The 72,089-nt window shown below is 44.4% G+C and overlaps 2 long non-coding RNA genes across 2 annotated transcripts; both read right to left on the bottom strand.

Annotated features, from left to right (window-relative positions):
• Positions 1–17,552: 17,552 nt before the first annotated feature.
• Positions 17,553–22,932, bottom strand: LOC138745451 (uncharacterized). The gene is made up of 3 exons (XR_011346272.1): positions 22,024–22,932; positions 21,327–21,407; positions 17,553–18,011 (listed from the first exon to the last, which is right to left on the bottom strand). It is a non-coding gene; the product is annotated as an uncharacterized lncRNA (long non-coding RNA).
• A 7,591-nt stretch (positions 22,933–30,523) lies between these two features.
• LOC138745773 (uncharacterized) lies at positions 30,524–68,862 on the bottom strand. The gene is made up of 4 exons (XR_011346502.1): positions 68,818–68,862; positions 68,582–68,684; positions 39,333–39,473; positions 30,524–31,132 (listed from the first exon to the last, which is right to left on the bottom strand). It is a non-coding gene; the product is annotated as an uncharacterized lncRNA (long non-coding RNA).
• Between the last annotated feature and the right edge of the window lie 3,227 nt (positions 68,863–72,089).

The following is a 72,089-nucleotide window of genomic DNA, read 5'->3' as shown; positions in this document are numbered from 1 at the left end:
AGTATTATTACTAATAAAAACCTCAATTTGTTGCTTTAAATAACTAATAACTTCCATTTTTTGCAGTAACATAGTATTGAATCTCCATCTTGGAGCTCTCTGAACATCCTGTGAACTCTGATATTTTAATAATAATAATGAATGGTCCGAAACCAGTCTTGCCTTATAATCCACAGATGTAACCCAATCCTGCAAATGTGCTGAAATTAAAAAATAATCAATTCTAGAAAAAGAATTATGTCGTGACGAATAAAAAGAAAAATCTTTCTCTGTAGGATTAAATCTTCGCCAAATATCAACTAAATTCAAATCTGACATCATATTAGTTACTTGAACTGCCATCTTCGATTTCTTAATTACTCTTGGATACTTGTCTAATAAAGTCTCCAATACCACATTCAAATCTCCCCCATTCATCACATTAGAATTTGATTGTCCAAGTAATAAAGACCTATCGACAACAAAAGCTGTATCCTCAACATTCGGAGCATAAATATCAAGCAAAGTCCAAGTTTCATTAAAAATTGTACAGTTTAATTTTAATAATCTTCCACCATTTTTCTCTTCATTTTGTAACTGAAATGGTAAATTCTTGTGCACCAAAATTGCCACTCCTTTTGCTTTTCAATTAAATGAAGAATAAAAAACTTGTCCAACCCATTCACGTTTGAGTTTCAAATGTTCCTTATCTGTCAAATGAGTTTCCTGTAAAAAAGCCACATCAACTTTTATTTTTTTTAAGTAAGCAAGTACTTTCTTATGCTTAATGGGACTATTTAAACCCTGGACATTAAAAGAAGCAAACTTCAATTTAGACATTCCTTACATCAACTCAACACAAGAAAAAAGAAGAAAGAAAAAAAGAAAAGAAAGAAAAAAAAGAAGAAAAAAACCCCCAAAAGAAAAAAAAACCTTCCACTTATTCCCTCTTAAAACTACAATCAAAAACAAATTAAAAAAAAGAAAAAAAAAATTATTTAAAAAAAAGTAATAAAAAAAACTTTCACTCCTTAACCCAAAAATTAAGAAAAAAAAAACAGGCAGGAAGTTTAAACCGCACAATGCGGTAACTCCCACAAAATATTGGGTGTGAGATAACTCACACGTAGCTGACGACTTCTGGAAAATAGTGCCCACCCAGTTCCCTCTCCCAACTCCCATTTCATATTAAACTATCATTAATGACTAAGATCTTCCAAAAAAAAATTTAAAAAAAGATGAATTATTTTTTTAATCAATTTTATCACTTCGACCACCATTGTTTCCATTTCTTCTTGGAATCTGATTCCCATCTTGTATCTCCACTCTCTTTGGAGACTGAGGAGGACTACGTCGTTCTTGAAATTGCGTGATCGGTAAAGATTGAGCAAAGTCCATAGCTTCTTTAGGATTATCAAAAAAACTTTGGCTGATATCCATCCTGAAAAATCTTCAATACCGCAGGGTACCTAAAAGTTGCCTAGTATCCTTTTTTCCACAACAACTCTTTCACAGAATTAAATTCATGTTGTTGAAACATAATTTCTTGACTCAAATCCGCATTAAAAAAAACACGATTATTCTGGACCATCAAAGGAGATCTATTTTGCTGAGCGTTTCTAATAGCCACACGTAAAATTGTCTCTTTATCACAATAATTTAAACAACGGACCAGAACAGGTCTTGGATTCTGTCCTGAAAAAGGTTTCCTTCTTAAAGCTCTGTGAGCACGTTCCAATATTAAACCTTAAGGGAACTTATTTTGCCCTAACACTCGTGGAATCCATTTGGTAAAGAATTTTCTTAGATCTGGCCCTTCTATATCTTCTGGCAAACCAACAATTTTTACATTGTTCCGTCTAGATTGGTTCTCCAAATAATCAACTTTTTTTGCTAGATTTTTATTCTGAATCTGCAATGTTTCAATTGTTTTGTTTACATCTTGCACTTGGTCTTGTACATCAACTAAACCTTGATCACACATATCAAGTCTTTCAGTGGTTTCAAGTTTAAATGCTCCGTAGTTGAGTATTGATATTCACCAATTCATTAAGCTTAGAATAGACCTGGGTCATAGAGCTACCGAGCTGTTTCATTGAAGAATACATCTTAAATTCAAGATTCTTAACAATCATGTCAGCAAAAGTAGATTAAGACATGGTAGGATCCTGCTGTTTCTGAGAAACCAAAGGGTCTTCTGTCCCTTCCCTTGGTTTAGCAGCCTTTCTTGCAGTATGGCTCCGTGTAGAAACTCCTGCCACAGCCCCCTCAGCAATATCAGGAGGCTGATAATCAGGGTTATCCTTATCCTTACGCCGTATGTCATCAAAAGCCTCCATTATATCCATACCTGGGGAAAATGTCATGACTGGTGGTGCATTTCGCAGCGCCACCGCTATATCAATCGGAGGTCGGCTCTTTAACTCTCCAGCTGGCGGCGCCCCAGATGATTCAGCTGTCAAAGTCTCGGTGACAGCGCTCACAGCGGGCGTTGTTTGAAATACACGCACCCGGCCAGCCCTTTGTTCTAAAGGCTGCCGAGTGCCATCTTTAGAGAGCCCTACCGGTACAGAGCGGAGCTCCAGTGCTGAATCCTGCACTTCTTCTCCTGGATCCATTCCACGCTGAGTCCTGGGTCCTGGCTTCTTGTAAACAGGTAGGCTCAGATAATTTCGGGAAATGTAATTTTTTAACAATCTGTTGGTGTTTTCTTTTACTTTTTTTTTTAAACAAATGTACCATTAGATATTAATTCAACATCTCTTACTATTTTAAAACTTTTTAAAGAATTTTAACAGGCACTTAGAAACAAAACAATAAATCAGAGTCAGGAGAGGAGTGGAACGCACGTCTGTTCCTTACGCCATCTTGCCACGCCCACCGGTTGGCAGGATATTTGTACTTACCAGCGTCGTCTTGAAGATACAATAGGCCAGTCGGTACTTGTGCCAGCTGCCAAGGCCCCAACTGGCAGCTGTTTTTTAAAATTTCCTGCCTTTTTTCTCTAATAGATAAATGGCGGGACACATTTATGGGCTTTTTTCCCCATTGGTGATGGTAAAAACACCATTTTCACTGCCTGTCAGTGCATTCATCCTTCTTTAACTGAACTCCAGATATAGGAGGCTTGTAGGACACAGGAGATGGATCTACTGAACAAAGCGGCTGTTCGTGAACAGACACTTGCGTTGGAGTATGATCGAGCCTGTCAGCCTCCCACATTACATCATGGGGATGGCAGAAATCCATGTTAACGATTGGTAATGTTACACGACCCGGGAGTTTGGACAGGAATAGAGTCTCAAAAAGTAAACAATGAGAATGGCCATCTGCTAATACGAGCATCTCATTCATTAGATCAGATGGATCCCTGTCACTCAGGCCCTCCATATTTAAAAGCTCATGTCTAGTTAATTCCAGGAGAAATAGGCAGAACCTGGTTTAACTGCAGCCGTGGTGGCAGCTGCTGCAGTCGTTGTGTCCATGATCACTGGAGATTCAAGCTTCGGCTGAATCTTGCATTCGGGGGTCACCATTTCTGGCGGCAACTTCAGTACACCTACTAAAGTCATATACATACCCATGTTAGTCAACGCAAGACGGGTTTATTCAAACTTTACAGACTTCTTTTATATACCGCATTACTTGTCAGGGAAGATATTACAGCGGTGCTCAGGCAAGAGACGGGAGGTCTCATCGAGGGAGGCAGTGTGGGTAAAACTAAAAAATAAGAAGGGTGAGGTTACTATTATAGGGGTACATTATAGTCTGGCAAATGGGAAGGGAGAACTAGAAGAGCAAATGTGCAAGGAATTAGCTGACATCTGCAGTAGGAATAGGGTGGTGTTGGTTGGGGATTTCAATTTTCCTAACATCGATTGGGAAACACAGTCAGTGAGAGGGCAGGATGGCTTAGAGTTTATACAATGTGTTCAGGACTGCTTTTTGCAGCAGTATGTGGAGATGCCCACTACAGTGGGGGGTGGGGGGCGCAATGTTCGATCTGTGGTTAGGGAATGAAATGGGATGGTTAACAAATATGTAGACGATATGAAAATAGGGGGAGTGGTGGATGGTGAGGAAGGTTTTCTTAGATTACAGGATTTGTTTGTTTGGAAAAGTGGACTGAAAGATGGCAGAAGGAATTTAATATCGACAAGTGTGAGGTGCTGTCAAAGGAAGGATATAGATAGGTGGAGAGAGTGCAGAGAAGATTTACAAAAATGTTTCTTGGCTTACAACATCTAGAATCCAGAGAAAGATAAAGGAGACTGGAGGGCTCATCGAGGGAGGAGGTGTGGGTAAAATGAAAAAATAAGGATGAGGGTACTCTTATTGGGGTATATTATAGGCTGCCAAATGAGACATGGTGAGACATTATTAAGAGTTTGCTATCGATCCATGGAACCAGCAGGTTTAAATTAAGCCCTGTGAATGTCCTGCACCTACCCGCAGAAGACACCACAGATCAACGTGCTGTTTGCTCGGCATGCAGCACCGTGCACGTGTGGTCCATTAAATGGATGAGTGCCCAGTGATCTGTTTTATGGTATTGCGCGACGTCGGAGAACCGCATCACTGACGGTTCACAACGTGGGCTGTGTGCCCGCTTGGCCCTCTACATATATTTAATTAGATTATTCATTTGGTCATTACGTGCTGCATATTGTGTGCTTTTGTGCAGGCACCATGGTAGATTTGTCTGGTTGTAGATGTACGACCCAGTGCATCACTCCATGGATTCACAGAACATTACAGCACCGATACAGGCCCTTCAGCTTTTCTAGTCTGTGCCAAACTCTTATTCTGCCTTGTCCCACTGACCAGCATCCAGTCCATCACCCTCCATCTCCCTCGTATCCCTGAACTTGTCCAAACTCTTCATTGCTAACATTGAGCTCACATTTCCTCATGCAGCTGGCAGCTTGTTCCACTTTCCCACCACCTTGTGTGGAGAAGCTCCCCCTCATGTTTCCACTAAACTTTTCCCCTTTCATCCTTTGCCCATGTATTAAGGATTTCTCCAAAAGGCAGAGTCTCAAGAAAACAACCTCTATCCTCAACGACCCTCACCACCCAGACCAGGCCTTCTTCACACTCTGATCACCAGCGAAACAGGTCCAGGAGCATGAAGACGAACACCCAATGGTACAAACACAGCTTCTCCCCCTCTGCCATCAGATTTTTGAATGGACAAGGAACCACAGTCACTCCCTCACTTACTCTTCATTTTGCACAAATGGATTTCTTTTTTAAAATGTAATTTAGAACAATATTTGCACCTGTATTGTTGCCAAAAAAAAAACAAATTTTCTGACATGTTCATCACAATAAATTTTTAATTCTGAACACTGCGCGTACATCAAAAAACAATCATAGCTCAAAAAACAATTTCAAAAGATGAATTAACTATTTCCATGCACCCACCCCCTTTATGTCTATTTTTCTAAAGCCACTCCATGATCGAGACTTCTCCACTTAAACCCAACCCACATTTCTTCTCCCATTCAAAGTACTCAGTAATACACCAAGGCAATAAAATAAAAACTGAATGCTGGAAATACTCAGCAGGTCATCTACTGGAAAAATAATCGGAGTTAAAACCTTCAGGTCGATAACCTTTCACTGGGATTCAGAAAGATGATCAAACAAACCTGATTCTCTTTGAGGGGAAATAACAAACTGAATACGTGGGATGAAAAGCCCAAGCAGCAGAAATGGCAGTGGTGCTGGATGAGTGGAGTCGACTCGTTGATCAGCACATCTGTCTGGATGGAGGAGTAAAGGATAAACAAGACGAACATGATGCCGTCACTGTGAGGTTCAAGATGATAGCTGCTGAGAATCTGAAATGAAGGAATGGTGAAAATACTTGTTTTTGGATCAATGTGACAAAATTTGACCTGACAAAAGAAAACAACATTGTTTTGCTCTGCCAGAACTCTCTAGATCAAGGGGCACAATAAAATAGTCCAGAAGCCAACATTATGAGATTGAACAGAGAAGTTATACAAATCGGCAGCAAGAGATAAAACAGTTACATAATTCCATGAAAGTGGTGTCACAGGACGACAGGGTTCTAAAGACAGATTTTGTCATCTTGGTCTTCAATAATTAACATATTGAAATTAGGAGTTGGAAAGTTATGGTGAGATTGGATAAGGTGTTGGTGAGGCCAAATTTGGAGTATTGTGTGCAGTTCTGGTCACCTAGCTACAGGAAGGGTATTAGTAAGATTGAAAGAGTGCAGAGAAGATTTACCAGGACGCTGCCTGATCTTCAGGAGTTGAGTTACAGGGAAAGGTTGAACAGGTTCGGACTTTATTCCTTGGAGTGTCGAAAAATGAGTAAGAGATTGCTTAAAGTGGCAGATGAATGGGAAAAAAGGCTGAGAAAGACTGCAGTGGACCCAATTGTGAAGGAAAAATTTTGCCTGAGAAAAATTGTCATTGGCCCATTTCCTCTGGAGTTATGAAACCATGCACAGAACAAGTCAATGAGGTACAATTAAAACAGTGGTTTTCAAACTTTCTTTCCACTCCCCGCCCACTTTAAGTAATCCCTTACTAACAGAGCACTTCTGGCATAAGGATTAAGTAGAATAAGATCCGGGGGCTGGGGATGGGGGTGGGGTGGAGGAGGAGCTTGAAAATCACTGCTCTATATGAAAAGGTTTCTCCATCTCAGTTTTAAGCAGACATCCTTTTATTCTGAGGTTGTGCCCACTGATCCTAAACTCTGCCATACCTGGCAAAATACTCTCTATCCATCCCTTTCACTATTCAGCAGATTTCAATGAGGTCCTGCCTCATCCTTCTAAACTCGGGCGAGTACAGGCCCAGAACCATCAAATGTTCCTCAAACATTATTCCTCTCATCCCCAGGATCATTCTTGTAAACCACCTCTGGGCCATCACATCCTCTCTTAGAAATGAGGCCTAAAATTGCTCACAACACTTATTAGATCAGGACAACCAAAAGGTGGTCACGGGAGGGGAAGCCAGCTGCAGGACTGCCTCGAGTCACTGTACTATAGCGAACTTTATCAAAACAGCTGTGGTCAAGGGTGTCCCCACCAAATTGTTCAGGGAGTTTTCTCGACCAGAAATCCTGGATGAATAACAATATCCAGAAATTGCTAAGAGCCAAATCACAGTTTGGAGATACAGATACACAAGGAGCCAATACCAACCATGGAAAGCCATCTTGCAGGTGGTGGAGATTCAGCACGAGAATGGAAACAACAAAGGATACCCATCAGCTGTGACAGGGGCCTAAATGACATAAAGTGCTGCATAAACAAATCTGGTGCAGTGGGAGGCAGCAAAGCCTCACTCCACATGAACTCAATGCCTTCTACACCTGATATGACCACTAGTACAGGGAAGAACCATCGCAAATCCCCCCTCCCCCACTACATCTCTTGATGATCCGCTGCTATCAGTAACCAAAGATGACAATATGGGCTGCCTTCAGCAGAGTGAATCAAAGGAAAGGATCAAGCCTGGATGGAGAACCCAGCAGAGGACTGATAACCTGTGTTGAGCAACTGGCCATGGATATCTTCAACATCTCACTCCGACAGGGAGTGGCACCCACCTGTTTCAAATAGGCGTCAAACATACCAGTTCCAAAGAGTGGGGTAACCTGCCTAAATGATGATTGATGAGTGATACTCACATCCAGTGATGAGGTGGATTGACGGGCTGGTGTTGAAGTACATCAGCTCCTGTCCGAGGGGCGACATGGATCGATTCCAATTTGGTTAATGCAGTACCAGACCTATGGCAGATGCCATCTTCACTGGCTCTGCCAAAACCCTGAAATACCCAGACGACAAAGTTGCATCCATCAGAATGCTCTTTATTGACTAGAGTCTGGCATTCCATACCATCCTCCCATCAAAGCTGATGAGCAAACTCCAAAGTCCTGGGACTCCATAACATACTGTGCAATTGGATCCAGAATTTCTTCACCTCCAGACCCCAATTAGTGTCGATTGGCCAGAACAACTCTTCCAAAATCTCCATCAGCTCCCAAAAACCAGAGGGTTGCATATTTCACCCCTGCTCTACTCGCTTTACATCTACAGCTGCATGGCTTGGTATGACGACACCATCTACAAATTCACTGACGATAGCACAGTCATGAGCTGCATGAGGAATGGCAACGAGTCAGCATTCAGGAGGGAGTTTGAAAGCGGGGTTCAGTCGCGGACCAATAACAACCTCGCACTCAATGCCACCAAAACCAAGGAGCTGTAGGAAGAAAAAGACATGGACATTGCCTGAACTGGAATGGTTTTGGTTTTGATACACACACACACACACACACACACATATATATATTTGTGCAGAGTGGAGTTAGAGTGAAGTAAAAAGTGTTGTTATTAATCTTTACCAATGAAAATTATTGTTTGAAGATGCCATTGTCTTGGTGAATTATCATGGACCGATTTGTGCGAATATTAATCTTTAAAGTTACAATAGTTTATATATATTATCAAGTTATTTTGTGGGTTGGATTCAGGGTCACACACAAAATCCTTTGAGATGCCAGAAGGCAAGCCATGTACGGAGATGAAACGTCTGCTCATTCTGCATCTGAAACCGAAAGAGGAAAACCTTCATGATGGTCCTTGAGATACTGGAGTGTTTGCTTTACTAAAAACGGAAGAATTTGTGTCGTCAGGAAAGACTGCTGATCAAATCGAGAGACCATCTGTTGATTATCTGTGTTCTTAAAATTGAAACTAAGTCAATAGAGTGCTGAGAGATGGCAGCTGTTCGAATAAGCGAGTTCTTGATTCAAGGCTGGAGTCCATTGGCTCATGATTCATACTTTTGAAGACGTTGAATGGACTTCAAAGGCAGAAATGACGGCACGTGTCATGGGATGAGCCATTCTGGAGAAACATTACAAATGAGAGGCAGAAGATGTTGTCCATGCTGTGGGGAAGAGAGGATTGAAGATACAGTCGTCAGAGAAGGTACAGTTACATCGTCTTCTCCTTTCACCAGGAGTAACAAGTGGATTTTGAAGGAGGAAGACCATTTCTAACCGTCTCTTTGAGATCAAGAGAGCAGCCTCGTTGAGACCGTGGAAATGGCCACTTTTGATGAATAAAGCCAAAGTCATCTTGCATTTGCAACATAATCATTTTTAAATGGAGACTTAGTTCAGCCCTTGACTGAGTTGATGAAATCTTGGTGGAAGAAAATAGCCACTCCACTCTTGAAAAGACAACAGATTTATAATGTGGAACAGATTCTGAAACCTCCCTGCAAGAGAGGAAAATAAACTCTTGCAGAGTAAGTTTCAGAGCAATGTTTCTTCATCCAAGAAATTCAGACAAGTTTGAAAGAGGACCGATGACAAGGTTTCCAAATCCTTCTGTTGCTTTTGAGCCACAATTTAAAGAAATCTACAGGGTGTCAAATGATTCAAATCCAGATACAACCCTTCACAAATTGAGCTCTTCCAGCTCCATTGGGTTCAACCAGCGAAAGATGAGGGGGTAAAGCCACAGGGTAAGAGAGAGTCATCAGGTCAAACAAACATAGAGCAAAGAGAAAGAGACATCAAACATGTTGTGGGTTTGTCCCTTCATCGAGGAAAGATGAGGAAGAGAAGGTCAGAAATGGGACCATTAAATTGTGGGGGTGGAGGGCAGGAGGAAGCCAACACACACACTCCTCCCCCGGCCCTCCTCCCCCGGCCCTGCTCCCCCCTGCCCTGCTCCCCCTGCCCTGCTCCCCCCTGCCCTGCTCCCCCCGCCCTTCTCCCCCGCCCTTCTCCCCCCGCCCTTCTCCCCCCGCCCTTCTCCCCCCGCCCTTCTCCCCCCGCCCTTCTCCCCCCGCCCTTCTCCCCCGGCCCTGCTCCCCCCTGCCCTTCTCCCCCTGCCCTTCTCCCCCTGCCCTTCTCCCCCTGCCCTTCTCTCCCTGCCCTTCTTCCCCTGCCCTTCTTCCCCTGCCCTTCTTCCCCTCCCCTCCCATCCTTGCCCTGCTCCCCCTGCCCTTCTCCCCCTTCACCCTCCCCCTTACCCCTGCCTGGCCCCGCCCCCTCCCCTCCTTGACTTGCCCCGCCCCCTCCGGTCTCCCGCCCCTCCCATCCCCCTCCCTCTCCCTCATCCCCCTCCCCTCCCCGCCCCCTGCACCGACGCCTCGGCTCCACCCAAACACCCCGCCGGTACCGGCCACTCCCGGGTGGGGCCCGGCGGGCTGCGGGTCGCCCGCTTTCCCTGGACCGTGTGGCTGAGGAAGGTCCCGGCGCCGCCGCCAACTTCTTCCCTTTAGGCCCGCGGCGACGCGACAGACCCCGAGCAGACGACGCCGCCGCCAACGTCCCGCCTCTTCACAGCAAGAGCCAATCAGCCCGCGAAACCGCCCATCAATCCAACCCGACTTCAGCATCCAATCCAATAGCGGCCTCACCGAATCAACCCATTGGCTCACGCAACTGAAGCAACCAATCAGCGAGCGATCGAGCGAACACACAGGTGAACCCAATCAGCATCGCAAGACAGAAAACAAAGGCAGTGGAAGGAGTAGGAGACCTTTCGGCCCTTCCACTTACAACTACCCCAACAACTCAATCAAATCCTTGGGAAACACAGGATCACTTTGTCTTTACTCCAGGATTCCACTGATCTCAAGAAATACATTGTACCCCAACTGCAAGGGAGACCATTTATTATCAAACTTTCCTTTATATTTATTACCGCTTCCAATTTAATGGAGGACACAAGTGGTTGTGTCAGCCAGCTGGACCACCTCGGGGAACCTCAGGGAGCAGGCAATCATGGTGAGAAGGTAACTCGTCCCGCGGGAGGCCGATAGTGACCCTACAATGTCATTGTAGATGTGGCTGAACCTATGTGGTGCTGGCTCGAATGTCTGGCATGGTGCCTTCATGTATGTCTGCATTTTGGTCATCTGGCAGAGTGTGCAGGCCTTGGCCCACTGACAACCTGTTTCTGGAGGCTCAGCAAGACCAACCTATTGACCACCATTTTGACAGTACTGATGGCCGGGTGCGTCAGGTTGTGCACCTCATCATAAAACTGCCATCTCCATGCTGTCGGCACGATGAGGTGGGGTTTGCCATTGGAATGTCGCAGAGGAGCGTCTACTTACCAGGATCGATGTTAACATCCTCCAGCCTGAGCCTGGACACTGCTGTCTTGCTTGCAAAGGATCTCAGGGTCGTCCTGATGTCCCCTGCCGAGGGCTAAGTAGTCTATTCACTGGGACAGGGCCTGGATAGACTTGATTGCGGGGATGGGGCAGTGCGTCACCCATGATGTGTTGAATGTCTGTAGTGAACTCAGACTCATAGGAGAGGAGTCGCTGCTGCTTGGCCGACCACAGGTCCAACACTTTATGGAAGGCAAAAGTTAATGGCTTCTGGTCCATGAAGACACTGAATTGTCTACCTTCCAAAAATACCTTATTTGCCTGACTGTCAGGTACAGCACCAATTGCTCTCAGTCAAAGATGCTGTATTTGAGTTTAGTGGCCAGAGGTGTCTGCTAAAGAAGGACAGGGGCTGCCATTCCCCTTCGATGAATTGCTCCAGTGCACCCCCTACTGCTGTGCTGGAAGCATCTACTGTGAGAGTGGTGGGTGTCTCTGGCCTGGCGTGTACCTCAAGGGTTGTGTTGGCCAGTGCGTCCTTGGCCTTCTGGAACGCCTCCAAATCCTCATTGTCCCAGGTAATGTTTTTACCTTTCTCCGCATGATGTGGGCCACGGGGGGCGTGGCAAGATGGCGTAAGGATCAGTCGTGCCTTCCAGTCTTCTCCTGACTCTATCTTATTGTTTTGTCTAGAAATGCCCGTTAAAATTCTTTAAAAGTTTAGATAATTTCAGTGCTCTTAATTTAACTTATGATGGTACAATTGGTGGAAAAGAGCAAAAAAAACGACAACAGATTATCAAAAAACTACATTTTCCAAAAGTTCAAGTTTTGGAGCCTACCTACAGGAAAGACACCGGGGCTCAGCCTGAAATGGATCCCAGGAGAGAGGTACAGCTTTCGGATGTAGAGATCAATGTTACATCGGTAGAGCCCTCTAAAGAGGGCGCCAAACAGCCTTTAGAACAAAGAGTTACTCAGGTTCGCACATGTGCAGTAGCATCTGACGGCAATGTTATGAATGAACCACTTGTAGTAACATCAGTTGAAGTACCGGCTGGGGAAAGGCATTTGTCAATTGTAGCGGTGGCACTGCAAACTGCACCTTTTGAGATAAAAGAATCTATACAACTTGATGTATTGGGAGAAATTAACACATTATGGACTGGGCAAAACCCCGGCCAGCGTCCTCCAGTCACTGCTGGACAGGCTGTGGCTGGGGTTTCCACACGCAGCTATACTACAAGGAAGGCAACCAGAATGAAGGAAGCAACAGAAGACCCTTTGGTTATTCAGAAGAAGCAGGAATCTGTTGAGCCAGAATCTCTTCCAATTGAAAAGATTCTTGTGAATCTTGAATCTAAATTATCTTATACAATGCAGGGATTATCTAAGATTATGACTGAACTTGGTACTAGGTTTAATACTTTGGTGAAAATACATTCTCAACAGATGGCTGAGTTTGGAGCTTTTCAGCTTGAAGTGAGAGATAAATTTAATTCGTGTGAAGAAGATATAGATGAAATACGGGATTAAGTTCTTGATATGACCAAAATGGTTGAAGACTTACAAACTCAAAATAAAAATTTGGTGAGAAAGATTGATTATTTGGAAAACCAATCCAGACGGAACAATATAAAGATTATTGGTTTGCTGGAAGGAATGGAGGGACCAGACCCAAGAAAATTTTTTACTGAATGGATTCCGCAGGTGCTGGGTCAAGAACATTTCCTGGAAGGTATAATACTGGAATGTGCTCACAGAGCCTTGCGTAGAAGACCTATTTCAGGTCAAAGTCCAAGACCTGTTTTGGTTCATTGCTTGAATAATTACGACAGAGAAATAATTTTACGAGTGGCTATTAGAAATGCACAACAGAGAAAATCACCCTTGATGATTCAAAATAATCGAGTTTTCTTCTATGCGGATTTGAGTCAAGAAGTTATGTTCCAACGACGGGAATTCAACCCTGCTAAAGAGTTGTTGTGGAAGAAAGGTTACAAGGCAACCTTTAGATATCCAGCTGTTTTGAAGGTTTTTCAAGATGGTTGCCAACCAACGTTCTTTGATTCTCCAAAGGAAGCTATAGCATTTGCTCAAGAGCTGCCAATTACTCGGTTTAAACAGAGACGTAGTCCGCCGCAATCTCTAAGGAGACAAGAGATGGAAGGAAAGAGCCGTGATCCAAGAAGGAATGGTTGTAATGGTGACTTGGTAGTTGGAGCTGATTAAAAGAAGAGTTGTTCTTTTTTTTCTAATTTTTTTTTTAAAAAAGGAATATTAAGTAATGAGGATGTTAGTTTAAGATGAAGTGAGAGTTGGGGGAGAGAACTGGATGGGCACTATTTCCTGAAAGTCATCTGCTACGTGTGAGTTATCTCACACCCATTTTATTTTGGGAGTTACCGCATTGCGCGGTTTAGACGGGAGGGGGTATTTTTAACCTCCTACCTGTTTTTTTTTTCCTTTTTTTGTATTAGTAGATTAAAGAGTGAAGGGTTTTTTTTTGTGTTTATGAAAAAATGCATAAGAAAGTATTTGATTGTTTAAAAAACTAAAAATTGATGTGGTTTTTTTTTGTAAAGTTTATTCAGTAGATAAGGAATATTTGAAATTTAAATGTGAATGGGATGGATAAGTTTTTTGATATATTTTTTCTTTAACTTTAAGGTGAAAGGAGTGGTAATTCTGGTGTATATTATTTTGCTATTTTAGTTATAGAACGAAGGGAATAATGGTGAAAGTTATAAATTGAATTGTACAATTCTTAATGAGGCTTGAATTTTGTTTGTGGTTTATGCTCCATTTGTTGAAGATATAGATTTTGTTGTAGATGTGTTTTTATTATTTGGATATCTGAATTTTAACATAATGATTGGGGATATTTAAATGTGGCATTGGAGCTTTTATTGGATAATTATTCAAGGTTAAAAGGGAAAAATGGTGGAAGAGTACCAAATTTGAATTGTACAATGTTTAATGAGGTTGGAATTTTGTTTTAAGATGGTGGTTTATGTGACTAATATGATGATAGATGTGAAGTTAGTTGATATTTGGTGAAGGTTTATCTGTATAGAGAAAGTTTTTTTTTCATCTTTTTTTTTCTCATGCTACAATTTTTTTTAAAGAATTGATTATTGTTTAAGAATTTTTGATAGATAATGTTACTAACTTTACAAATTTTTTATATGAAGTTTGAGTTAAATATATGTTTAATCTTAACTCTGTTTGTTAAATATATGCATTTAAGTTTGATTTAAATATGTTTTTTAAGTCTGATATCTTAGTATTAATTACTTTTCTTTTTGTTAGTATTTTAATCGGTTATGTTTTTGTTTTTTTTTGTAAGTGGGTTTTTCTTTTTCTCACATATATTATTAACTTTATTAATTCTTCACTCTTTATTTTGGGGGGGAAGGGGGGGTTGGTCTAATTTGAGTTGGGTTATTAATGTGTAATAATTATTGGGGAGGGTATACTTTATTTAGATTACTGATACTGTATTGTAATTTTATTATTTTGTTCTTAATTTTTTTAATGTAATTCTATATGATATTCATGTTATAAAATCTTAAATAAAATTTTTTTAAAAATAATGTGGGCCACTACTATCGGTGATAAAAATTAATCGTACCAGTGAATTCTTGCAGCCACTTCATTTTGTGGGGTTTGGGGAAGCACTTAACAACCTCTACCTTTTCAAGCAGGGTTTAGTTCTGTGCCTGTTCATTTGACCCCCAAGGAAGTCGAACGTTTCCAACCTGAACTGGTACTTAGCAAGGTTTATAAAGTAAGTCCAAATTCCCGCAGCCAGGCACACAGTCACATTAGACGGTCTCTGTTTAGCTTCATTGCCACCACTTTGACATCTTGTGGTTACTGCCACCCTCTGCTGTTGGAGAATATCCTCCTTGGTCTCAGCCCCTCAATGTAACTAAGAACCCCTAAAATTCCCCTAATGTTTTGGCCTTCATCACTACTCCTGGCAAGGCATTCTTGACACCCACAACTCTGGGTAAAAGAAAATACCCCTGATATCTCCCCTAAATCTTCCTCCCTTTGCTTTAGACAGATGTCTTCTAGTGTTTGCTACTCCCATCTGGGTTTCAGGCAAACTGAAGGGCATCTTTCACCGAGTTTCTGGTTTTCCAGCAGTTCTGGATGTCTCTCTCTGTATGCACTGCTCCGTGGACCACCCCGCAGTATCCCATCTAGTCCTAGAGTCTCTGTGTCAGACATTCTCTGCTGACCACTGCCTGATGGCTTTGTGGTCAAATGTGTTTGTCTATGAAACCGTTCCCAGGAAGGTAAAGGGGCAAAGTCCTGCTGACTGGAACATTGTGCAGCACCAGGGCCAGGCCAATCTTTCGCACACCTGAGCCAGGTAGAACCTCAGCACATAGCAGCATTTGGTGCCCTTGCACTTTGGTTCCAAGCACAGCCACACACAATTATGGCCATGCTGGTTACACCCTTGTCCCCATTGATTGACGATGTACACGGTCCTTCTCCAGACTCTATCCATTTTGGACCCCCACATGAATAGGAAATTTGTTTTGGGAATTGACAGGGTGGTGGTGTGGGGATGGGCCAAACCTGGCCCACGTGCAGCAGGACCGAAAGTCCCTTGCACATTGCACCTTATAATCAGGTTTTACCCGAATGACAGAGATGGGCATCTCTGTGGTTCTCCCTGTCTCCTGGACCTGGGGGTCTTTGTACTGCTCCCCATCTCCTTAAGTTGGTGCTTTGTTCACCACCACCCCCACAAGAAATCCAAGACCCCGAGATGGAGGGCAGAGGCGCAGAGAGATCAGTGAGAACACGGGTAGTTTCAAAAGGGTGGGGTCCATCCAGGCGCCTGATAACAGGAGGAACCAAGTGGGAAGGAGGATGCAGGGCATTCGATAGCAGGACATTGCGAGAGAGTGGATTCCTCGAACTCTTGAGGGGAGAAGGTGCTGGTCGATCCATCGGTTTAGGTGGGCAGGGTATAGACATGGCAGCTGACTGGAATTGTCAGTGGGTTACTGAGACCTGGGAAAGGAGGGGAAAGAGGGTGCAGTAGTGTTCTGAGAGTGCTGAGGGAGAGGCAACATGGGTGCCACCTCAAGGCAACGGTCCCCTCATTGTTTGCAGGGATGGGCTCTGTAAATAGACTCATAGATATCCAGCACAGAGCATCTTTGTCCCCCTGCCATCAGGAAGGAGATATGGAGGAATAAAAGCAGAGCAGCCAGGGAGGGAAATAGCTTCTTCCCACAGGCCGTGCGATTGACAAGGCAACATGAGCTGGATGGCAGCTAAGAATGAAAAGGGTGAGAGGAATATCGACTGATTACAACAGCTCAGCTAGCAGGGGAGAGGGGATGAAGGGACTGTTTCTGTTTTGTCTATCTGGACCAGCCTTTTGAGTTCAAGCGTTAAAAAATGCAATCATTTTTAAATTTAATATCAACGGTACAGAAGGAATCAAGAGACAAGATGTCTGTCCAGCAGCAAGCGTCGAAGGCACTTCCTGAAACGGAGGCTCTGAAACCACAGGGAGGTTCTGGACGGAAAGAGGCCCAGCTTCTTCTGGAAGGAGGAGAGGAGAGGCAGGGGAAATGCGGGGGAAGGGAAGGGGAGGGGAGGGGCTAGGGATGCCGTCCACCGTTCATCTCCCCTTTCCTCTACCCCGTTCCCCTCCCCTTACCACTGCCCGTTCCCCTCCCACATCCCCTCCCCCTTCCCTTCCCCAGTTCCCGTCCCCCGCTCGGCTCCCCATTCCCCTCCCTCTTCCCTTCCTCCTACTCCTAACCCTAACCTCTAACAAAATCCTAAACCTAACCTTAACACTACCGATACCCCCTACCACCACTCCACGTCCCCTAACTCTACCCCCACCCCGTCCACTAACCCTAACTTTATCCCTACGCCTATGCCGCCACTTAACACCAACCCTAATGCTACCCACCATCCCCTAACCCCAAACCTCACTCCTCCTCTACCCCCCTGCTCCTACCCCCTTCCCCTATACCTAACACAAGCCCACTTCCCCGAAATATACACCTAACCATAAACCAAGATAAAGCCCTACCCCATGTCTCCTAACACTAACCCTAATGCTACCTCTACACTGCTCGTAACCCTACCCCTAACTCTACCCAACTTCCCCAACCCTAAACTAAACCCTACCCCTATCCCTTACAACCTACCCCCTTCCCCTAACCCTACCTCCTACCACTTCCCCATACCCGCACCCCCTACAACTACCCCCTTCCCCTAACCCTACCTCCTACCCCTTCCCCATACCCACATCCCCCACAACTACCCCCTACCCTATCCCTTACAACCTACCCACTTCCCCTAACCCTACCTCCTACCCCTTCCCCATCCCCACACCCCCTACCACTACCCCCTACCCTACCCCTTACCACAACCCCTACCCTTACCCCCTTCCACTACCCCTTTTTTCCTACCCCCTTCCCCTCCCCCTCCTTCCCCTAGGTTAGGGGTAGGAAGGGGAAAGGGAAGGGGGAGGGGAAGGGGAGGAGGAGAAGGGGAGGGGAAGAGGGAGGGTTAGGGGATGGGAAGGGGGAGGGGAAGGGGAAGGGGTAAGGGGAAGGGAAGGGGAGAGGGGAAGGGGGAGGTGAAGGGAGGAGGGCTGGGGTTAGGGCATAGGTGTGAGGGCAGGGGAAGGGGAAGGTGAGCGGGAGGGGGTTGGGATGGAGGAGGGGTAGAGGAGAAGAGGGGAAGTGGGTGAAGGGACATGGAAAAGGCAGGGAATGGGGTTTGCAGGGCCAGAGGGAGAAGAAGGGGAGGGATTCAGGCCATCATGATATTCTCCGTCCTCTGTTCAGCTGGGATGCGAGGTCCTTCTGGACTCATGTCTTGTCTCTGAGATCGCTCCTTCTCCTGGGAAGAGAAATACGAGTGATAGAGATACTGTCTCTGAGGCCTGATCACAATGACTTTTGAGGGTCCCAACGCTTCCCCCATTATCCCCCCTACCCCTGAACACTGGAGCCTTTCCCCTTCCTCTGCTCTACGTTAGGAAGTGTGTTTTGGCAAAAACCACGATCTCTCTCTGCAGGGCTCAGAGCAAAGTGTCTCCATCAGGCAACACCCTGGTTCTCCACGATATGGCAGCAAGATGCTAGACAATCATGGATGGATCAGTCGAGACCGTTCAGCTGATCCATCTGAACCTACCCCACAACAATGTTACCCTCCCCTCCCTCACACCAGTACCCTCCATTTTTCTTTAATTCTTGTCCATATTAAAATCCTTTTCATGCCTTTTTTGGACCAGCCTCCACTACTACCCCGGCAATGCACTCCAGCCACCCACAACATTCTGTGTGAATAAAATGTACCCCTCACGTCTTGCCTAAATTTCCCTCAGCTCACCTTATTTAGACGTCCTCTGCTTTTCTCGCCCCAGGAATGCACACAATATTCCAAGTGTGGTCTGACTAGAATTTTATACATCTGCAACGTTACCTCTCGGTGTTTGAACTCAATCCCCTGACTCCTGAAGGCCAGCACACAATACACCATCTTAAACTCCCTCTCAATTTGCACAGCAACCTTGAGTGATTTATGGAGCAGGATCTAAATATTTCTCTGTCCTGCACACTGTTCATAATCATGCCATTAACCAAGTGCTCTGCCCACACATTCTTGTAATCCGCATTCAATAAAGATATTGGTATATATGAAACTACTTTTAATGGGTCTCAAACCTTCTTTGGAATAACTGTTATTCGTGCCCTTGAAAATGACTCTGGAAATAAACCTGGACCAGTTGCTTATTTAAGTACATCTGATTGACAGGATTGAACTCCATCTGTCAATTCTCTGCAAACTGGATGACCTATGACAACCTTCTACACTGTCTCCAACATCTCTACCTCTGTGTCATCCCCTGACGTACCCACCCTCCCACTCCCATCATCATTCATAAAAATCACAAAGAGCAGGGGTCCCAGAGCAGATCCCTTTGGAGCGCCACTAGTCATTGTTCCATCTACTACTACCCTCTGTTTTCTGCAGACAAGCCAATTCTGAATCCACACAGCCAAGGCTCCATGGATCCCATGCCTCCAGACATTCTGAATGAGGCCACCGTGGGGACCTTGTCAAGCACCTTACTAAAATCCTCGTGCAGCACATACAGACCTTGACCTTCATCTATTTCCTTTGACATCTCCTCGAAAAACTCAATTTGACTCATGAAGCAGGACCTGCTCCTCACAAAACTATCCATGAGTTTGCCCAGCATGTTTGGGCATTGCCCTCAGCCCCAACATCTGCAGACTTACTGGCCAGTCCCTCCCTTACCCCTTCCCAGAGCTTCCGCATCCATTAGAACATCAAGCATTGCTGCCCAGTACAGGCCCTTTGGCCCATAAAGGCTGTACTGACCTTTGTAAATGTTCTCCACAACCTTTACCTGTACCACACCCATAGGAACATAGGAAGTGGGAACAGGAGTAGGACAAAAATGGCCTATCGAGCCTGCTCTGCCATTCAATACGATCATGGCTGATCTAATTTATGACCTAACACGACCTACCCTGCCTTCTCGCCATATCCCCAAATTCCTCTATCATTTAAAAATTCTGTTCCCTTACATCCACATGCTCATCTCAGAGACTTTTATATGTACCTATTCTACCAACCACTACCACTTTCTCCGGTGACGCATTCAAAGCTCTCACAACTCTCTGCATAAAAAAAATCTCCCCTCACCTGAAGCGGATGCTCTCTGAGATTTGTACCTGGCACTTTAGGAAAGTTTTCTGGCTGTTCATTCCATCTAAGCCCCCCACAATCTTATTTAGAATAAGTTATTAAGCTGTGGAAGGGGCAAGTTGGGAGAGGGAGGAGGAGAGAGAGCTGGTGGGGGAGGGGTGAGAGCTGGTGGGGAGGGGACAAGGCCGTGTTGGGGAGAGGGATCAGGACCGTGTTGAGGTGGTGAACGGGCAGACACGGGTGGATCTACCTGCCGAAATTAAGGAGCAATAAGAAGGCCATCTCGGGATCTACCAGCATCTTCTGGGGCTTGATGTCTCAATGGAAAACCCTCTGAGGATGGAAGTAGGCCATGCTCTGCTACAGCTGGTACATGAACATCTGGCAACACAACGATATAACATGACCCACTCTGCCTCCACACTGGCCGGGTCTGGATCCTGAGGGTAAGGGGATGTGGGTGAAGGGCCCCTCCCTGCCAATCAACATCCATCCTCATCATCCTCGCCACCCTTCTCCCCTCACTACCCTTTCTCTCCTCACCAATACCCATTGAGACCCTCATGCACCCTTCATCGATATCCAGTCCCCAGCGAGACTCAGCCAGTAAACTCCTTTATATCCTCCAACCCCACCATCCAAGCTTGCCCCAGTGGACAACCTGACCACCCAGACCCACAACCACCTTGATGTAGATCATGGGAATGGGCTGCTTAGCCTTGTTGAAGTGCTGGGCCATGCAGTGAACCGTCTCAGGAACATAGTCCAGACCCAGATTCAAATAAACCTCCTCTTTCTCTTGGACACAATACAAACATGTCAGCTGGGTTTACCCTCCAACACCCAGTGCCTCTCCCAACTGGAGTGTCAGTCCCTCCTGCTCTCTGTAGGCCTGATGCCCCCACTGCTCAACACAACATGGCATGAATCCAAGGGCTCAGCGAGCAGAGCGTCAACAGGGCGTAGTGGACCCGTCCGCTGCCCCATCATTCGGCGTCTGGTGAGACTGCACAAAATGTGCAGCTCTGACCGCCCTCCCTCTTGAGCCAAGGATTCACCGGGAGAGAAAAACCAGTGACGTTTCGAGATGAGAAATGTTTGCAGCCGGGTGTTGGCTGGGGTCGAATATGTGGAGGCTGAGTTGTTGGGACGATTCAGAGCAGGCGTTGATTTGGAAGGGCACCAAAAGGTTCTGGGGAAGTGAGTTATGGGGGAAAATACATTCGTAAAATGAATTGGGGAAACAGACTGGAGGGGCTGAGTGGCCGAATTTGGCGACCTTGTCTTGTGGTCTTGGCTGCTGCTGTCTGGAGTTGAAATGGCAAGAGGTCATGAGTTAATATGTGAGGAGCAGGGCAGCCAGCGTCAAGGATTCGGCACTGGTCAGAGGGGCAGGATGGAGGGAACAGAGAGGCTGCAGCGAGACAGATCGATTGAAGGAATGGGGAAGGTAGCAGCAAATGAGGATCTTACCTTGACTACAGAGGAGTAGAAGTTGAGAAGAGGGACGATGATGGTGTGATCCAACTTTCACACGATCTGCAGTTTGCGGTTCTATGGCGAGAGAGGAACATCAGCAAGGCTGGGCGATGGGTCGGGGCCCTGAGGGGCGACTTGTCCAAGTTGAGGGGGGAGGCGGGGAGGAGATTCGTCAAGAGGTCAGAGGTGGGGAACTCCAAGGGAGGCCGAAGTGGGGGACTTTTCGAGAGTCAGTGGGGGGGACTTTTCGTGTCGCTGGAGTGGGGACTCGTCAGGGGGTTCAATGAAGTATCATTTCAGTTTTTATGATTGTTTTCCCAGCTTCTACTAAACAATTAATTTGCAGAAAATCTCTGATATTTGCCAGGTGTGTGTGTGTGTGTGTGTGTGTGTGTGTGTGTGTGTGTGTGTGTGTGTGTGTGTGTGTGTGTGTGTGGGGGGTTGTGTGTGGGAACGGGGGGTGCTGTTGTGGGATTGTGAGACTTTCTCTGTTTCCAAACCCCATGGCTGCTTTGGTCTCTGTCAGATGCTCCTCTTTCCACCCACCCTTCAAAAATGTGTTTGGGTGTTTGTCAATTGGGTGTAATTGTGTGAAACGGGCTCATGTGTCGCAAGGGCCTGTGAACGTGCTGTAGGCCTAAAGTTAAATATCAGGGTGTTCCATTTCCACACAACTGCTCCTCCCCCTCACCTTGAATCTCTTGTCCTGCAAGATCTTCTTGATGGCAATCAGCTCTCCGGAGTCCACCAGCCTTGCCTGGTCCACCACACCGAATGATCCATTGTCGATGATTTTATCATCTGTGCAGGACACCACCTTGGGGACGTTGGGTCCATGACCCGGTGTGGCCACCTCTGTTGTGACCTTATTGCCATGTCCTCTGGGGCAGAAGCAGCAGCATTTACACACCCAGAGAGTACACAACAGGTCATTTATCCCAACCCAGCCTTGCTGTCCAAGTTAGTCTCTACCCCTCCCTCTAACTCCCATCCAAGGGTCACCTAAATGTCAGAATTTATCCTCTGGTGGTTCGTTCCAGCCTCTCAGTAGAAATATTGCCACCCCAGGTCCCTCTTTGATCACTCTCCTCAGACTGAGGCCAGTTCCGCAGCCGTTCACTTTATCTACAACCCTCCCTCCATGAGAGGATCGGGACATCCTTGACCTTCAGCACGTCCCTGGGAGATGAACCACTCTGAACCCTACCACGGGTTTAGCAGAAGCCCTCCACATTCCCAGAAGCTCAACAACACCGTGATCTTCCATGATGCAAGCGAGACCTCGTCGCCTGAGGGAGCAGGTGGTGCGGAGAGAGCCCCATGCTTCACCGTTCAACTCTGCTGGGTCCGCCACAGCAGAAACACTTTCTAGCACCTTGATCCAGGTCCACTGGGGGAAAGAATCCTATCCCGGTTGGGGGAGTGTGGGGGTGGAAGGGATCTTGTAACCCGGGGGGGGGGGGGGGCGGGTGGAGGAGCGGTCCTGTCTCTCAGTGGAGAGATCCCATTCCAGGTGGAGGGGGAGCTCTGTCCCATTTCTGTTGAAAGGTCTACCTTCCATCCCCCTCGCAACGTCTCTTCTCCCTCAGACACCTCACACTCTCCCCTGCCCCGATTCCTCTACCACGCTCTCATCCCCCACCCAACACCACCCCCATGGTTTCCCCAGTGCCTTCCGTCCCCTCGCACCCCATCCCCCCCAGCTCAACCCTATGTCCCCTACCTCTGATCCAATCTCCCTTGACATTAGCCTGTGGTGCTACCCCGTTCCTTTGTTCTCCCCTCCACTCCTACAGGCCCCATCCCTGTATCCCCTCACATGCCATTGTTCTCCCCTCCCCAGTCCCCTCCAGCTGCCTCATAAAGTGCCCTGCACTCAGGATGGGGAGAGGGGAAATTAAATGCAGCCTCCATTCTCTCCGCCCACACTGGGTGAAGGATGGTACCAGAGGAGGTTCTGTCCCAGTAGGGGAGCCTGTAACAGGCTCTTTATCTCACCCATGGGCGCAGGGTGCTTCCAAACACAACCCTGTTGATCAGAGGGTCCCTGGGATGAGACAGCGTCCTACTCCGACACGTGGGCCAGAATCCCCTTCCAGGAGAGGCATCTTTCTCGTGTTGCTGTGCCATGGCACGACTCAGCTATGGCTGCCCCATGCAGTGACATCATCACCCCCTCTGTGTCATCATCTCCCCCCTCTGTGACACCTCCCCTCTCTGTGACACCACTAGTGTAATGGGCAGGGACATCCAACCATTTAAATCCTCCTCAATTTCCCCAAGCAAGGGGAGAATAATTCAGCTGGTCTAAATTACTCGTTGTTATCTATTCTAACTCCTAGATATTTGATTCCATTTTGCCTCCACATTTGTTGACTATTTTCTTGACATTGGCTCTAATCCCCCTTCCTCAGTGACATGATTTTGCACATATCCCAAAAGAACTTATACCCAAAGATCTCCCCATAGTCCTCCAGGGTGGAGCACAACTTGGGCAATGAGTGTGTCGGGTCTGTCAGATATATCAGAACAACTTCTGCAAATAAATTGATTTCATGGTCTTCCTAGCCTGTTCTGAAACCTTTAATGCCTGAATCCTGGCAAATGGCCTCAGCTAATCGCTCCATGGCCAGTACAAACTCACTCACTTCGGGTTTGGGGGGGGGGGGGAGTCTGACCTTGATCGGCATGCCTGTTGGCTACCTCTGTCCCTCTCATCTCGACATCAGTGGCTCAGGTTGGGGGTGTCTGTACTGCCTCCTGCAGTGCACAGCAGCACTGCTGGACCACCTTTATCTCCTTATTTTCCTGGGCCCTCTCCAAATCTTTCCTTTCTATGATCTCACATTGGTTTCTCAGGAGAAACACTGGCAGCCAAAAGGCACCCCTGATTCCCCTTAGATTTTGGGAACCCCGACTTCTTGAAGTGGGACAACACGTGGTGACCTATTTTCTCAAGATGTGGATCCAGGAGCTTGGACCAGTCTACCAGTTTGCCGTGGTCCGCCAGCATGCTTGCCAAGCTCCCCAACCCTGCACTCTCATCAGTCCACCCGCAGATCTTGTTCTCCCTGCCTGCACTATAGTTCCTGTCCTGATTCAAAAGCATCTCCACTGCAGCTGTGTTCAGTCGGAACTCGAAGGACCCTGCTCACTGCACCAATTATTATGTGTGTGAAACTGATTCGAGGGGTCCCAAGGGTGGCGAATTTGAACACAGTTGTCTTTTATTGACACATGTAGTGAAGTCGCACGAGGAGTAAAAGACACACACAGACACAAACTCGCCGGATTAATCGATACACTTGCAACCACTCATGGATAGAAGACTTGACAATCAACTTGTCACATACGATACCTTGAACAGGTCATTCATTCAGTCATTGATCTTGGATGCCTGTGGGTGGTAGGGGATATGCAGGTGGCCCCAAATACTTGGCATCACCACCCATTGCTGGTCGGACGTTATCCGATAGGGTATTCCACATATGGAGCACGCTTAAATGGTGCTTGGTCGGCCCGCTGGCAAGATATCCAAGTATGTGCTGACCATCGTGAGAACATATCACTTTTTATTTTGGCAGGGGAGAGGCCTGATATGGTCAATTTATCAGACTTGGCCAGCTCCCGAACCCCAGCGAATGTGGCCCTTGGTTTTAATTGCTGACAAATAGGGCATTTGGCCATCACAGTTCTTGCAACATCATGAGACCCCCAGATCCTCTGTCCATCATAGTGCCCCCATATGCCCACATTTATGATGCACCAATGCTGCCAAGGCTCCAGGGTCTCTCTGCTTGGGGAAAAAAGTGGCAGAGCATATTTGAGCAGCTCAGTCCACAGTGGCATTGCGTCAGCTTCAGCTGTTTTCCTGGAGGTGTGTCCATCCACGTGGTGGACCCTGACTATTCTTTTGTTGTTCCACCTCTCAGAAGATCTGCCAGTGCTGTTGTCCTCAGAGCAGGCAGCCATGGATCTGCCTCCCTGTCTCCTGACACCGACCCATCCACACTGACGTGCTATTTGGCACAGCCCAGAAATCCTGTTGCACTGATCGGAAAAGAGGCTCCTGGGCCCACCTGGTTGTCCCTTTTCAGATCAGTGCCACAGCTGCCAGCTTGGACAGTTGGCTCTCCCCTCCTCCTCACCCTCTTGTGTCAGTACTTTATCTGTGGTGGGCTGGAGTGCTCCCACTTTACACCGTTGTTTTTCGCACCTCCACCAGCCGGAGCCGTCAGTAAACCAAGCTTTTTCCTGCTGTCCTGCATCGAGGGTGTTGAACGGTTTGCCCCAGGCCATGGTGCCAAGCTCTTCTCGGGGTCATTCAAGTGGGAGGCTGTCACTTTCGGACAGGACATGATCTGTTCTTGCAAGTGGCTCAGCCCTTCGGGCCCGGCCTCTGTGCGGTCTGCCATGTACCACTTCTTCGGTCCGCTGTGAGTGGCATCCGCAGATTTAACCCATCACATGTTGGGGAGGTGTGGCTGGAGTGTGACTGTCTCTGCTGCCATCTGGTTCTCTGTGGTGAGCAGGCGAGCATCTGACACTCAGATGGGGAGTCGCGGGAGGCAGCTTCCAGGAGGGAATTGAACAAGAAGCTGTGTGGGACTCGGCGACCTTGCCTCTTTTGCTCGAGGCTCCACTAGACCATTGTCTTCATTGCAGGGACAAGTCATTCAAAGGGTCTTCCAGTTTTGAGGGGTTGGGGGGTGCTTGTGGTCAGTGGCAGTGGTGTTCAACAGCGTGTTTTACCATTTAAGAAGCCATTTGTTGTTCAGGTCATCAATGAAGCAGAGAGTTTTTTTTTTTCTGGGCAACATTATACAGTAGATGGAGGGACAGATGTGAGATGGGGAATATGTTGGCACCAGGAACCCAAAAGACCCACAAAACTTTGTGCCTCAACTTGTTGGTGGGCACCGCAATGAGGATTTTGCTTTGAGCAACCATTGATATTTCTCTGCTGCCTGGATTCTCAGGAAAAGGACTGTTGGACTAGGACCCTGGACGTTTTCCAGGTGGTGCCTCCCTGGTGCCAGTGTCTGGGGTGTTGCTGCTGGTGTCCAAGACATCCTAAAGTGGGCCAGAGGTTGTGGTACATGGAGATACCAATGACATACGGAGGAAGAGGGAACAGTTCCTGAAAAGTGGGTCCAGGGCGTTTGGTGAGAGCTGAAAAGAAATAGCATGAGGGGAGTCATGTTGGGATGACTGTCTGGGCCATGCAACAGTGAGAGCAGGAACAGAATGAGGTGGAGGATGAAGGCGTGGCCTGAAGGTGCGGGTTAAGAGCTCCATGAGGGCATCCTATTTGCCTTGCTCGGGAGGCTGATGTCGGAAGTCGATGAGCCTTGCTGCCATGTCCTGATGAGCAAGAACATCATGGAGGAGTAATGGATGTCATCAGTGGTGATCTCTTGGAGGTGGAACTGGTCCTTGGCCTGTTTGAACCCCACGTGGGGCTGCGACATCCAGAACATTGACAGCTTCAACCAAACCATCTGAAGAGCCGCCTGGACCGTGATCTTCACGTCCAACTGAAGGGCTGGGTCCTGCTGAGGTCACCACTGTAGCAGACACTTCTGTTGAAGAGAGAAGTGGGAGGGGGTAGGATATTGGGGATGGGGGTGGAGGGTGGTTTCTTTATTCTTTCTTTTATAGATGCCACACATTAGATGAGCATTATAATTAATTGTGTGAATTTGTTGTGGTTTTAAGTTTATAAATATTTTTTTAAAATGATCGGCAGGACCACGAGTGGCAGATAGGATCATGGGGACTCTCTCCCCCCAACCCACCCACCCCAAATATCAATGGGATAAACCGGGTTCATTGTCAACGTCGTCGAGGATCCCTTCCACCTGCCCACAGCATTTGGCAGCTCTTCTCATCAGGAAAGAGGTCGAGGAATATCGGAGCAAGTAGCACCAGGCCTAGAAACAGATTCTTCCTGCAAGCAGTGAGAATGGAGAATGATGGATGACCGACTCAGACAAAGACTCCATGACTCTGCTATTCATTCAACAGAATTTATTTCTTTTTTGGGAGGGACTGCACGTGTATCATTTGTCTCTCTGTGCGTAGGTCCGGTTGTGTGTTTGCAGAGGTTTCCACCATGAACACAGTTTCCTCGGGTTAAATTTGAACGGGTACAGAGGAGCTTTCCTGGATTGGACAGTGTATCTCATGAAACAAAGTTGACTGAGTTCGGGCTTTTCTCTTTTTCACCCCAAAATTAACTTTATTCTAAAATTATTGACCAAGAGGACAACTGTTCCATGTCTTTTCTCATCCTCGTGTTGCATGCCTGTATTCCCTTCACTGCACATGTTCTCTGTTTAGCATCATTCCACCCCTTTGACACCTTGTGGTTACTCCCTGCACTCTGTGGTTGAAGGGGTTCCCCTTAGTCTCCGCCCCTCAAGACCCGGAGGATTAGAGTCCTTCCCCACAGCGCCCTCGTGTTGGCTGCGCCAAGCCTCAGTGCATCTCTCAGCAAACTGGAATAGACCGGTGGGCAGCGTTCCCTCACCCACATCTCCATGTGCTAAAAGACCAACAGGTTAACGTTGAACAGTTATGCCCTTCGGACCTCGATGTTGTGCTGACCTATCAATTCCAAGCAAAATAAAAACTAGACCCTTCCTCCTTCATAACCCTCCATTCTTGCAATGGAGGGAGTGCAGAGGGGATTCACCAGGCTGATACCTGGAATGGCAGGAATGACTTATGAGGAAAGATTGCGCAAATTGGGATTGTACTCGCTGGAGTTTAGAAGATTGAGAGGGGATCTCATAGAGACATATAAAATTCTGGCAGGACTGGACAGAATAGATGCAGATGGGATGTTTCCAAGGATGGGAAAATCCAGAACCCGGGGCCATGGTTTGAGGATAATAGGCAAACCATTTAGGACCGAGATGAGGAGGAATTTCTTTACCCAGAGGGTGGTGAATCTGTGGAATTCATTGCCACAGAGGGCAGTAGAGGCAGGTTCATTAAATATGTTTAAGAGGGAATTAGATATATTTCTTCAGTATAAGGGTATTAAAGGTTATGGAGAGAAGGCGGGGACGGGGTACTGAACTTTAAGATCAGCCATGATCTCATTGAATGGCGGAGCAGGCTCGAAGGGTCGAATGACCTACTCCTGCTCCTATCTTCTATGTTTCCTTCATTCATGTGTCCAAGAAGCCTTTAAATGCTGCAAATATTTTAGCCTTCATCACCACTCCTGGCAAGGCATTCCTGGCACCCACAACTCTGTGTAAAAACAAGTACCCCTTATATTGCCGCTAAACCTTCCTCCCTTTGCTTTGGGCTTCTAGTGTTTGCTTCTCTTATCTGGGTTTCAGGCAGACCAAAGGGCATCTTTCACTGAGATTCTGGTCTTCCAGCAGTTCTGGATATCTGTCTCTGGATGCTCTGCTCAGGGGACCACCCCGCAGTATCTCATCAAGTCCTAGTCTCTGTGTCAGCAGGAATTCCATGCTGACCACTGCCTGATGGCCCTGTGGTCAATAGTGTTTGTCTATGCAACCATTCCCATGAAGGTGATGGGGCAAAGTCCTGCTGACTAGGACATTGTGTGGCATCAGGGCCAGACCAATCTTTCGCAACACCTGAGCCAGGTAGAACCTCAGCACATAGCGGCTTTTGGTGCCCTTGCACTTTGTTTCCAAGCACAGCCATACACAATAGCCATGCTGGTTAGGGTTATGCCCCCATTGATTGACGACGTACATGGTCCTCCAGACTCTATCCATTTTGGACCCCCACATGAATAGGAAATGTGGTTTGGGAATTGACAGGGTGGAGGTGTGGGGATGGGCCACACCTGCCTCACGTGCAGCAGTACCAAGAGCTCCTTGCACCTGATGACCAGGTTCTACCGGATTGACAGAGTTGGGCATCTCTGTGGTTCTCCCTGTCTACTGGAACTGGGGGTCTCTTTACTGCTCCCCATCTCCTTGAGTTGGTACTTTGTTCTTCACCATCACCACAAGACAACCAAGACCCCTGGATGGAGGGCAGAGGCGCAGAGAGATCAGAGAGAATACGGGTAGTTTTAACAGGGTGGGGTCCATCCTGATGCCTGATAACAGGATGAAACCAACGGGGAAGGAGGATGCAGGGCATTTGATAGCAGGTGGGACAGGGTGTAGACATGGCAGCTGACCGGAATTGTCAGGGGGATACTGAGACCTGGGAGAGGAGGGGAAGGACGGTGCAGTTGTGTTCTGACGAGAGAGTGCTGAGGGAGAGGCAACATGGGTGGAACCTCAAGGAAAGGGACCCCTGAATTTTTTGCAGGGATGGGCTCTGTAAATAGACTCACAGATATCCAGCAAAGAGCATTTATGTCCCCCTGCCATCAGGAAGGAGATATGGAGGAATAAAAGGAGAGAAGCCAGGGAGGGAAATAGCTTCTTCCCACAGGCCGTGAGATTGACAAGGCAACATGAGCTGGATGGGAGATAAGAATGAAAAGGTGGAGAGGAATATGGACTGATTACAACAGCACAGCCAGCAGGAGAGTGGGGCCGAAGGGCCTGTTTCTGTGGTCTATCTGGACCAGCCTTTTGAGTTCAAGCTTCAAAAGACCAAACCATTTTTAAATTTAATATCAACGGTATAGAATGAATCAAGAGACAAGATGTATGTCCAGCGGCAAGCGTCGAAGTCACTTCCTGACAGGGAGGCTCTGAAACCACTGGGAGGTTCTGGCCGGAATGAGTCCCGGCTTCCTCTGGAAGGAGGAGAGGAGGCAAGGATAATGTGGGGGTAGGGGTGGGGAGGGGAGGGGGTAGGGATGCCTTCCTCCATTCAACTCCCATTTCCTCTACACCGTACCCCTCCTCATTCCGCTGCCCATTCCCCTCCCCATCACCTCCCCATTTCCCGTGCCCTGCTCGCCTCCCCCGCTCCCCTCCCCAACCTAACCCTAACCCCTAACAAACCCTAACCTTAACGTTAACACTACCGATACCCTTAAACACTACACCACGTCCCCAAACATAACTCTTATTTCCACCCTGTCCCCTAACCCTATCCTTACGCTGTCCCCTAAACCCAACCCTAATCCTACCCACCTTCCCCAAACCCCAACTCACACCCCACCCCTACCTCCTACTCTTACCCCCTTCCCCTAAACCTAACACAAGCCCACTTCCCCGAACTCTAAACCTAACCCTAAACCTCGACCTAACCCGAGCCCACATCTCCTAACCCTAAACCTAACTGTTCCTCTACCCGTCCATGACCCTTATCTTAATTCTACCCACCTTCCCCAAACTTAAACTAAACCCTACCCCTATCCTCTACACCTACACCCTTCCCCTAACCCTAACCCATACCCGCACCCCCTACCACTACCCCATTACCTACCCCTACCCTCTCACTACCCCCTTTCTCCTACCCCCTTCCCCTATCCCTCCTTCCCCTGTTAGGGGTTGGAAGGGAAGGGGAGGGGAAGGGAAGGAGGGAAAAGGTAGGAGGCGAAGTGGAGGGGGAAAGGAGAGTGGAAGGGGAGGCGAAGGGAGGAGGGCTGAGTTTTGGGCATAGGTGTGAAGGTAGGTGAAGGGGAAGGTGAGCGGGAGGGGGTTGTAATGGAGGAGAGGTAGGGGAGTAATGGGAGGGGGACGTGCGTGAAGGAATATGGAAGAGGTGGGGAATGGAGTTGGCAGGGCCAGAGGGAGAAGGGGAGGGGTTCAGGCCATAATGATGTTGTCCGTCCTCTGTTCAGCTGGGATGCAATGTTCTTCTGGACTCGTGTCTTGTCTCTGAGATCACTCCTTCTCCTGGGAAGAGAAATACGAGTGATAGAGATACTGTCTCCGTGGCCTGATCACGATGCCTTTGGAGGGCCCCAACTCTTCCCCCATCACCCCTCTCCCTACCCCTGCACACTAGGGCCTTTCCCTTCCTCTACTTTACCTGAGGAAGTGTGTTATGGAGAAAACCACAATCTATATCTTCAGACCTCAGAGTACTGTGTCTCCATCAGTCAACTCCCTGGTTCACCATGACATGGCAGCAAGATGCTGGACAAATCATGGATGGATCAGTCGAGTCCCGTCAGCTGACCCATCTGAACCTACCCCACAACAATATTATTCTTCTCTCCCTCTCACCAGTACCTTCTGTTTTTCTTTTATTCCTGTCCCTATATTAAAATCTTTTTCATGCCTTGTTTGGACCAGCCTCCACTACTACCCCTGGCAATGCATTCCAGCCACCCACTACATTCTGTGTGAATAAAATGTACCCCTCACATCTTGTCTAAAGTTCCCTCATCTCAGCTTATTTAGACGTCCACTGGTATTCTCGCCCCAGGAATGCACACAATATTCCAAGTGTGGTCTGACTAGAATTTTATATATCTGCAACGTTACCTCTCGGTTCTTGAACTCAATCCCCTGACTCCTGAAGGCCAGCACACAATACACCATCTTAAACTCCTTCTCAATTTGCACAGCAACCTTGAGTGATTTATGGAGCAGGATCTAAATATTTCTCTGTCCTGCACACTGTTCATAATCCTGTCACTAACCAAGTGCTCTGCTCTCACGTTCTTGTAATCCGCATTCAATAAAGATATTGGTCTATATGAAGCTAATTCTAATGGGTCTCCAACCTTCTTTGGAATAACTTTTATTCGTGCCCTTGAAAATGACTCTGGAAATAAACCTGTACCAGTAGCTTGTTTAAGTACATCTGTATTTACAGGATTCAACTCCATCTGTCAGTTCTCTGCAAACTGGATGCCCCATGACAACCTTCTACACTGTCTACAATATTTCTACCTCTGTGTCATCCCCTGACGTACCCACCCTTCCACTCCAATCATCATTCATAAAAATCACAAAGAGCAGGGGTCCCAGAGCAGATCCCTTTGGTGCGCCACTAGTCATTGTTCCATCTACTACGACCCTCTGTTTACTGCAGACAAGCCAATTCTGAATCCACACAGCCAAGGCTCCATGGATCCCATGCCTCCCGACATTCTGAATGAAGCCACCGTGATGACCTTGTCAAGCACCTTACTAAAATCCACGTGCAGCACATACAGACCTTGACCTTCATCTATTTCCTTTGACACCTCCTCGAAATACTCAATTTGACTCGTGATGCAGGACCTGCTCCTCACAAAACTATCCATGAGTTTCCCCAGCATGTTTGTGCATTGCCCTCGGCCCCAGCATCTGCAGACTTCCTGGCCAGTCCCTCCCTTACCCCTTCCCAGAGCTTCCGCATCCATTACAACATTAAGCATTGCTGCCCAGTACTGCCCAGTACAGACCTTTGTAAACGTTCTCCACAACCAACTAACCCTTACCCGTACCACACCCATAACTATGGGTGGATTAAATATCCAATTAATTTCTTTCTAAAATAATGCATCAGGAATTTGATGTTGATTCCAATTTTGAATGACTTTTCATAATTCTCGTTCAGCTCCTTTAAAGTTAGATCCATTATCAGAACATAATTCTTTTACTTGACCACGTCTAGGAATAAAACGCCAAAGAATATTAATAAAAGAGTCTGTTTCAAGCAATGACACTGCTTCAATATGAATTGCTCTCATAGTCAAACAAGTGAAAATAACTCCATATCGTTTTTCAACACTTCGTCCTCACTTTACTTGCAAAGGACCAAAATAATCAACTTCCACGGATGTAAATGAGAATTCATCAGGTGAAACTCTGTCCTGTGGTAAATCTGCCATTTGTTGTTGTCCAGGTTTTCATTCTCTCTGTCAGTCACAAAGAGATGAAACCTCATGATTTCATTATTAATATATTTAAGCACTGATGTTCTATCAGTCCAAAACACAGGATCTGCTAACTCCATCTGTAATTCTCTTCTTAACATAGCGTCCATTTTGCTCGCCATAATAGCAGCAGTCAATTCCATTCAAGGTCTTGTGACTGACTTTAATGGAGCCACTCTGGCTTTTCCCATTACAAATCCACCATCTACTCGCACTTGGTTATTTCACAGGACTCAGTAACTGACAGGATCAAAACTACCTTCACTTAGATCAGAAAAATGGTGTAACTGAGCAAATGTGGCTACTCCAAAGTCTGTTGACGTCAAAACTTCCAAGTATTTGAAGACGCTCAATCTAATTTTTCCAATCTTGTGCAATGGATTCTGGATTAGTTTCATCCCATCCAAATGTTCTTCTGCACAAAACTGGTATTTGGCCGGGCTGATCATTAGGCTGAATTCGGCCAGTCGGGAGAAGAGGGTGTGCAGGTGAGACTTGTGTTGTGCCCAGTCTCTGCTGGCGACAAGAATGTCATCCAGATAAATGAACACGAAATTCAAATCCCTGCGCACCGTATCCATGAGGTGCCTTATGTCTGGGCGGTTTTCTTGAGCCTGAAAGGCATGCATAAAAATTCGAACAAGCCGAAGGGGGTGATGATGGCCGTTTTGGGGATGTCCTCTGGGTGCAATGGGATTTGATGGTACACGCACACCAGATCGACCTTGGAGAATACTCTCACACCATGCAGATTGGCCATAAAGTCCTGAATGTGAGGGATGGGGCAACGGTCAGGTACTGTCGTGTCATTAAGCCGTCGATAATCTCGCAGGGGCACCAGCCATCGGAGGCTTTTGGGACCAGGTGAAGCGGCGAGGCCCAAGGACTGTCGGAGGGACGAATGATCCCCAGTTCCTGCAGATGCGAGAACTCCTCTTTCGCTATCTGGAGCTTATCTGGTGGGTTTAACAGTAATGTACGATAAACTGTATCAGACACTGTGACATCAGGTTCACAGTTGGGAGAATATTTAACAGTGATATACAGTAGACTTTGGCAGATACTGTGACACCAAGTTTTCAGTAGTGAGAAGGTTTAACAGTAATGCATGATAAGCTGTGGTAGATACTGTGATATCAGGTTCACAGTTGGAAGAAGGTTTTACGGTGATGTAATATTAACTGTGGCAGATAAAGTGACACCAGGTTCACATTGGGGCGAAGTTTATGGTGATGTACGGAAGACTGACACAGATATGGTGACACCGCATTCACAACGAGGGGAAAGAATATCAGTGATGTGCAATAAACTGTGGAATATACTGTGACTCCAAGTTTACAGTGGGGAGGTTGAACTGTGATGTACGATAAATGGTGGCAAAAACAGTGATGAATGGGTTAACTTGGGGAGAATGTTTAACGGTGATGTACAGTCGACGACTTTGGCAGATACTGTGACACTGTGTTCACAGTACTGAGAAGGTTTAACAGATATGTATGGTAGAATAAGGCAGATTCTGTGACTCCAGGTTGACAGTGGTGAGAAGGTTTAAAAATGATGTATAATAAACTGTGGCAGATACTGATACTTCGTTCACAGTGGGGAGGAGGTTAATGGTGATGTACAGGAGACTACGTAGATACGTTGATACTGGGCTCAGAGTGGGAAAAAAAGCTTTATTGGCGATGTATGGGAAACTGAGACAGTTACTGTGACACCGGGTTCATAGTGGGGAAAATGTTTGACAGAGCTGTACGATAACCTTTGGCGAATAAAGTGACACCAGCTTCATATTGGGGAGAATTTTTAATGATGATGTACACTAAACTGTGGTAGATACAGTAACACCAGGCTCACATTGACGAGAAGGTTTACTGGTGATGTACGGTAGACTGGCAGGCTCTGTAACACCGAGTTCACAGTAGTGAGAAGATATAATAGTGATGTACGATAAACTGTGGCAGATACAGTAAAACCGGTCTCACAATGGGGAGAAGGTTTAATGGTGATGTGTGGTAAACTTAGGCTGATACTTAAACACCAATTTAACAGGGTGAGAAGGTTTAACGTTGATGAACGGTAGATTGAGGCAGAAACTGAGCGTCAGCATTCACAGTAATGTGAAGGTTTAACAGTGTTATAAACTGTGTCAGATACTGTGACAAGATGGTGCAGAGGATAGACGTGTGGTTCCACCCTTCCCCAGTTAGACTATTAAATGCTCAATTTTAAAAGTTGTAAAAGTGATTAAAAATACTGTTTATAGACTTTGGAATAGTGGAGGGTCAAAATGGCTGCAAATGTGAAAAAATCGAAAACTCAGTTACAGAAGAAATTACCTTACAAAAGTGTTGAAGAATTGAGGCCGAGTTCAAGTTGAAGCAACAGAATTGTCGACTGGAGTCCCCAAGCCTCAGAGGACTCCTGCCCGGCAAAGTATTTCGTCGGCGCCAGCTTAGTGATGAGTTCAGCGGTTTTGACTCGTGCACTCGTGAACACAGGCGTGAGGGCGGGCCTACTGAGCAAGGACAGGCCCGTGAGCCTGCAGCATTGCCTGGTGGTCAGGAGAGGTACAGTGTAGCATCAGAAGACGCAGCTGCGCAGTCGGTGGCCCTACCGGGCATGCGTGGTGCGTCGAGGGTCCACAAACCTTTGGAGAAGGTGTGGGCTGTGGGGGAGCCTGAGCGATGGTGAACTGACGAGGTCGGCACACTGTTGTCGGGTGTCCAGACCCGCAGCAGCACCGGAAGAGGACCTATTGCTATGGAGGAAGAGGATGCTCAACTTCATTAGAACTTGAAGAACTGGGGACTGCGGCAAAAGAAGGTCAGCCTCAAAGGGAGGTGATGGATCCTGGACTGGATTCTGAGTTTCCAATTCTGGAAGGGATTGCTCAACTCATGGAAGATATATCAAATATATCAATGCAGATGACTAATCAGATGACTCAAGGATTTTCGAAATGAAAACTAAAATGAACACTGTGTGTGAAGAAATAACTTTGATGAAGCAAGATATTAATGTAGTTAAGAGCGATGTTACGAGATGGACACCATCAGTGGATACTGTGCAAGAACATTTTAAAAAGATTGAGGAGGCTTTCTTGATTGCAAGAGTCAAGTGGAGCGTAATAGAGAAAAAAATGGAAATAGTGGAAGATCCTTTTGTAGATTGGGGTATTCAGAAGAAGGAATTATTGAAGAAGTTTGACTCATTAGAAAACCAAAGTCGTAGAAATAATGTTAAGATAGTAGGTCTTCCGGAAGATATGGAAGGTTCGGATCCAGTGAAGGTTTTGAAGAAATGGATCCCAGAAGTGTAGGGCAGGGAATTCTTTCCAGAAGGACTGGAATTAAATCGAGCAAACAGAGCATTAAGGAAGAAACCATTTCCGGGCCAATTACCACGAGCAGTTTTGATTCGCTGTTTTAAATATCAAGACAGAGAGATGATCCTCCGATTGGTGGTGCAGAAAGCACGGCAAAATCAGGCTCCACTGATGGTTCAAAATAATAGGGTTTTTTTTTTAATGCAGATCTGAGTCAAGAAATTATCAGAAGAGTCTGAGAATTTAATTCAGCCTAAGAAGTATTGTGGCGAAAGGGATATAAATTTGCTTTTCGTTATGCGGCAGCATTGAAAGATTTTTATGGGAATTTTCAATCTCAGTTTTTTGAGAATGACCACGATGCTTTAATATTTGCTAATTCATTGCCAGATGTACGAGGAAATGGGCGATCGTCACCATTGTCACCGAAGGGAAGGGTCAATGGGAATGGAAATGGGAAGATTGGAAAATATGGAAAGAATGGGAAAAAAGTTGAATTGACGCAAAGTCTTCTCGATATTGAAGATCCGGAACTATCATTGGGACTGGAATCACTGGGTTGAATGTTTTTGTTTCAGGACTTTGTGAAAGTCTGACTGGGGGTGGGTGACACTGAGTCCTTTAGTCACCTGCCACTTGTGGACTTTACCACACCCAGATTTTTAGGGGGCTACTACTTTTGAGTAGCTTGTTTTGGGATTGATTTTTCTCTTTTTTTTGGAATTTTTAAAATAGGTGGGATTTGAATACAATGAGACTTAGAAGGGGAGTATTATTTTATAGTAGGATTCACATTTGTGAGAAGGTTTTACAGTGATATAATATGAACTGTGTCAGATACTGTTACACCAGGTTCACAGAGGGAGAAGGTTTAACAGTGATGAACTGTGTCAGATACTGTGACACCAGGTTCACAGTGAGGAGAAGGATTAACAGTGATGAACTGTGTCAGATACTGTGACACCAGTCTCACAGTGGGGAGAAGGTTTAACAGTGATGAACTGTGTCAGATACTGTGACACCAGGTTCACAGTGAGGAGAAGGATTAACAGTGATGAACTGTGTCAGATACTGTGACACCAGTCTCACAGTGGGGAGAAGGTTTAACAGTGATGAACTTTGTCAGATACAGTGACACCAGGTTCACAGTGGGGAGGAGGTTTAATGGTGATATACGGGAGACTGAGGCTGAACTGTGCCACCAGGTTCACAGTTGGAGAAGGTTCAACAATAAGGTAGGGCAGACTGAGACAGTTACTGTGACACTGGGCTCCCAGAAGTGAGAAAGTTGAAATGTAATGTCCGATAAACTGTATCAGATACAGTGACACCCATTCACAGATGTGTAAAGGTTTAACGATGATGTATGGTAGACTGATAAGAGATACTGAGACAATGGGTTCACAACATTAACACAGTTTAACAGTCATGTACAATAAACTGTGTGAGATACTGCGACACCAGGTTCAGAGTGGGGAGATGTTTTAACGGTAAAGTACAGTAGACGTTGGCATATACTGTGACGCTGAGTTCAGGGCAGTAAGAAGGCTTAATGGTGATGTGTGTTAAACTGAGGCAGATACTTTAACACCAGGTTCACAGGTTCATAATGTTTATGAACGGTAGACTGAGGCAGAAAATGTGAGATGGATTCCACAGTACTAAGAAGGTTTAACAGTGATTTACTTTAAACTGTGTCAGATACTGTGACATCATGTTCATATTGGGGAGAACGTTTAACAGTGATGTATGGTAAATTGAGATGGATACCGTGACACCGTGTGAACAGTGGGGAAGAGGTTTATCAGTGATGTACTATAGACTGAGATCAATCCTGTGACAACAAGTTCACAGTAGTGAGAAGGTTTAACGGTGATGTACAGTAGACTGAGGCAGATACTGTGACACCAGGTTCACGTTGGGGGGAAGGTTTAACGGTGATATACTGTAAATTGAGATATATACCGTGACTGCAGGTTCACAGTGGGGAGAAGGTTTAACGGTGATGGACGGTAGACTAAGGCAGATTCCATTACACCAGGTTCACAGGGGGGGGAGAAGGTTTAACAGTGATAAACTGTAAATTGGGATATACACCGTGACACCAGGTTCACAGTGGGGAGAAGGTTTAATGGTTATGGACGGTAGACTGAGGAAGATTCTATTACACCAGATTCACAGGGGGGACAAAGTTAAACGTTGATGTACGATAGACTGAGGCAGAAACTTTGAGACAGGATTTACATTCGTGAGAAGGTTTAACATTGATGTACGATTAACAGTGTCAGATACTTTGACATCAGGTTCATATTGGGGTGGCAGGCAAAGTGACACCAGATTCACAGTGGAGAGAGGTTTAATGCTGATGTATGGATGATTGAGATCGTTACTGTGACATTGGCTTCACAGCAGTGAGAAGGTTTAACAGTAATGTACGATAAACTGTGTCAGGTACTGTGACACCAGGTTCACAGTGGGGAGAATGTTTAATGAGATGTATGATAAACTGTGGCAGATTCTGTGACAACAAGTTCACAGTGCGGAGAACGTTTAATGGTGATGTACAGTAGACTGGGACAGATATACTGATGCTGGATTCACTGTAGTGAGAAGGTTTAACAGTGATGTACAATAAACTCTGACCTATACTGTGACATCAGGTTCATATTGGGGAGAAGGTTCAACAGTGATGTACGGTAGAGGGAGGCAGATACTGTGACACCAGGCTCATTGTATTGTTCATTTATCTAATTTATATGCTCCATTTTTTTGTGGCAACTTCCAAACATTCCATAAACTTCAATTCTAATCAGATTTTGTTCATTTAAATAGGTCACCACTAAAAGCCCAAATTGTTTGGTCTCTTAAGTACGCTGCACAAAATTAAATTCTTTACCTGGGTTTGGTTCAACGGCATTTCAGTCTGCTTCATTATTTTTTCAGCCCCTCGTTTAGTGCTTTCTGCTTTGCCCAGCCGATTCGCCAAATGGGCATCCAACTCTGTCTTCTCAGCTTGACGCAACATCTCCTCTTTAAACTTAAGCAAACCAAGAAGACTAAAGTTAAAATTTTCACATTGGCATTTTCAAACACAAAAATGATGCTGTGAGTTGCAATTTCACATCAAAATCCCACTTGCTAAACTTGCAAACAACTGAATTGCATCCAACAGCTGGAAAATTGCAAGAGAACTGCTTGGTTAAAGCAAAAATTCCACCCAGTCACCCCAAGTTAACAACAGAGAGCAACCTGAAAGTTAAATACAAAGATCTGTATCAGGAATATTAATGGGCGTTTTAAAAAAAGTCATTTCCACTATTGAAAGAAAACTCCTCAGGGAACATCAGGCTCTTGTTGAACAATTTCTGTTGTATTCCTCAAAATGGTTTGAATCTTGATTTCAAGCAGAGTCATTTGGTTAAATTGTTGGTCCAGAACAAACCCTGCCCACATACTCCCTTAAATACCTGCAAAGTCGTGGCTCAGCTCTGCTCCATGCTAAAGCTATAAAGCTTTTCTGAAGAGATAACGGACTTCAGATGCTGGGACGTTGAGTCACAAAAACACTCATGCTTCCCTGAACAACACACCTCTATCTGAAAACCAACAAGAACCTTCCCGAGTGGTAAATATCAACAAGACATAATATCATGTAACCGTTGTGTTTGTGTCATTGGAGAATTCCCTTTCCATTCAATCAGAATTAGAGTTTTGGGTGCCGTATTTGAGAAAAGATGTGCTGGTGTTGGAGAAGCTCAGAGATGATTTACTGGAATGATATCAGGAATGAAAGGGTTAGTGTATGAGGAACAATTGTCGACTCTTCGACTGTACTAGTTGGAGTACAGAAGGATAAGGGGGACCTCAGATGCTTTTCAAATAATGGAAGGCCTGGACAGAGTACATATGGCAAAGATGTTTCCGATGGTAGGGGATTCTAGGACAGGAGAGCATAATTTCAGGATAAAAGGGTGTCAATTTAAAACAAATGTGGAAAAATTGATTTTGCAAATGGGTCGTGAAACCCACGTGAGGTCATTGTGTGTATTTAAGGCAGAGATTAATAGGTATTTGATACGTCAAGGAATTAAGGGTAATGGGGAGAGAGCTGGGCAGTGGGGCTGAATGGAAGAATGGTGGAACAGACTCGACGGGCCTACTTCTTCTCCTATATCTTGTGATCTATATCCTGCTGGAGACCTAGACAACCCTCCTCTTGTATTCCATTCTTAGAAAACATTCTGCATCGTGGTTTTATGTCACATGAATCCATTTCCGATTGAATCCCATGTTACAAGTAACCCATTGCAAATTCTGCATTGAGAGGACTGCAGCTTCCTCATTTTAAAAATTGTTATGGAGCAGCTCAAATGAGATTTCTTGCTTCTTTTTTTGAAAAGGTTAAAATAGAATCAAATAAAATAGGAGAGGGAAAATCAGAAGAATTTATGTACGTGGGAATCAAAATTAATGGTTGGTGATAAAGATACACAATTGTTGAAACATTTGATTAATATATGGAATAAAATAAATGATGAAATTGGTGTAAGTGGATGTACATCACCCAGAATGGCTTTGATTCAAATTCCTCGTATCTTTTTCTAAAGATCATCAATTTCTGGATAGCTGGTTTCGTAAGGGGATAATAAATGTTGAAGATTGTTATGAAAGGGGTCAATTAATGTCATTTGAGCAACTGAGAAATAAATATCGTATAACTCATAACAATCTTTTTGCTATTTCCAACTAAGAGCATATTTGAAGGATAAGTTAGGACCAACCATGTTGTACTGAAATAGAACTCCCTATAAGAGGAATTGTTAAAAAAAATTATTTGATGATGTCCTTTTTATTACAAGTAGGAACTTTTAAATGAGGAGTTCATAAGTTGAGACAAAGGTGGGAAATGGATCTGAATAATTTAATTGATTGGCAAATATGGGCAGATCCATATAAGGATCTCAATGCAAGACATAAACTAGTTCAGTATAATTGTTTTTACATCAGTCATGTAGCAGATATCAGCAAGGATTTTATCTGAAAGCTGCACCTGGAGTCAGGTGACTCAGGCTATTGGATTTGAAAACCTCCTCAGGAAGCTGATTTGGCAATAGAAACATAGAAGATAGGAGCAGGAGTAGGTCATTCGACCCTTCGAGCATGCTCCGCCATTCAACGAGATCATGGCTGATCTCAAAGTTCAGTACCCCGTCCCCGCCTTCTCTCCGTAACCTTTAATACCCTTATACTGAAGAAATAGATCTAATTCCCTCTTAAATATATTTAATGAACCTGCCTCTACTGCCCTCTGTGGCAATGAATTCCACAGATTCACCACCCTCTGGGTAAAGAAATTCCTCCTCATCTCGGTCCTAAATGGTTTGCCTATTATCCTCAAACCATGGCCCCGGGTTCTGGATTTTCCCATCCTTGGAAACATCCCATCTGCATCTATTCTGTCCAGTCCTGCCAGAATTTTATATGTCTCTATGAGATCCCCTCTCAATCTTCTAAACTCCAGCGAGTACAATCCCAATTTGCGCAATCTTTCCTCATAAGTCATTCCTGCCATTCCAGGTATCAGCCTGGTGAATCACCTCTGCACTCCCTCCATTGCAAGAACATCCTTCCTTAGATAAGGTGACCAAAACTGCACACAATACTCCAGGTGTAGTCTCACCAAGGCCCTGTACAGCTGTAGTAAGGTATCCTTGTTCCAAGACTCAAACCCTCTTGATATGAAAGCCACATACCATTTGCCTTTTTAACCACCTGCTGTACCTGCATGCTCCTCTTCAGAGACTGGTGTACAAGTACCCCTAGGTCTCTCTGCACTTCCCCATCTCTTAATCTATTGCCATTCAAATAGTAATCTGTCCTCCGGATTGTATTACCAAAGTGGATAACCTCACATTTATCCAGATTGTAATTCATTTGCCATGTATCTGCCCAGTCCCTCAATTTATCCAAATCACACTGGAGCTTCCTGCCCCCCTCTTCTGTGCACACAACCCCCCTAGCTTAGTGTCATCTGCAAATTTGGAGATATTACATCCAATCCCCTCATCCAGATCATTAATGTAAATTGTGAATAGCTGGGGTCCCAGTACAGATCCCTGTGGCACCCCACTGGTCACCGCCTGCCACTCACAAAATGAGCCATTTATCCCAACTCTCTGTCTTCTACCTGCCAGCCAGTTCTCAATCCACATCAATACTTTTCCCCCAATCCCATGAGCCTTGATTTTGGAAGCCAGTCGTTGATGCGGGACCTTATCAAAGGCCTTTTGGAAGTCCAGGTACAGCACATCCACTGGCTCTCCCCCATCTATTTTACCTGTCATCATCTCAAAGAATTCCAATAGATTTGTCAAGCACGATTTACCTTTTGTAAATCCATGTTGACTCTGTCCGATCCCTTCTCTGCTAGTCATATGCTCCGCTATTACATCCTTAATAATGGATTCCATCATTTTGGCCACTACTGATGTAAGGCTCACCAGCCTATAATTCCCTGCTTTTTCTCTACCCCCCTTTTTAAATAGTGGGGTAACATTAGCTACCCTCCAATCCATGGGTACTGATCCTGAGTCTATCGAGTTCTGGAAAATAATTCTTAAAGCATCTGCTATCTGAATGGCCACTTCCTTGTGTACCCTACGATGTAGATTATCAGGTCCTTGGGATTTATCTGCCTTCAATCCCATCAATTTCCCCAAGACCATGTCCTTAGAGATACTGATTTCTTTCAGTTCCTCCCTTGCATTAGTCTCTATGTTTCCCAACATCCTTGGGAGGTTATTTGTATCCTCTCTTGTGAAAACAGAATGAAAGTAAGAATTTAATTGGTCTGCCATTTCCTTACACCCCATTATATATTCCCCTGATTCTGACTGCAAGGGACCTACTCTGGATTTCACCAATCTTTTCCTCTTGACATATTTATAAAAGCTTTTGCAGTCGGTTTTTATATTTGCCGCAAGCTTACTTTCATAATTTATTTTTGCTCTCTTGATCACGAGATCCATGGGAGTTGTATTAATTCACTTCAATGCAGCATTTTGGATCTATTGACCAAAGTTCCACACTGCAGCAGTGAGGAAGGAATTCACAACTAGTTTTTCTTCTACAGTTACTTCTTACACCAGTGAAATTGAATAGAATAAAATCAGAATTATCACATCAATATTTTAGGTGTGGTGAAGATATCGCAACTTTCTTGCATTCAACTTATCTTTGTCCTAATGCAAGATCTTTTTGGGGAGAATTACAAAATTTATGGAACAAGTTATAGGAGATGTTTTTCCACAGAATCTGACCTTATTTTTATTAAGAAGTATGGAAGGAACAAGGACCAAATTAAATCTATTAATATATCAATTGAAATTTGTTAAATTAACGTTAGCGGTGATGAGGACATGTATTGAACTTACTTGGAAATCCCATATATTTTTAGGGATGCCAAGATGACATGCAAAAATCCAAAGTTGTATTCCTTTGGAAAAAATTACATATAGCTTGAGAAATATATACTCTATGCTTTTGCAAATTTGGCACCTGAATATTCAAATATCAGGCTTCAATTTGTAACAATGCCCTTTCCATCCCTCTCGACATGTGAGATTCTCCTCTTAGTTAATTTTTTTTTTTATTTAGATTTGTTAGATTTCTTCGCCACTGTGAACTCTGGGGAAGCAGACGACTAGTGCAGGGCACCAGAAAACAGAAAGACCACACCCCACCAACATCTCAGAAGCAGAGGATTCAATCCACGGGTCAGTGACCAAGGAAGCAGACCAGTGGGGGGTTCTGTAGCTGAAAGACCCACATAGGTGGCAGGCTGATGGTGACTTGAGGAGAGGAACCCACGCAGGCTGTGGGCTTCTGGACAAAGCAGTCAAGGAACTCACACCAGGCTGTGGATTGCTAGAGACTGGGTCAAAACTAGCTAAAAGGGTGTCAGGTATCAGACCTGGGATACGAGTGAGTGCTAAATGGTTCCTAATTATGTCAGAGGTTCAAAACTGGAGCATACATCTGTGAGCATTAAAAGAGAATCCACAGACCCTCAGTGACTTGACCCAGGGTTTGGGGTGGTGGGGGTGGGGGGGAGCACTCAGTCCTTCTCTGACTGCAAGAAGCATTTCAGGAAATTTCTGCCAGAGGTAAGTCTGTCTGCCTTATAGCAAGAAAAAAGCAATTTTGTGTGACATGACACTTTTTAATTACATGACAGTAAATTTTCTCCTGAAATAGAGAGAGGTTCAAGTTTCAAACTATTACAAACTCCACTCAACAGCTTATACCTCTTCCCACTTTTTGTTTTTGCAAGGACACCATCGATTTTATCACAGCTCCTCTGCTGCATCTGTCCTGTGACAGATTATATATTTTACATTGTATATAGAGATGTTTTTGAAAGAGATGGATTGGAGGAGTCGTTTAGGTCACAAACAAACACATACACTGCACAAAACAGCTCTTATTTAAAATACAAGAGCTTTGTTGAGAGTGAGTCATTCAGGCGCCGAGAGTCTTTACAAAGACAAAACAAGGAGACTGTTTTGCTAAAGAATTTCAAAAGCAGGTGTAAATGGATTATTGTTTTAAAGCAACAGATTAATGGACTCAGAAGTTTGAGTCCAGTGCAGTCATCTGGCTGATACCAGTTTGCTATTCTAAGAAGGTCATGTGGTTTTGCAAGCAGAGAAGAGAGACCAAATAGGCTTTTTCTAAAAGAGAGAGAGAGAGAGAGAGAGAGAGAGAGAGAGAGAGATGGCAAGCCAGCATCTTGTTTTTAAGACGGGTCGTGAGTTCTCAGTTCAGCCTGTTGAAAAACAGGAAATGGCTGGCTAGAAATGATGTTTCACCTGAAATAAGGGAAACAAAAGGAAATCAATGGTGACCTGCAGAAGAGGTTATCATTTGGAAAACCCTTATGGGTCAAGGTTCTTTGGCAAGACACCAAAGTGGCTGATCAGAGGGAATCAGTTTATGTGTGTCCAATGAGCAGGAAATCCCTCTCTGAAACCAACAAGAGCTTTCCTGGAGGGTAAACATTTACTTTTAAGCACCAGAGCTTATCATTCATATTCAAATTCATAAATGTTGAATTCTATGCACAGTATAAGAATTGATAGACACCGGTGAACTTAGAGTTGTGTCAAAGAACTTTATGCACATTAAATACACCTGCACTTCGAATTAGAAGGGGGTAATGGAAGGCTGTTAACAGTGATAAGTTAAAGTTTGATCCTGTTTTTTTTAAAAAGAAAATTAAAAACAATGTTTGTTTAAGTATGAATGGTGTTATTGCTTAAAATCTGCCTGTGATGGAAAGTATTCTTGGACTGAATATACATCTGGGCCAAATGGCTATTTAAAGACAATCTGTACATGATTGTACATCCTAAAGTACAATGACTACTTCTATCCACTAAAGATTGTTAAAGAGCAAGAATAGACAATACAATCACATAAAATTCCCATCCATACAGCACATGTATTAATACACAGAACGATCACACCTCCTTATCAGTCAGGAAGGGCCTACACTTCCCAAGGAGCCTGAGAAAGTCAAGGCTAATGGCTCTCAAACTGAGATTTTACAGGAGCGCAGTTGAGTCTCGACCTTTGGATGGTCTAGTTGCTGTATAGCATCAGACAGCAATGATGCAGAGTAGTGAGGATCACTGGGGTCTCCCTTTTTCTGTAGATGACATTTACTGGGAGTGTTGTTCAAATTGGGCTCAAGGAATAGTACAAAGACCATTTTGATCTAGTGAACAGCATCTTTAACCACGTCCATCATCAAAATCAGGACTTACATGCTGGGGAATAGCTTCTTCCCACAGGCTGTGAGATGGATGAAAAGTATCCTGTAAGGGTGATCATCCTCCCAAATATTTATATATGTAGCGTCTACTTCGATAGAGCAACTAAAGCAACACACACACACACACATACCAGGTTAGTCAACACAAAACTGCTTTATTCGGTCTTTACAGGCTTCTTCTATTTACACCGTGTCCCGGGCTCCATGGGTCAAGGTGGGACATCATTTGTGAGTTTGCTGCAGATCCACGGGACCACAGGTTTAAATTAAGCCCTGTGAGTGTCCTGCACCTTCCGGCAGGGGAAATCACAGATCAACGTGCCATTCCTTGACACGCAGGACCACGTGCATGCGGTCAATTAAATGGATGAGTTCCCAGCTGTCTGCCTTATGATTTCATGTGCCCGCCAAAGAACCTGGCTCTCTCGGCCCGCTACATAGCTGATACACACCCCACCCCCCACCAGAACCGTCGCCAGAAAGTAAAACACCAGTTGCATGCACCTTAGGTGGACACCCTCATCTTCTCGGCTGGGGGCAATGAAAGGGTGAAGCGGGATCCAAATGGGCAGAGGTTTTGTCTGTCCCAACTAAACAGCTGCGAATGTCCCCCAATGTCCAAAGTATATTCAAAACCATCCTTCTTCACCACGTGGAAAACGCCCTCATACGGTCGTTGTAACAGCACTCCTAGGTCCTGTCTGCGCACAAAAACAAAATCAGTATCCAGGAGTGGTGGGGTACATTCTGTTAAGGGGATCCAAGCCAGTGGGTAGGAAAAGCTTTGCTGATCGCGATACCATGTCGAAGCTGTGGAAGGAAGTTCAGATCAGAGTTGGTTGTGAAATGAATGTCCCATGAAACTGTAAGGACCGTACCATAAACCATCTCTGTGGACAATGCAGACATATCTTACTTTGGAGCTGTGCGCACTCCCAAAAGAATGCATGGCAACTCATCAACCTAATTGGGACCAGTGAGTTGGGCCTTAAAAGTGGACTTCAGTTGCTGGTGGGAACGTGGGTGAATTGTGTTCCGCGGATTGAATTAATGTGGGAAAACCAAATCTAGCCATCCAGTTGATGATGAATGCTCTGGCCCTTGTCTCAGTGTCACTGGATGGCAACGGGACGGCCTCTGGCCAGCACGTGAAATGTTCTACAACTGTTAGAATGTATCTCATGTTTTGAGATTCTGGCAATGGTCCAAGCAGGTCTACATGCACGTGTTCCAACTGTCTGCATACCGTCGGGAAATGTTGAAGAGGTGCCTTAGTGTGGCACTGAATTTTGGCAGTCTGGCAGGAGGTACATGTGCAAACACATTGCACGACGCCTTTTCTCAGTCCATACTATACATATTTATTTGACATGCGCTTGACAAATGTTCTGATGGACGGATGAGATCAGCTGTGTATCTGGTCAATAAGGTGTTTCCTCCAAGATGCAGGAAACATTGGTCTAATGTAGCCCAAAGACATGTCACAAAGTAAGGTTGGCCACCCAGTTGTGCTGCCCTCTGCTGTATGTCCAGGTTAGTAATGGCCAGACTGTATGCCTGAACATCTGGGTCCATTGCCTGGATACTGGCTAATTCAGAAATATCAATGTCACCCTGAATATGATATATAGTCAGTCTGGACAGCATATTCGTGAAGCCGTTGTTTTTACCAGATGTTATCCAAGTAGATGTAAGGGAACTCTAAATCTCTGCCCAAGGTGTCTATAACCCGCTGGCAGTTTGAACACCATTCTTCAACTCAAGTGGCATCCTAAGACATTCAAAAAGCCCAGAAGGGGTAATAATCACCGTTTTAGGAATGTCTTCCTTATGGGTGGGATCTGATGGTATCTCATGATAAGATCAACCTTGGAGAAAGCACAGAAATTGTGCAGATGGGAGGCAAAATCTTCCATATGAGGGACGTTAAGACAGTGGGTCTTATCCTGAGATATGGTCTGCTGCGATTCAGAAATCATATCATAGACCAGAGTATAGCTGGAAAGTGATGCTGCAACTGTTTAAGGCATTGGTGAGGTCAGGTTTGGAGAATTGTTTTCAGTTCTGGTCTCCAAATATAGGAAGGAAATAGATAAGGTGGAGAGGGTGCAGAAAATATTTACAAAAATGATACATGGCTTACAACATCTAGAGGACAGAGAAAGATTAAGGAGACAGCGACTTTATTCATTGGAACGTAGATGGATGAAGGGGGTTATGATAGAGGTATTCAAAATTATGAAAGGAATAGATAGACTAGACGTGAGTAGACTCTTTCCCCTGAGGGCAGGGGTGGTTGGAACAAGAGGGCATGAGTTCAAGGTAAGGGTGCAAAACTTTAGGAGGAATTTTAGAAGATGTTTCTTCACTCAGAGAGTGGTGGCAGAATGGAATCATCTTCCAGAAGAGATCATTGCGGCAGGGTCCTTGCTGTCATTTAAGAGAAGGTTGGATGTGTACATGGATATGAGGGGGTTGGAGGGATATGGCCAGAGTGTTGGAGGTGAAAACTAGTGGAGTTGTTCATGTGAACTGAAACAGACTCGAAGGGCCAATATGACCCGTTTCCATGCTGGAAACGGTCATATGGTTATATGTGCTGGGCTCCACAGGACAAGATGGGACATCATTAAGAGTTTGCTGCCGGCAGGTTTGAATTAAGCCCGATGAGTATTCTGCGCTTTCCGGCAGGAGACTCCAAAATTCAAAAAGATGAATTAACTATTTCCATGACCCTCCATTTTTACGTCTATTTTTCTAAATCCACTCCATATTCTAGACATCTTTACTTAACCCAACCCACATTTCTTCTCCCATTCAAAGTACTCAGCAATATACCAAGGCAGTAAAATAAAAACTCAATGCTGGAAATACTCAGCGGATCATCTACTGGAAAAGTAATTGGAGCTAAAACCTTCAGGTCGATAACCTTTCACTGGGATTCAGAAAGAATATCAAATTAACCTGATTCTCTTTGCTGAGAAAAAAGAAGAGGGGAAATAACAAATTCAATATGTGGGATGAAATGCCCGAGCAACAGACATGGCAGTGGTGCTGGATGAGTGGAGTCGACTCGCTGATCAGCACATCTGTCTGGATGGAGGGGTAAAGGATAAACAAGACAAACATGATGCCGTCACAGTGAGGTACAATATGACAGCTGCAGAGAATCTGAAATGAAGGAATGGTGAAAATACTTGTTTTTGGATCAATGTGACAAAATTTGACCTGACAAAAGAAAACAAAATTGCTTTGCTCTGCCAGAACTCTCTAGATCAAGGGGCACAATAAAATAGTCCAGAAGCCAACATTATGAAATTGAACAGAGAAGTGATAGAAATTGGCAAGAGATAAAACACAGTTACATAATTCCATGAAAGTGGTGTCACAGGACGACAGGGATCTAAAGACAGCTTTTGTCATCTTGGCATTCATTAATTAACATATTGAAATTAGGAGTTGGGAAGTTATGGTGAGGTTGTAAAAGATGTTGGTGAGGGAAAAATTAGAGTATTTTGTGCAGTTCTGGTCACCTAGCTACAGGAAGGGTATTAGTAAGATTGAAAGAGTGCAGAGAAGATTTACTAGGAAGCTGCCAGATCTTCAGGAGTTGAGCTACAAGGAAAGGTTGAACATGTTGGGACTTTATTCCTTGGAGTGTCGAAAAATGAGTAAGAGATTGCTTAAAGTGGAATATGAATGGGAAAAAAGTCTGAGAAAGACTGCCGTTGACCCAATTGTGAAGGAAAAATTTTGCTTGAGAAAAATTGTCATTGGTCCATTTCCTCTAGAGTTATGAAACCACACACAGAATAAGTCAATGACGTACAATTAAAACAGTGGTTTTCAAACTTTTTCTTTCCAATCACATTCCACCTTAAGTAATTCCTTACTACAGAGCTCTTCTGGCACAAGGATTAAGTGGAATATGATCCAGGGGGTGGGGGTGTGGAGGAGGAGTTTGAAAATCACTGCTCGAGATGAAAATGATTCTCCATCTCCGTCTTAAGCAGACATCCTTTTATTCTGAGGTTGTGCCCACTGGTCCTACACTCTCCCAGTACTGGCAAAATTCACTCTATCCAGCCCTTTCACTATTCATCAGATTTCAATGAGGTCCTGCCTCATCCTTCTAAACTCGGGCGAGTACTGGCCCAGAACCATCAAATTATTCCTCTCATCCCCAGGGTCATTCTTTTAAACCATCTCTGGACCATCACATCCTCTCTTAGAAATGGGGCCTAAAATTGCTCACAACACTTACGAGATCAGGACAACCAAAAGGTGGTCACGTGAGGGAAGCCAGCTGCAGAGCTGCCTAGAGTTCATGGATTGGATGGTGTTCAAGGAGTCAGCTGAGGGGAGGTTGGGAGGGGGGGGTCGTGGAAAGATGGCATCGGAAAATGACGTGAGAAGACACCTCTCCCTGACTGAACTATTCAATACTCGAACTGTAGTGAATTATTTGACTTTATCAATGTTTTGAACATTAATTTACTACTGTAGGATTCTGGAAATGAAGAAAGGAAAACAGCAGTGTTGGGCACTGACAGTTGCCCTAATAATCAAAAAGACAAAGACTAAGGGGAGCGATAGGCTTTATTACACACAAGACTGCAGGCCCGCGTGCAAGCTAGGTAAGTGAAGGGATGGAAGACGTTGCTCGACCTTTATGGCCTGGGTCACTGGGGAGGAGTCCAGGGAGGAGTCTCGGAGAGGATGTCATCAGGAGGGTGGCCAGCCCATGCCGATACTGGTCAGTTAATACAATACCATTTCATTACCAGCAACTTAGAAAAAAACCTAGGTTTTCAACCTGTGAAAAGTGCAGAAGAAGCAAGGCCGACCTTCCAGAAGGAAACTCAGGAGCAGTTAGAGATAGATCCAAATCCTCAATGTGGAACCCAAGAGAAGCTGGAAGAAACGTCTGCATCCTCTGCGCCTCCAGAGACGCAAGATATCGCCAAGATCTTTGGCCTGGGGGTGGGCCAGGAGAGTGAGCGTGGAATCCGACCCAAGCCTGGCTTGACTAAGGAGACCAGGGGGGTGGGTGCCCGAATGTGCGCGCGTGTTCGCGGGAAGGCGAATGACTGTATGCAGCGGCCCATCTGAAGATGTTCATCTGGTGCTACTGAGCTTCTCAGCATGGATGGATGTTCTCACATGCAGGAAATCCACAGTAGGGCAGCCAGGTATGAGGTGGAGGAGGACAACTCAGAAATTCGAGAAGAAGAAGAGCACGAATGACTATTTGCTGCAGTTGGACTTACTGAAGGAAGGCCTTAGGCTTTAACAACATCTCCATCTCCAATGAAAGCTGTTGTTTAACCACAGACACCTTCCCCAGTCTTTAAGGCACCTGCAACAGGGATGGAAGTCAACTTCATGTCTACAGAACTGATCCAACCAAATGAAAAGATGATGTCTTCTATGACCTAATATTTTGAAACTTTAAATGATCAATTTGCTGCTATAAAGGAAATAATGGCTGGTATGTGTGAATAAATTACATTTATTCAAGTTGATATTAATAAGAGTTTAACAGCAGTGGACACTAGACAAGATCAATTTAAGAAGATCGAAGACATTTTTATTGACTGTAAGGACTGTGGGGACCATTATGCGGAGAGCATAGATCATATTGAGGAGTTGTTTACAGGCTAGGATGTCCAGAAGAGAGATTTGTTAAAAAACATTGATTCGTTAGAAAATCAAAGTTGTCGAATTAATATTAAGATAGTTGGTCTGCCGGAAGATATTGATGGTTCAGATCCTGTAAAATTATTTCTGGAAATGGATTCCAGAGATGTTGGGAGTCGAGACCTTTTAGATAGGGTTCATAGGGTGTGAAGGAGAAAATCTTTTCCGGGTCAAATGCCAAGAGCGGTTCTTTTAAGATGTTTGCGATATCAGGATAGAGAAATTACATTGCGGCTTGCGGTTCAGAAAGCTCGCCTTGATCAAAGCCCAATGATGGTTTAAGGCAATAGGGTTTTATTTTATCCTGATTTAAGTCAGGAGATTATTAAGTGATGGAAAGATTTTAATCTGGTGAAAGCAGTGCTGTGGAAGAAAGGGTGTAAGTTTACTTTTCGGTGTCCGACGATATTTAAGGTGAATTATGGGCCAGATCAGTCTCAATGTTTTGAGAGTCCTTATGGTGCATTATCTTTTGCAAATTCCTTCCCAGATTTGAAGGAATTGATGGGGAAAATGCCCAAGGTTAAAATTGGGAACAGAACATGGAAACGAATTGGAATCAGAATTGGTGAGTGATGTTGAAGATGAAGCTCAAGCTCAATGTGGGTGTTATCACTGGGATGACTGATGGGTTTTAATGTTCGGTTGGGGGGGTGGTGATTGACTCTGCTACTTCTAAAGTCATCTGTCAAATGTGCTATTAACTGCAGCTGGTCCACAGAGGGGGGTCCGACTTTTGTACTTGTAGATTTTTACATTTTTTACACGGGTTTCTTATTGTTTGAAAGGGGGGGGGTTTAGGTTTTTTAAAATATGTAATTGCTCTGTGAAGTGCCAATCTCAAGAGGAAATTAAGTTATGGCTCATTTAAATTTTGTGACCTTCAAAGTTAAAGGACTTAATAATCCGATGAAAAGGAAGGGAATATTGGCATATATAAAGAAAATGAAGGTTGATGTTGCCTTTTTGCAAGAAACTCATTTGTCTGAGAAAGAACATATGAAATTGATGAGAGATTGTGTAGGACATGTTTTTCATCTCCATTTAATTCGAAAGCTCGAGGTGAGTTGCTACTTTGGTTCATAAGAAGATACCGTTTCAGTTGGAATCATTCTCTGCCACATTGGGTCGAGAGCTGTTGGTGAATTGTAAAATTTTTGCTGAAGCATGGACTTTGATGAATGTTTATCCACCCAATGAAAATGACGAAGATGCTATTTCTGAAACTTTTTTGAATCTGGGTCAAGCTAATGAAAATATTTTGGTTGGTGGGGATTTTAATTGTGTGTTGGATAAATTTCTAAAAACTGTACAAAGAACCAAAATGGCTAAATGGATGTTAGACTCAATGAAAGATTTGAATTTGGTGGAAATGTGGAGTAAGTTAATTCTGACAGAAAAATACTTTTCTTTTTATTCACCCAGACATGATCCTTTTTTGAGAATCGACTTTTGCTTAACATCAGCACAATTACAGGGTAAATTTATACATGCAGAGTATATGAGTAGGATTTTATCGGATCATTCCTCATTGTTAAGTAGAAGTACACAATCCTTTTTCCAGACATCTAAAATCCGGAAAGCTCCAAACATCAGCAAGTGGGAGAGAGATGGCAGCGCGAGTCAGGCAGGTGAGGAGTGGAGCAAAAATATCAGTGTGACTGGAATGGAGTGGGGGTGGATACAGCAGCATAATTTGGGTGGGCTTAAATATGGCTTTCCAAAATCCAAAAAAATCTGAAATTCAGAACACAGTGCCCCCCCGCCCCACAAAGGGATCTGGATAAAGGATTGTGCACCTGCACATGTTCTGGTTTGCATAATGTAGACACCCCTTACCGGTGAAGGTTTAATGGGATGTTATTGAAGCAACCAAAGTTTCTAAGTTAAATCAAAGACCATATTCAATCTTATTTGTCAATTAATACATATTCAGTACAAAGTAAATTTGTTCTGTGGGATGCTTCAAAATCTTATTTAAGAGGTCTGATAATCAATTATTCTGCAAGAATTAAGACGCAGCATTTGGCAGAGAGGCAAAATTTGGAGAAGGAAATAACAATTTGAGAGAAGGAATTCCAACGAAATTCGACTGTGGATAAAAAGACTTTTTTGATTCAGTTGAAACTGTTATAATATAATGCAAACATATAAATATGAAAAATTAATACAATGATCTAAATAGAATTACTATGAGTAAGGGGAAAGAGCGCATAAAGTTTTGCTTGGCAATTAAAGACTGAACAGGCATCAAGGACAATAAATGCGATAAGAAATAATATAAGAGTTACTTTTAAACCTCAGGAAATGAATGATGAATTTCACTCATTTTACCAGAATTTATATCCTTTTGATGTAAATCAGGATGAGGAACGTGTTGAGTTTTTTTTAGGTAGTTTGGAGTTATCGGTTTTGGACGATAAAGATAGGACAGAATTGGAAGTTCCTTTCAGTGATTTAGAAATTGAAGAAGTGATATTGAATATCACCTGGAGAAGATGGGTTTACAGGAGGGTTTTATAAAGAATTTTATGAAGTCTTGTCTCCTGTTTTGATGGATGTTCTTAAACAAGCTACAGAAGAGCAAAAGCATTTCCAGAATCCTTTTCTAGAGCTAGACTTAGTTATTGCAAAAAAGGAAGAGCCCCATTGAAAATTGCCTCATATCGACCAATATCGTTATTAAATGTAGTTTATAAGATAGTAGCTAAGGTATTGGCTAATAGACTTGTGAAGTATTTATCATGTTTAATACATGTTGATCAAGCAGGTTTTATTAAGAATAGATTTTCTTCTGAAAATATTGTTAGACTGTTGACGTTGATTCATGTGTCAAGACATTGTTTGAATCAATCAATGATAGTGGCATTAGATGCAGAAAAAGCCTTTGATCGAGTTGAAAGGTACTTTTTATTTAAATACTTGAAAGATTTAAGTTTGGACCTTTTTTGCCTGGTTGGGTTAAAGACTTGTATAAAAATCCCTTGGTGAGGATGGTGACAAATGGACAAATTTCAGATACGTTTAATTTAACACGCTCCACTTGGCAAGGTTGTCCTTTGTCACCATTGGTGATAGAACCGCTAGCCCAAGCTATAAAGACAAAATGATAAAATTAGTGGGATTAAAATAAAGGAAGAGAATATAAGGTTCCTTTGTACCAATATATTTAACAAATCCTCAGTAATCGTTATGACATCTGCAAACCTGTTTGGTACAATATGGAGAAATGTCTGGTTATAAGGTTAATCGGGATAAGAGGAAGATATTACCAATTACAGAGGAAGATTATCCTGCTTGTAAACAGATTACACAGCTTAGATGAAAAATGAAACTTAAATATTTAGAGGTAATGGTTGATGTGGATTATCAACATTTGTGTAAGTTGAACTATGTTTCTCTATTGATAAAATTAAAGCTGATTTAATCAAATGGAAAAACCTTCCTTTGACATGAATGGCACATGTGAATTGTATTAAAAATAATAATTTTCCTTATATTCAATACCTTTTTCAATCAATTCCATCTTCGCTTCCAAACATATTTTTAAAGAGTTATGCAGCAATCAGAATATTTTTATAGAAAGGTACATTGGCTAGAGTATTGTTGCAAAACTTAACATGGCAATATGCATTAGGGACGACAATGGCCTCATTTTCAGAATTATTCATTAAATTATTAGTTAATTATCAGTTAAAATTTATCAATAGGATGTTCAATGTTAATCAACCTCCACACTGGGCTAAAATGTTATTATCACAGATTTCACATTTTATTATACATCAGTGTATATTTAGATGGACTCCTCGTCTTTTGCATTATAATAATGTGCCAGTATTATGACATTTATGTGATACTTGGTATAAAAGAAATCTGGCAATAGGAACTGGAGATAAGGTTTCATTACAAATTCCATCATATCAGGATAAATACATCTCCTTCTCGATGAATAATCTCAGTGTTTAAAGATTTGCCAGATGAAAGGTGTTCAAGTGTTAGCAGATTGTTTTGAAGATGGGATATTTTTTTCCTATGTTAGGCTTCATGAAAAAATTGAGGTACTGTTAAATTCTTTGCTTGCATATTTTCAAGTACATGCTCCAGTAGTGAAGAGTTTTGGGCGGGAATTGAACATGCCTAAGTTAACTAAATTTAAAAATTTAATTGTAAATAGGGCAGAAAGGGATTTATTTCAGAAATGTATTCTTTGTTGCAAGAAAAAATAGCTAAACTGGATTTAGATAAATCGAAGCCTAAATGGGAGAAAGATTTATCCTTAGAATTATCCCAAGAAGGATGGACTACTCTGTGTGAAGATAGTGTGACTAAATTTGGTGAACTACAATTTTCTACATCAGTTGTATTAAATGCCGGAAAAGTTAAAAAGATATGGATTTAGTCATTCGGATTTATGTTTTAATTGTGGGACTCAAATTGGTACTTTTTTTTTTCAATTCTGTCTGGTTGTGTGATAAAGTAAGTCTTTTAGGATAAAAATTCAAGAGTTTAAGACGGAATTATTGGAGACTACTTTAATGTTAGATCCACTGCTTTTTAAAATGGGGTATATTACAACTTTAACAATGGATTTAAGAATGGATAAATCTCTAATTGAATTTATTGGGATTACTTGGAAAAATTATGTGGATTTAAATATGAATAGTTGGCAAAATGAAAGCTTGTATTTATTTGGAAAAGATAACAAATTACGTGATTTTTTAAATGTGAAGATTGGTCTAAAATTTACAGTCTTTTGCCTCTCTTCCTTCTTAAAGAGTGGAGTAACATTTACAATTTTCCAGTCCAGACTGGGCAGACAAGGATAGATGGACTTTAAACATGAACATGGTGAGTAATTAGTGAAGCTATTCATTCAGATATACTCCTCACAACGAGGTAATTCCAAAACACCCAAGTTATAGGGTTCCACATGAGAGGCGAGGCCAATAGCCGCAGAGATCAAGACAAAGCTGAATCATACACACCATTACTACCAAGATTTACATTAGTGACATATCAGAGTCAATGTGATACTTCAAGATTAGTTACAGCACACTAACAGACCCTTTAGGCCCACAAACCTGTGCCTCCCAATTCACCTTCAACACGCTCATGCTTTTTGAACAGTGGGAAAAATCTGGACCCCCCTCCCCCACCCCAGGGAAAACCTACAAACACACATGGAGAACATAAAAACTCCTCACAGAGAGAGTAGGATTTGAACCCCATCCCTATCACTGGCAGCGCAACAGAGTTGCGATTCTGCCATCCACTGTTGAACCATGTTGGACAGGAAGAAACTCAAATCAAGGAAGTCAATAAATGGAGAGCATCAATATTTCATGAGTTGGTACGGATTAGTCCAGATTTTGAGAAAAGTTGGATGGACAGTACTTTGCAACAACATAATAACAGTCAGTACAAAAGAAGCCACAGCGAGCTCGCATGGGAGCCAGGAAGGGAAAGTAGCCACTTCATTGAAATGGAAGCAAGAGAATAGGCTCAGGAGCCAGAACCCAAGTGAGAGAATTTCTGGTTCATGAGCAAGTCACGAAAACCCAATGATGCCTTCCAAAGTTCATTCCAAAGGCATTCATCTCAAGTTATTTCTCCAGTTTGGGTATTTTAGATCATTACCATTCCGCAGTATTCTTCAACATGTGTTGTTAAGAGGTGTAACAATGCAGCTCGCAGTATTTGACCAGCAGATATAAGGGATCCACCCTTCCACCTCTCCTTCATAGTGTCCATTTAAGACAAACATTTTTCTCTCAATTTGCCCATAATTTGCAAAGACATGATGATGAGATCACGAGATGAAGCAATAGAACTTCTTTCATCTTTTGATTTGATTGTCTAAACAAGTTTTTTTTAAAAATACAGACCTGTGAGGGTCTGGGATGCATTGCTCGGGTGGAGGTGGGGGCTGGTACAATGAGGACATTCAAAAGACTAAGATACATGGATGGAAATATAATAGAGAGTAATGAGTGTGAGGTAGGGAAGGGTTAGATTTGTAACGGCACTGATATACCATCGTTTACAAACAATTAAAGAGTACCCTCACTCGTTTCCTCCAGAAGACAATGCAGTCGACCTTCTTTATCCTCCTCAGACACAACATTGCATTCTTCAACTCCCCAAACATCACCCAGCCAAACCCCTTTGACCTTCTCCTTAGCTCAGTACCACACGGTGATCCTGACCCTCTCTCTCAACTCCTCCTGCGTCTGAGATCCATCACCCATATACTGACGCTTAACGCACCTGCGCACGTGGGCTATTCCTCCAGTGCGACGATCCAATGACATCATCAGCGGCAACTGGCACCGTTCCCAAAGCAGGCAGATACATCACCGTGACAGCCCCCTCCCCCCACCTCCATCCTCCGCTCCATGCAAGGAGGTGACTGAATGGAACTGTCCCCAGGGTAACGGTCTGGATGGTTGACAGTTCAGCCTGATCTCGTATGATACTGCAAGACAGGAGATGCAGGGGTACGAACGGTTCTCTGGCGCACTGGTCCTCTGGCGCACTGGTCCTCTGGCGCACTGGTCCTCTGGCCCACTGGTCCTCTGGCCCACTGGTCCTCTGGCCCACTGGTCCTCTGGCCCACTGGTCCTCTGGCCCACTGGTCCTCTGGCCCACTGGTCCTCTGGCCCACTGGTCCTCTGGCCCACTGGTCCTCTGGCCCACTGGTCCTCTGGCCCACTGGTCCTCTGGCCCACTGGTCCTCTGGCCCACTGGTCCTCTGGCCCACTGGTCCTCTGGCCCACTGGTCCTCTGGCCCACTGGTCCTCTGGCCCACTGGTCCTCTGGCCCACTGGTCCTCTGGCCCACTGGTCCTCTGGCCCACTGGTCCACTGGCCCACTGGCCCACTGGCCCACTGGCCCTCTGGCCCACTGGCCCTCTGGCCCACTGGCCCTCTGGCCCACTGGTCCTCTGGCCCACTGGTCCTCTGGCCCACTGGTCCTCTGGCCCACTGGTCCTCTGGCCCACTGGTCCTCTGGCCCACTGGTCCTCTGGCCCACTGGTCCTCTGGCCCACTGGTCCTCTGGCCCACTGGTCCTCTGGCCCACTGGTCCTCTGGCCCACTGGTCCTCTGGCCCACTGGTCCTCTGGCCCACTGGTCCTCTGGCCCACTGGTCCTCTGGCCCTCTGGTCCTCTGGCCCTCTGGTCCTCTGGCCCTCTGGTCCTCTGGCCCTCTGGTCCTCTGGCCCTCTGGTCCTCTGGCCCTCTGGCCCACCGGCCCTCTGGCCCACCGGCCCTCTGGCCCACCGGCCCTCTGGCCCACCGGCCCTCTGGCCCACCGGCCCTCTGGCCCACCGGCCCTCTGGCCCACCGGCCCTCTGGCCCACCGGCCCTCTGGCCCACCGGCCCTCTGGCCCACCGGCCCTCTGGCCCACCGGCCCTCTGGCGCACCGGCCCTCTGGCGCACCGGCCCTCTGGCGCACCGGCCCTCTGGCGCACTGGCCCACTGGCGCACTGGCCCTCTGGCGCACTGGCCCTCTGGCGCACTGGCCCTCTGGCGCACTGGCCCTCTGGCGCACTGGCCCTCTGGCGCACTGGCCCTCTGGCGCACTGGCCCTCTGGCCCTGATGCAGAACATGGACATTCAAAATACACTGGCATCAACCTGTTGATGGAAACAGTGTTACCTTTTCCATTCCTGTCAATCTCAAAACACTATGGATGGTGCCATAAGACCTGGAAAGGACCATCGTAAATGGGCTAGAGTGGTTTACGAACAACATCATGCCAAAGAAACACACGAGTACAGTGTTGTAAATCATTTGGCACATCCACTGCAGATGATGCTGCCACATAGGAGAACATCAGAGTAATCTCATTTTTCGAAGAAAATCAAGATAACTGACCTGTTCATGAGCACTGTGTCTGGACTCAGATTCACAAACTCACCTGGCAAGGTCAGCATACAGTCATAGACTAGCTCTACCACTAAACATCCATGATCTGCCCTAAGAGCTGTAGTCACACAAAGGAGAACCATGGGCAAACGTTCGCTCCATGTCGATGATTTGCCACCTGCTGTCAATGGTGCTTTCGATCGTCAAGGAAAATGCTCAAAGAAGCTGTTGGCCCTGAAATGCTTAGCCATAATTCAGGTAGTGCCCAAAGGATCAGTGAGAGCTCAGACCAATGCTGACTCGAACTGAGACCCTCGATCTGTTGTAATAGTGCCCAGAACACCAAATGATGGAATCCAATGATCCACAAAAGTCCCATCAATTGTCTCTGCAGAGATGCCGATGATAGGAATTTCATCCTTCCACCTGGTAGTCCTGTCCTCACACGTGAGCAGAAAAGTACATTGCCGAGATGGCAGAAGTGGACCTTTCAAGCCACAAGGTGCATATGCTGGAAATGGGAATCCAAAACAACAAAATCCCCCAGCTTGAATTTCATGTGCCTGGAGACTTTAGGGCATTGACCCAGCAAACAAGTCCTTGCCCATAATCCAACATTCTGTTTTAAATGAACCCAGGTAAGATGTTCCTTAACCAGTTTGATTGATGCTGTTCCGCCAGGAATAGATAGATTGTGAAGGGAAAATCTCCTGCCTCATAGCTGCCCACACAAATAGCCTAGTCCTTCCTGTTGGGGGAAAAAAAGTCAGACCAACATTTCAGCCGATTCATCCAGGGTCACATCTTGAAGATGGAGACCAGAGTTGATCTGGTTACACCGGATGAAATCGGGATCAGTGCACCGTACATGAGCCATGGCATTGAAATTGATGTCAGTAGTTGTATGTAATGTCGCACCTGGATTGGGCACCAATTCGCTTTCTCTCAGATGTCACGTGTGTCCGATGAAAATTGAAGGATGAAGTGCAAGTGCTGAATCTCCCTTGGCAAGTAGAGATACAGTATGCATAAGAGGCTGGTGGTCTGTACAAATGGTCAAAGGATGACCTTCCAATAAAAAAGCTGAAATATTGGATTAGAAATTGGGATTCATGAGGGAATTACAAAGAAACATTTCCAAATTGTATCTTCTACTTCAAGAGGAATCTCCAAATCCAGACTTGAATAAATCAAAAGAAAGATGGGAATTGGATTTGGGAACTGAAATTGACCCTTTTTGCTGGTCTGACATTTGTTGGGACAGTACTTAATGTTTTTGATAGATTAGGTAATAATAACTTATTCATCAATTATATTTAATGGCACATCTATTAATTTATTCCTAATTTTTCAAATTCATGTTTTAGATCTGAATCCCATCTTAAAATTGATTGTGGGGAAATGCAAAATTGTATTTCCTTAGCAAAGGTGACTTATAATATTAGAACTGGGTATGATACCTACTTCAAAATATGGAAACCATATTTAGATATGGGTTTAGATATCTAATGTATTCACTTCTCCACCCCACCACCACTTTTCTTTCATCTTAATGGTTGAACCTTATCATGTTGGTTTAATTCTACTATTTTATTAATATCCTGCCTTTCCTTTTGGGAGGGAATAGTAATCACAGGAGCTTTGCACCTAGGTCTGTATTTTTTTCTTTTATACTTTTTTTCTCTTCTCACTTTTATGTACAGTACAACATTTATTTTATTATTCTATTTTGATCATTGAACGTATCATTTGGATACGATTCTATTATTATATTGAACTGTATACAAAACTATAAATATATATTTTTTAAAACAGAAATGTTTCACTGCGAGATAGATAGCTAAGAGTTCTTGCCCAAATGTACTATACTTTGCCTGAACCGGTGACCGCTTGGCTGAAAAAAAACATCAAAGGTTCCAATTGCCCACAGACTAGCTGTTCGAACACTGCTCCCACAGCACTGACAGATGCATCTGTTGTAAGAGACTAAGGCCTTAGGCATTTGATGTACAAGCTTAGTGACATTTACAAGAAAAGTGTTCACATCATGGAAAGCATACACAAAGTTAAGGTCTTTTTGAAGCAGACATCAGATCCTTTGAGTCGTTCAGCAAGAGGTAATAGAGATGCTGTGGCATTCACCAGGGAACAGCGATAAAAATTCCTCATACCTAAAAACCATCACAATTGGCCAACCTTAATGGGGGGATGAAATTCTCAAAATTCACACACTTCTCATTCATCAGCCAAAATACCATGTTCCATAACTCTACGTCCCAAAAATACAAGAACAGCAGCTCCAGAAACACTTTCCTGGGATTGATCACGATGCCACATTCCTCAAGCCTCGGAAACAATGAGATAAGGTGGCTCTTGTGCTTCTCTTCATCCACACTTACAACCAGAATCTCCTCGATCAACACAAGCACCAAAAAAAACACAAGGCCAGTGAGTTCGTGGTCCATGAACCACTGGAATGTCTAAGCTGCATTCCATAGACCGAATGGTATTCTCAGAAACTCAAACATGCCGAACGGGACCATCACTGCTGTCTTCGTGACATCCGAAGAGTCAAATGGAATCTAATAGTAAGCATGTACTAGATCTATTTTAGCAAATGCATATTTGTCGTGGAGGTTGGCTGAGAAGTCTTGTCAATTTGGAATATTGTATCAGTCAGGCACGGTGGAATTGTTCAGGGAACGATCATCTCTACAAGGCCGCCAATCCCTAGTATTTTTCAGAACCATATGCAACCATGAAGCCCAGCAGCTGTCAGATCTGTGGACGACACCCAACTCTTGCCAATCCAATCTTGCGATTTTAAGATAATCTGGGGGCATTACGACCTGCGTCTCAGACCCTGCCTTTATATGGTGGCTTATTGCATGTCTGTACACCGTTACGATGGGGTCACGAGGCGAGGAAAACACTTGCGTAAGGCTTAGAAAGGGCAGGAATCAGGTTGAAGGCTTGTCAGGCAGCAGATGGCATTGGAAGGACAACAAATGCAGCTCAGTTGCATTCAAGACCTGCAGTCCACACAACAACGTTTTTTCAAATACATCACGGAAAAATGTGACAAGAAATCCACTCCCAAAATGGAATTTTCCACATTTACAACTGAAAAACCACCCAAAAAGATTGTAAGACAGAAATGAAGCACGAGTAACCTGTGGCCATGTTTGAAAAAGAGAATAATTTGTAGCTGAAAGAACACATGACAAATTAGAAAAACTATGTTCCTCAGGGATTGGAGGGACCAGCACTGATCCAAAGTGACAGATAATTTTGGAGTTTTACATAGAGATGGCAAACAAATAACCTACTCCAACAATTGCCTCAAATTGTTTCCATTTTTCTCAGTTGCCTTCGATAATCTCTCTCAAATGAGAACAAGATCCCAAGACAAAAGAACAGAACCAGGCCACCAGGCCCATTGAATCTGCTCCGTAAATACACACTGAGCTACTCTACACTCCTTCCAATTTCCAGCCTTTTCCGCATATCCCTTCATGCCCTCACTAACGAGATATTTGTCTATTTCTTGTTTAAACACTCCCAGTGATCTGGCATCCACTGCTGTATGAGGCAATAAGTTCCACAGCTCCATGACACTCTGGCGAAAGAAGTTCTTCCCAATCTCTGTTTTGGATGGATAACCTCTAATTTTCTTGTCCTCAACTCACCCACCAAGGGAAACATCTTACCCGCATCCACCCTATCTAAACCTTTCAAAATACAAAATGTCTCCATGAGCTTTCTTTTTTAATTTCCGATACCCCAATGAATACAATCCAAGAGCTGTCAAACACTCCTCGTACATTATATTTTGTATTCTGGGAATCATCCTCATCATTCTCCTCTGAACCCTGTCCAACAACATCACATCCTTTCTCAGATAGGGGGCCCAAAACTGCACCCAGTACTCAAAAGGAGGCTCACCAGTGCCCCATAGAGCCTCATTAACATCTCTTTTCCCTTGTACACTATTCATCTTGAAATGAATGCCAACATAGCATTCGCTTTCTTCATTACCAATTTCACCTGGTCATTAACTTTTAGTTTTCCTTGCACAAGGACACCCAGGTCCCTTTGCACATCCAAGGTCTGAATTTTCATCCCATCCAAATAGTATGCTTCCTGTTTATTTCCACTGCCAAAATGTACAACTGTACATTTCTCGGTGTTAAATCTCATCTGCCATCATTTTGCCCAGTTTCCTAATCTTTCAATATCCTTCTGCAACTTTACGGTTTCTACATTTCCTACTCTGTCCCCTATCTTGGTGACCTCCGCAAATTTGGCCACAAAACCATTTAAACCACAATTCAAATCATTAATTTATTTTTCCTTGGAATATATCTATCCTGCATTCCTTATATTACTGCCACATGCCAATCCAGAATCGATCATGACTGAACCTGAACATGTTTATTGTGATAAACATCTTCTAATAAATGTTCTGGGTTTAATTTTTTAAAATGTTGTTGTGGCTCCTCTTCATCAACTGTTTGGAAGCTGAATTCACAAAATTTTCCAAATATTTTTTCAGCAATAATTCTGTGGTACAGAGGATTACTCATCTTTCCTTGAGGTTAAAAGTTGCATTTTGATTTTCTTGTCTCAACTGAACATTGTACAAGGTGAAGGCTGATTAAAATGGATCCAGTAATGATGGCCTTTAACTTTGCATTATTGCTGTGGCTACACAGCTTGAATGATAAACTGGTGTTTCTACAGGGAATTAACTCATGGAAATTTTCTAAATACATTCATTGGAGATAGACCTTTGTGAAAAGTTTATTGCCCATTGGCAACAATCCTTGAAAAGAGATGAATCATCACCCAACAGAGCATAATCCAATCTGTCAGCACATGGTCCATACACATCACCCATTATTCCCTCTTGTTCATGTGCCCAACCAAATGCCTCTTAAATCGTGGTGATTTCACCACTATCCTGGCAACGTGGGCCAGACCCCCACTGCACTGTGCAAAAACCTGCCTCACTTCTCTCCTTTTCCCCTCTCATGTTCAATATAGGCATCGTAGTATTTTTACATCTCCCACAGGGGAGGAGGAAGAAGAAATCTACCTTCTCCAGCACTACAATAATTGGATAAATTTCAACCAGGTCATCACTCAGCTTCCAATGTTCCAGAGAAAACTATCCAAATTTGTCCAACCTCTCCCCAGAACCAATGCTCTATCCCAAGCAACCCCCTGATAAACTCTTTTTGTCATGCAGCAACTAGAAATGCAGAAAACACTTGAAATGTGGTCTAACCACATTTATACTTCATGCCCTGCTCAATGAAGAATACTTTCTTTAACACCCTACACTTTTGTTGCCACTTTCAAGGAGCTCGCGCTTGCACCCCAAGATCCCTCATTGCAACACTACTACAACTCTTCTCAAAGTGCAAGACACTTGTCCAGATTAAACTCCATCTACCATTTTCTGCCCACATTTATAAGTCATCTGGTTTGGAAGGGAAAATATGAGGGGAACTGAGTGGATCAACAGGACAGAGAGAAAACCTGGGGGGGTGTGGGCTGGTTACATGAACTTGGACAATTCCTTATTCATACCATCGATTCACAAATTCAATAAGAGATGGTTCCTTTGTATTTGACCTCACCCAGACAATGGAGGAGGCAGAAGACAAAGGTCAGTGTGGGAATGGAATGGAACTTAAAACATCTTGTGACCATGAGCCAAGATGGCCATTGTGATCCAAGTGGAGGCGCTCAGCCTATCTGTCATTTACTCTGGATTGGGTTTCTTGCCACAGAGGGCACGGACATGGTTGGAGGAGGTGAATTTGAAACTTACCCTTCATGAGAATCCCTGGATGGTGGTAACTGATGTAGATTGCAGGAGAAAATGCCCGAGGACTGGGAGGAATTAGGAATCTATAATTATTTGAAAGATCTTACTGCAAGATTCATCACCAACGAGTTGGAAAGCCGCTTCACACTATTCTCCCTTTCAGAAAGATTTAGTTAATAAACAAAACAATCTTTCTGTACAGCCAGAGGCAAAAGGGCTCTTAATTTAGTCATACAATCAACAGACTTTGAAGTTACCCACCGTAAATGACTCAAAATTCAATTCTCGATTCACTTCTGGTGGAAGTATAAGAGCCAGTGGCTTGCTAAATCAGATGAGCCTTATTCTGAGTTTCCATTTTGACTTTCACACCATCAAATGCAAGCCCCAGTTTTTGATCCCCAAGTATTTTCTATCCTTACCCACTTTGCAACCACACCTACCTGAAATTGGAACAAACAACAGCTAATTTTAACATGTATAAATCATATACAAAATAATTTACCCACATTTTCACATCACTGTCGCCACCGAGTGATAACTTGTGCCCGTCAGGAAACTGCACCAGCCACTAAAGGGTGCAATTTACCTTGGTGTTACTGACTCTTTTCCAGTGTTAATTTTAGACATAATGACATATTCAACATGCACAATATTTCTTTTCTTACTGACGAGAACTAGAAAGCATTGTGTAAAAAAGAGAAAAGCTCGTCAACCAGGAGATACAAACTCCTGACTGCAATGTTGCTGTGCACATTTGCTACATTATTGAAGTCTCACAGTACTTACAACAGATATTCAAAGTCAAGCAATAATAGAAATAACAGAATATTATGGCACGGTACAAGCCCTTTGACCCACGATGTGTTGATCTTGATATTTCTAACAAAAAAATAATACCCTGTAGCGGCTACTGCGGTAGATGCTACTAAATAAAGGCAAACACATACAAAGTTAGTCAACTCAAGACTGGTTTATTGCAGACATACACAGACCTTTTATTCCCTGCCTATCAATGAGAATATTAGTGAACACCTTCCGGTCCACAGGTCCAGCAGGTTAAAGCTACGAGCCATTAGTGCCCCATGCCTTGAGGCAGGGGCTTCATCTGATCCACTCACTGTACTTTGGTACCCAGCACTGTTAGCCCGCGATGTGTCAGGTAAGTCTGCGAACTGATGGTGGCGGTTTGTAATACTGCGCTGTGCATCCGCTACAACCCTGTTTTTCTTTCACCCATATATGACTGTCTAAGATTCTCTTAAATGCTCCTTACGTGATATTGTAATGGATAAATATATTTGGAGAATTTGGTAATATTTGGTATTTTGGTAAGATTTAGAGTAGGTTACATACATACACACACATACATTTTAAAACATCTTATTTGAAAGACTGAAGAAATATTGAAGATCTCTGGTGAATGTTCTGCACATTCACAAGTAGGTGTTAATCGAACTGATGTCATAAAATGAATGACCATTGTTTGGAAATGGAGCCAGGATGGCTACAAGTACCTTTCTGCAGGCTGCTTACAGGAAAGTCACTCCTAGGTTTTGTTTATCTAACACTAGGTTAAGCAGAAGAAAGAACTCCTGTTGTTTGGAATAAGAGGAATGGAACTCTGTAGTAGCTTGCAGAAATAAGTTACCATCTGGAAAACCCTAACGGGGCAAAGTTCATCAGTGAGACATTGAGGTGACTAATGGTGGTACCTCAGTTGTGGAAATCCTAGAACAACACATCTCTCTCTAAAAACCCTACAAGAACTATCCTGAGCGGTAAACATTTACCTTTCGAGCACCAAATCCTGGTGAAATTTATACACATTCCATTCTGTGCACAGCAGAATTGCCTGCATCCAGAGAACTTGGAAGAAAGAGAAGTAAGATTGAACTGTGAACCAAATCACTTTTCTTAAATTTAAACACATTACAAATATGTGCACTTAGAATTAAAAAGGGGTTAATTTGGGTTTGTTAAGTATAGAGTTAGGTTAAAGTTTAATTCTAATTTAATGATTAAATTTGATTAAAAATAACTTCTGTTTTAAAAACCACTTGTCTTGGTGAATGTCTCTTGCTGCTGGGTTTTGGGATCCTTTGGGCTCTTAACAATATCTGCTTGGATCATGACATTGGGCCTGTTCAAAGTAGGAAATGGCTTCTACCAGCAGGAATTTCTATTTGATAAAAAAATATTGATAGGTGGCTGGCCACATACTTTTCCTAAAAATTAATACCCTCTCCCTCCCTAAACCACATTCAGCCCCGTGACATCTTTCTACGTTGCATTACTGGGACCACCAAGGACTTGACCCATTTCCCATCTCTCCTTGCAATGCCAATAATGGCAGCTGCCATTAAGAACTGACAAATCACATTTTAATTCAGCAAGCAAGATGAAAATCATCCTGACATACTGCTTAAAAAGAAGGGTCATCAAACCTTCCTAATTTTGTCACTTCATTTTTATTTTGCTTCCCATGGGGCATTAGCAAAAACTGTCCTATCAATTGGCTCACCAAATTATGAGTAAAATCATGATTCCTGTTCATGAAAACCCATAATTTTCAATGTTACACAGATAAACTAGGAAGAATTCTGTAATAAAAGTGAATAAAACATTGAAAGAATTTCTCCCTTATCAACGCTGAGATTGTAGCGCACCAGGCAACTGGGCAAGCAAAAAAGGCCAAATCACAGCAACACTTGGACAGTCCAAGATGAGAAGGAGCCTGGGCCTTGCACCATGTGCGGGCTGAGATGCCCTTCACTTCCGCGTAGCGGCCAGCCAGCTGGAGAGTGATGCTGGAAGTCAGGGGTACGTCACCAGAAGTGGGTGGGCCAGTGAGCACACGTGGGGAATTTAAACCAGTAAAGCCAGTCTTTGTTTTACACTCACCTTGGGTGGATGTCTCTTTATTTGGTCGCGCTGCCGCAGCGGATGCTACAAATGGATAACTTCTTACTTGCTGCATCCAAACAGGTCTGCAAGATACACCAACCTAAATAGAAAACATGACCAGAAATCTCAGAGATCATAAATTCAAAAGGATTGGTGAAATCTTTACTCTGTATTTTTAACACCAAAGTCCCTATATTTTTAAGGCATTCGATCAAGTAACTGAGAAACATTACATTTTAAACACATGGTACGTCAGGATCAGAAGGATTGGAGCATTATTGTTCAGGTGACACAACTTTAAAAAATAACATCTAACTTTATGAAGAATGTGATGCTACAACAGGAAAAACGGATGGAATTAGGCACATTCTATGAGCATTGGGAAGCAAAAAATGGATTGGTTTTCCATCCCTTCCTCAGCGACCCAATGACCCCGACAGGTCCTCCCCGACCTGCGACCATAGTGTAGTCCAAAGGATCAATCAGACCCCACAATGGTCGCAAGTCGGCGTTTATGAATAGTTATTATTTTAATTAAAGGAGTTTAATCCAAAGGTCCCACAATGGTCGAGTCGGGGAGAGGGTGGGTCCACGATGGTCGCAAGTCGGGGTTTTTCCCCCATGCGAGGAGCCCTGAAGTCTTAGAGCCTATTTTTAAAATCAAATGATTTGACAAACGAGAACAGTCACAGGATTGACTTTGTGACTCAGGGTCCATTAGCTGGGGGCAGCCATCTTAATTTCTGTGCGCATGCGCCAGTGGTCAGTTGCCACTTGCGAAAGGGTTCGCTTCGTCGCCCTCAATCGGCACATGCGTATCTGCAACATATGCGCGAACTCACCACGCATGCGCAAACCAGACTTGCCAATCACCTGCCCCCGCCCCTTCCCGCTGCAAGTAACCCCGCGGCCTCCAGCCTCGCCCTGTCGGCGGCATCAGGCCTCGCACCGACGCCTCGGCTCCACCCAAACACCCCGCCGGTACCGGCCGCTCCCGGGTGGGGCCCGGTGGGCTGCGGGTCGCCCGCTTACCCTGGACCGCGCGGCTGTGGAAGGTTCCGGCGCCTCCGCCAACTTACTCCCATTCGCTCCCGAGGCGACACGACGGACCCCGAGCAGACGACGCTGCCGCAAATGTCCCGCCTCCTCACAGCAAGAGCCAATCAACCCGCGAACCCGCCCATCAATCCAACCCGACTTCAGCGTCCAATCAAATAGCGGCCTCACCGAATCAACCCGTTGACTCGCGTAACTGAAGCAACCAATCAGCGAGCGAGCGAGCGAATACACAGGTGAACCCAATCAGCATCAGAAGACAAATCAAGCAGTCGAAGGATCAGAAGACCCTTCGGCCCTTCCACTTTTTACTAATCCAACAACAATCAAATCCTTGGGAAGCACATGATCACTTTGTCCTGGCTCCAGGATTCCTCTGATCTCAAGCAATACATTGTACCCCAACTGCAAGGGAGACTATTTATTCTCAATCTTTCCTTCATATTTATTACCGCTTCCAATTTAATGTCTGCTACTTTTTTCAAAGTATTTACATCTAAGTTTAATGCATATGATCCCTCTACGAGTGGGTACGGCAATAAACTCATCACAAGTCCATGGATCCCAATTTCAAATGCACCTTCAAAAGCGGAGAGAATTCCAAGGATATTACATTTTCATTGAAGACATTTCTTAAAGTCTAAGCAGCTGATCGGTTATTGGGAAATTGTGACACTTGGTGTTCGGCTCCTTTGCATTATCCTCTCTCGATCCGTGCTGCTGTGTCCTCTCATAATGTTGTAAGGTCCTCTCCCTTTTTACCAACGACCAAGAGATCTACATTCAAACTTTCCTTCTATCACCTGCTTAAAACACCCCAGAAACAAATCTGACGATCTTTGTGCACTTCTCATGCTTCAGGTAAGGAAACTGTACACGTGACTCCCGATGTAAGATGAGCAAGACCATTCGATGTGAAATTGGAATGTGCGCGCTACTGTGATGGGTGGAAAGGCGGACACACGCCCAAAAAATCAAGTCAAAGACTCCTTTATTACACTCGCAGCTCTGCTTCTATTCTCTCCCTGCTGCTGTCGACTGGAGTGATGTCACATCCATGCCGGCCTCCAATTGTTCGGTGTTCCATTCTTTGTTGATTCCTGCCGTGCGAGTTGTCCCCTGGTATGAAAGTTGTTGGTCCCCGTGGACTCTGAACAGTTGCCACATTCGTCGGCCATCTTGTGTACAGGGTGGCATCCCAGTTAGCATGATGCCCCATCTCCCTAGAACCAGCACTGTTCGCTGCTTTCGGTCGCCTATATCTGGGTCGTGGGGGCTGAATTTGCTAATGTCCAGATGTGCTGGTTTGAGGTGGTCAATGGTGAAAGTCTCTTCCTTCGCACCGATATCCAGCACACTCACCATGATGTGTGGAATGAATGATACACACCCGTGAAGTCGAAGTCGAAGACTGGTTCGTTGAACTGGCAGCTCTGCTTATATACTCTCCCGCTACCAATGACAGGTCTTTCGAGACGGCAAAGCCAGCCTCGGATTGGTGGGTGTTCTCGCCATTGCTCATTGCTTCCCACTGTGCGGGATGTCACCTGGGACGAAGATGATTGGTTGCCGCAGGATCTGTGTAGTCACCGCGTTCGTCATGCATCTTGTGTACTGGCTTTCGTCCTGGTGAGCAGGCCGCCTCAACCATATATTTTGGAAGAATATGGACCCCATATTTACAAAGGGTGGCTCTAACATTCCCTTTCTGCTTAAGGCCTCAGTTTTTGAAAAGGAACGTTAAAGTAATTGGTTCTCCTGTTGGGGGTCCCTTGTCCTCATTTTTCTTCTTTTTCTTTTAGCAAGGGGATGGAGGGGAGATGGGGTGGTTTAATGGGGGGGGGGGATTTCTTTATTCTTTCTTTTAACTATGACAAGTGTATTTATATTTTATTTGTGTTATTATTAATTGTGTGAATTCTTTGTGGATTTTATTTATAAATAATATTTTTAAAAAATGATCAGAGGTCAATCCACAGGATGTAAAGTGGCCTAGAGCAACACTGGGGACACCCTCCTGCCCCCCACCACCCCAAATATCAATGTGATCCACTATGATCATTGACAAAATCATCGAGGACCCCTTCACCCGGCCAACAGCATCATCCAGCTATTCCCGTCGGGAAAGAGATCCAGGAATTTCAGAGCCAGTACCTCCAGGCCCAGGAACAGCCTCTTCCTCCAGGCAGGGAGAACGTGGAACGATTGATGAGCTGCTCATACAAATACTCCTCGACTCTGCTATTTATTCAACAATATGGAGTTATTTTTCTGGACGTGCTGCACATGTATCATTTGTCTGTAGGTGTGAGGGCTTGGTTGTGTGTTTGCGTATGTTTACCCCAAGAACTCTGTTTTATCAGGCCGTACTTGTGCTATCCAAGGGTAATAAATTTGATCTTGTACTCTGGAGCGGGTGCAGAATAGATTTTCTGGATCGGAGAATGTA

The sequence above is a fragment of the Narcine bancroftii genome, chromosome 11 (genome assembly GCF_036971445.1).
Source record: "Narcine bancroftii isolate sNarBan1 chromosome 11, sNarBan1.hap1, whole genome shotgun sequence".
NCBI lineage: Eukaryota > Metazoa > Chordata > Chondrichthyes > Torpediniformes > Narcinidae > Narcine > Narcine bancroftii.
This window is presented reverse-complemented; position numbering and strand designations above follow the sequence as displayed.